The sequence below is a fragment of the Trematomus bernacchii genome, unplaced genomic scaffold, assembly GCF_902827165.1.
Source record: "Trematomus bernacchii unplaced genomic scaffold, fTreBer1.1, whole genome shotgun sequence".
Taxonomy (NCBI): domain Eukaryota; kingdom Metazoa; phylum Chordata; class Actinopteri; order Perciformes; family Nototheniidae; genus Trematomus; species Trematomus bernacchii.
Window position 1 is genome coordinate 3,525,094 of NW_022987710.1, and position 72,089 is coordinate 3,597,182.

General features: G+C 41.5%; 4 protein-coding genes and 1 long non-coding RNA gene across 7 annotated transcripts in view; 1 reads left to right on the forward strand and 4 right to left on the reverse strand.

Moving 5' to 3' along the window:
- Positions 1-6,549: 6,549 nt before the first annotated feature.
- On the reverse strand, positions 6,550-9,320 carry LOC117491126. Of its 2 annotated transcripts, XR_004556735.1 has the most exons (7): positions 9,138-9,320; positions 8,972-9,058; positions 8,518-8,771; positions 8,269-8,397; positions 8,044-8,175; positions 7,795-7,944; positions 6,550-7,411 (listed from the first exon to the last, which is right to left on the reverse strand). XR_004556735.1 is itself a non-coding variant. In XM_034140977.1 (5 exons), the coding sequence occupies exons 1-4, from the start codon at positions 8,806-8,808 to the stop codon at positions 7,879-7,881; spliced, it is 618 nt and encodes a 205-aa protein (XP_033996868.1). In that variant the 5' UTR covers positions 8,809-8,872; the 3' UTR covers positions 6,550-7,411; positions 7,795-7,878. The 2 variants fall into 2 exon arrangements, 1 of the variants encoding a protein (XP_033996868.1); XM_034140977.1 differs by lacking the exons at positions 8,972-9,058; positions 9,138-9,320 and having other exon boundaries at positions 8,518-8,872.
- Positions 9,321-9,443: 123 nt separating this feature from the next.
- On the reverse strand, positions 9,444-11,194 carry LOC117491127. The gene is made up of 5 exons (XR_004556736.1): positions 11,129-11,194; positions 10,703-10,974; positions 10,522-10,573; positions 10,105-10,198; positions 9,444-9,572 (listed from the first exon to the last, which is right to left on the reverse strand). It is a non-coding gene; the product is annotated as an uncharacterized LOC117491127 (long non-coding RNA).
- A 6,429-nt stretch (positions 11,195-17,623) lies between these two features.
- LOC117491090 (phospholipase A and acyltransferase 2-like) lies at positions 17,624-28,381 on the reverse strand. The gene is made up of 4 exons (XM_034140941.1): positions 28,310-28,381; positions 27,531-27,651; positions 18,834-19,132; positions 17,624-18,144 (listed from the first exon to the last, which is right to left on the reverse strand). Exons 1-4 carry the CDS (start codon positions 28,325-28,327, stop codon positions 18,046-18,048), a joined length of 537 nt encoding a protein of 178 aa, XP_033996832.1. The 5' UTR covers positions 28,328-28,381; the 3' UTR covers positions 17,624-18,045.
- Positions 28,382-64,856: 36,475 nt separating this feature from the next.
- On the reverse strand, positions 64,857-70,174 carry tmed4 (transmembrane p24 trafficking protein 4). Its single transcript, XM_034140945.1, has 5 exons — positions 69,978-70,174; positions 69,313-69,413; positions 69,099-69,224; positions 67,529-67,675; positions 64,857-66,803 (listed from the first exon to the last, which is right to left on the reverse strand). Exons 1-5 carry the CDS (start codon positions 70,114-70,116, stop codon positions 66,654-66,656), a joined length of 663 nt encoding a protein of 220 aa, XP_033996836.1. The 5' UTR covers positions 70,117-70,174; the 3' UTR covers positions 64,857-66,653.
- A 746-nt stretch (positions 70,175-70,920) lies between these two features.
- The window catches only part of ikbkg (inhibitor of nuclear factor kappa B kinase regulatory subunit gamma), a 29,858-nt gene continuing 28,689 nt past the window's right edge, over positions 70,921-72,089 (forward strand). Inside the window, exon 1 of one of the 2 annotated variants that reach the window (XM_034140944.1) lies at positions 70,921-71,289. The gene's annotated coding sequence lies outside the window, so the exon portion shown is untranslated. The remainder of the gene's footprint in view (positions 71,290-72,089) is intronic. The other variant, XM_034140943.1, reaches the window with a different exon arrangement.

Below are 72,089 nucleotides of genomic sequence, written 5' to 3' on the forward strand. Positions count from 1 at the left end.
TTACAAGTACACAACTTTTTTTTACAAGTACACAACTTTTTTTTACAACTACAAAACTTTTTTTTACAAGTACAAAACTTTTTCTTCTCACGGCGGAATATTACTGCCAAAAGTCACGTGAGTGAGTCACGTGACTTTTGGCAGTAATATTCCGCCGTGACTGGCTCATACCAAGCCCCCAGGAAGTGCGCCGGACTCAGATGAAAATATTCGTGCTGGCCAAACGGCGGTACTACACTTCCTTTTGGTTGCCAGGCCCGGAAACACTTTTTCCCATTGACTTACATAGGGAAAGAGTGGTCTGTAAATCGTTGGATAATTTTTTTTAAACTAAATAAACTACCCAGTATGAACACTTGTATAGCCCTTATTAAAAACATTCGTTCCTCAAGTTGTAAAAATGTGCTAATAACGTTATTCTGCGAGTTATTTCCCTCTGCATTATGAACGCGCATCTAACCCACGGGACCGCGCCGCCCGGCACGTTCATGTTACGTGTTCAGCACATGGATGTATAATAAGAACGTTCAGCACTACATGAGTTTATCTTTACCCATGGATGCACAATAACAACGGACCCATATCGCCTTACTGCCAGCCCACGGAGCTGTAATAATGGATATATTGCACATGTTTGCTGTAATTCATCATTTGTAAAATATTATACTACATGGGCTGTATGATTAAATCTTGTACCGTAAATGTTGTATTAAATAAAGTTAATATTACCGACGTAGATTAACGTCCCTGTAGCTTCTTATTGCACTAAGAAGCTTATTGCACTGTATATATATATATATATATATATATATATACATATATATACATATATATTAGGGCTGTCAGTCGATTAAAATATTTAATCGCGATTAATCGCATGATTGTCCATAGTTAATCGCGATTAATCGCAAATTAATCGCACATTTTTTATCTGTTCTAAATGTACCTTAGAGGGATATCTTTCAAGTTTTTAATACTCTTATCAACATATGAGTGGACAAATATGCTTTATATGTTTGTTTATTATCATTTGAACAATGACAAATATTCTCATGAATATTAAACACAACAACCTCTGAACATTACAAATATTCACCTCAATTCAACCTGGAACCTCTCTCATACAATAATACTGTGTGTGTGTGTGTGTGTGTGTGTGTGTGTGTGTGTGTGTGTGTGTGTGTGTGTGTGTGTGTGTGTGTGTGTGTGTGTGTGTGTGTGTGTGTGTGTGTGTGTGTGTGTGTGTGTGTGTGTGTGTGTGTGTGTGTGTGTGTGTGTGTGTGTGTGTGTGTGTGTGTGTGTGTGTGTGTGTGTGTGTGTGTGTGTGTGTGTGTGTGGAGACACTGTGATGGATCGATGGAGCTATGTGCAGCTCAAGGCATATATGCTCGAATGGGAGCTGCCTGGACGCTGCAATCATGTTGCGCGCACTATCCGTGCTGACTGTGCTGACTTTTCGTACAATGTCCCACTGTCTGGCTACCTGCATAAAGTCAAGTGCTCGGCGCAGTTGTCGGCGAAATGTCATTGAAACAGCTCCTTATATCCGTCAGCGCAGCTAGCTAGCACCAGATGCTAACAACAACAACACGTAAGGTGTGCCTCGCTCGCGCGAGTCGCGCCACACATACACACTCCTTCCCGGTCCTCCCGATGGCCAGTCCGGGCCTGCCAGTGAGCGTGGTAGTGTGGTCTGCCACAAGCGGGTGGCAGGAGCGGGGCTGTCAGCATCAGCTTGTCGATGGTATTTTACACTCGATGCGCTCTGAAACTACGGCGGCCGAGGACAAAAAATACACATGCGTTAATCGCGTTAAAATAATTAGTGGCGTTAATTTTTTTTTGCGTTAACGCGTTATTAACGCGTTATTAACGCGTTAACTTGACAGCCCTAATATATATATATATACAGTGCAATAATTCTTTCATGCTAAATGAAGCTCTGTTGCTTGGATATCACTAGATCCTGTTACAGCGTAATATAAAAGTACATAACGATTGATGTGTAAATTAGCATAATTACTAGCTAACCGCTAGCTGCTAACTGCTGCCTCGTTAATATCAAATCTATCATAACAAACCATTACCATGCTGTCATGAACGTGCGGTGCTGTTACGTGTACGCAAATTGACGTGCTTGATGTGAACGAGCATTTTGGGGGGCATGGTTAAAGTTGCGCATGCGCTATGAGCGCACATACGGGTACTTCTCAGGCATGCCGGGTAATCTGTGACGTTTCGCTCTCTCAAAAGTTGGGCCATTTTATCATCATGCGCGAATGAGCAACTCTCATAGGAATGAATGAGGCCCCGCCTCCCACGCTGTATCCAGTTCTTATTATACATCCATGGCTCATACACAGTCACACATGCTCACTCACACATGCTCCACGGCAGCAGGGGGCGCTACTGAGTCCATTGGGAAGGCGGGAGGTTGAGCAGAGCATGGAACAGCCCTTGCCAGTCTGATGGCAGGTGTTTCTAGCGATCCAGCGATCTGGGTCAGTGTTATAGTGATAATATTATAAACAAGGTGAATTTAGCGATCACAACGAAAACAGCCAAGACACATATTGAGCCCAGAAAATAAATGTTATCAGGGGCTGTAAATATAATAAGCCTTTGTCTAAAATGGACAACATTGTAACTTAGGAGATTTAAACTATATATACAGCGATTCTGCACTCGGTCAATCAGCTGCTTTTCATTTTTATTCCTGCTATATTCAATGAGTGATACAAATATTTTTTACCACAAGTTCTTAATAAAACTGACACTGTTGGACTTGGTACTAGTTGACTGCTACCAGAAATAAAATGAAGTACTTTACTGTGTACTTTGTGAGTAATCCTCTGTCAGAGTCCCCTCCATAGTACATAATGCATGTTTTCTGTGGACTCTCAACTTTTCATATGATATAGTTTGTGCAGATAGCATGAAGTATAAAAATATCGCTACCAGTGCTGATTTAAACGCTTGGTGTTAGACTTGTGTTTTGTTTAGGTACAAATCTCTCTATCTCTAAAAAGCAGTAATTAAGAAGAAAGGGATGGAGATCTGGCAGAAAAGGTGGGAGAAAGACCAGAAAGGCAAACAGTATCATAAAGTTCAAAAGACAATTACAATGAATATTTATAAAGAAAGAAACAGAAGGGAGGAAATCATGATAGCTAGACTCAGACTAAATCACACAGTATTGAATGGTACGCGGTATGTCATGGGGAAAAGTGACAGTGACAAGTGTAGGAACTGTGTAGTTAAAGAAAATGTAGAACATATCTTGTTACATTGTGACATCTATAAAGCTGAAAGAGAAAAACTAAAGGCTAAAGTTTTAAAGGCAGAGAGGGAATGGAGTGTGGTTGGTATTCTGGGAACAAAAGGAGAGGGAGTAAGAGCTACCAGAAAGGCACTGTTTACCTTTCTGAGTGAAACTGGGGTAGGAAAAAGAATGTAACATTAGGTCAAGAAAGAACATAGATTTTTATTTTGTTTTGTTTTATTTATTTTATGTTTTTTGTTGATTTATTTATTTTTTGATTAGATCATAGATATATACGTCCATGAGTTAAGAGATGGAATGATATGATGATTCACACTCATGTAAAGTTGTTTGCAATCCGCCAAAAACCAAGAGAAGAAGAAGAAGATCTGATACCCGACCTCATTTCACAATGAGTGGCCAACAGGTGAGTTTGTTGATTTCTCTGGTGAAAAAGCCAATGTTAACTCAACTAAGTTACTGTTTCATGAGTATGAGCAGACCGCAGGAGCTAGTTTACAACAAGCTTGGCTAATTTTCGTTTTTTTATTTTCTTTAGTAATCGGTTCTTGTAAACATATATGTAAATGAATAAATACATAAATATATATATATATATATATATATATATATATATATATATATATATATATAGTCATCAGTAGACTACATGAATGAGACAAGTCTTTGTGGTTAGTTGAAAAGTCTGTAATAACCATACCGCTAAAGACAGGGATTCTGTGATTTTATGAGAAAATCTGTGAAATGATCGTTTGTTGCCTCGTCTAACATGTATTTGCTTATTCTACTATACCACCCGATTAGCACCATAGTTATAGTCTTCTATTTGCTTGTGTTCCAATCATTTTTAAACAGTATTGTGTTGGTGCTGCCTGTGTTTTGCCCACAAGCTACTATGTGGCGCCAACCGTGACGTCAGATAGTTTGATCCTATTGGTTCAGTGTTAGTGTCAGTTCAAATAGGGTGTGCAAATTACCCAATTTATAACTTAAACTGTTTTCAAACTAAACAGAAGGCACTAACACTTTATGCAGATAGTCGACCACCAGGTACACATTTCACATTGGTTATCTGCCAATATCACATAGAATATAGAAACGTATCAGCAGGGGTTAAATTGGGTTCTCTTATGTGGGTATATTTACAATGAAAACTGAAAATAAACTTAATGTGTACCCAATTCAACCCCTGCTTACCCGCCATGGTTAAATATCTAAGTTACCAAAATGCTTCACCTCACACTTGCTCATCCTTTTCTTCTATCTCTAGGAATTGCTCGTACAAAGCATGTTGGAGAGGCTCCATACACGAGTTCTACATGTTGTCCGTCAGCAGCCACTTGACATCGATTACCTTGAGTTTGTCTGTTCTCAGGAGGTTGTTCTTTTTAGTGCTCTCTCTAATCAGCTTCTCATCCCAAAGGCTATTGTAGATGCACTCACAGAGCTACACAAGTTGGTTGTTGAGGAAAGACAAAATAGGGTCCCCAAAGTATTAGTTCAGGTTACCCATGGAGTCACTGGGCGTCCAAGATTTGATTTATCTCCAGATTCCCTGTTACATCTTCTTAACCTGGGTCTTCCAGTGCCCTGTATTGCTAACCTAATGGGAGTGTCCACTCGTACTATTTACAGACGAATGTCAGAGTCTGCCTTCTCTGTCAGAGCACTCTATAGCACCTGTTCAGATACAGAGTTAGACAATTTGGTAACTGACATTAAAAAAGACATGCCTCATGCTGGGTACCGCCTGGTTAAGGGAACCTTGCAGTCCGGAGGATTCAGAGTCCAGTGGGAGAGGGTTCGGGCCTCCATGCACCGTGTGGACACTAGGCATCCTTTTCCGAATGAACCAGCTAGGGTGTGTTGTGCGTCGCACCTACTCAGTTCCTGGTCCCAAATCCCTGATGCACATTGACATCAACCACAAGCTGATTCGGTGTGTATAATTCCATTTGTAACACAATATTGACCAAAATTGTAGGCCACATTTTTATTTTAATGTTTAATAATTGTTCAGCCCAAATATGTGTCTTATTATAGTTTCTTTCATTTAATCAGGTAAAACATTGTCATATTTGGTGGTATTGATGGCTTTTCAAGAAAGGTATGATTCAATAAAAAAAGAAAAACATTAAACGAGACATCTATAAAAGGATACGTTTACATCCTTTTTTATTTAACTTTTTAGATCATGTTCCTGGGTGCAGCAAACAACAATCTGGCCTCAACAGCCCTTGCCTTCTTTCAGAAATCAGTGGACAGATATGGATTTCCATTAAGGTAAGTGACAATACATGGGTCCTTTCATTTCAACTTGAGACAGAAGTCAAGACTACATTTTGACACCCCATATTTGTCAATTTGACAAATGTAAATTTAACTTAGAATAACAGAGATTAGGGACTCAGAGTGTTCATGGACAAGTATGGAACATCAATATTTAACTAAAGAGTAAAGAACTGAAAAGGTTTTCATGATTATCATGTTTTTGTTGGCTTTTATAATAGTGTGTCTATATGATATGTTTATAAAGATCATTTAAAGACAAAGAGAAGATAAAATGGTTTGGACCACATTTAATCACGCACTATAAATGCTATTAATTTGGTAGGGTAAGAGCAGATCACGGAGTTGAGAACGTTGACATTGCACGGCTGATGTTCTCTGTCAGGGGAACAGGAAGGTCCAGTTTCATCGCTGGAAAGAGTGTGCACAACCAAAGGCAGGTTCAGTCGCACTTCTATATATCAAAGCTAGTTTTTCTTTTTGTATCATGCAACATCATTATTACTTGAATTGATATCTCAGCACTGTGTTTTAACTTCCATCACTGGTTAAAAAACATGGAATAATAAAGCATAAATGTATGTAAACCATATCTTATCTTACAAACTATCCTTCCAGAATTGAACGCCTCTGGAGGGACGTGTGGTGTGCTGTGACCAACGTATTCTACAACGCGCTGCACTCGCTAGAGGATGATGGTTTGCTTGACCTGTCAAACTTTGCACACCTCTTCAGTTGTCATTACGTTTTTCTGCCCAGACTACAAGCTAGTCTTGATATATTTTGTGGTGGTTGGGATAACCACCCACTCAGAACTGAGGGAAACTTAACTCCTAATCAGTTGTGGCACATGGGAAGCATCCAGCATCCTGTGGCAGAACCAGAAAATGTGGAGGTAAAGGGGGCATCATCGTGCCATCTATTATGATAAAAAAATGTATGGGAATATTTCAACATGGTTTGAACTATTCAAGTATATCACATACAATGTAATACTAAACATACAGTATCTTATAATATCTGGGTCCCTAGGGCAAAAATCTTTTTATTTGTCGTCCACAATGAAAATCAACTTGTTCGGCCATAACCTGAAAATTGTTACAGTACACCCTTGCTCTAACAAACAAACAAAAAACTCCTGCACACAAGAATGTTTTGCATGCTCATGTCTTACTAGTGAGTATATATATTTCACATTTGGACATTTAAGTTATTTTTTAACTATCTGCAACTGGTTTTCATATATCACATTCTGGTGTCTTTCTTTTAGGAATTATACCTCCCTCATCTTGACTGGGAGGACAGTGGCCTGCCTGATGATCCACACCATGGGGTCACTGTTCCTGAGACAGGCCATTTGTTGAGCCATCAACAAGAGGCAGCACTGGGGGCAGCCATAAATCCCCTGGCACAGTCCCAATCACATGGCTCAGACATTTATTTAGCTACTGTTCAGTATGTCCAACACCTTCTAGGCTTACAGTAAAAGCACAATACACTTGCAACAGACATGTTGAGTAAGGTAAAATTATCTGAACTGAGCAAACAAGAACATTGAACAGTTGACTATAGCTTTAGGTACAAGCTGTGGTATAACAGTCACACATTTTGCTGCCAACATTTACACCAGCCCAAATCCAGTGTCATTTGTGCTGAGACACGCCATCAACTCTTTCTTGAATGTTGGGTAGTCTTGGTAGTGGGCAGGAATACGGAGTGTTTCAAAGCATGTGGATGACTTTGGTAGGCCACCGTTAATCACCTCCACTGTGAGGGTACTGGAAGGAGCCTCCCATCCAACCCAGAACTTTACAAGTTCCTTCAACTCATCACTGGATGCTGCAGAAAAAAACAATATATAAATACATAAATGCTTGCAGTAAAGGAGAATGCTGCACTTGATACACATTTCGCACAAGAACAAAACCAACTACAATTCTTGTGTCAGGTACTGGGAAGAAGGGTGGCTGAAATCTAATACATTTGGATTTGGATTAAATACACTGCACAAATCAATATTAAGGTGCTCTGACTTTTTTAACTGTTTGATAAGGCTAGAAAGATAAGACTCAGATCTGGTGTTGTAGACTACATTGTAACTAATATGACACGTTTGTTCTTCGACTAGGATAGATAAGTGGATAATGAGAACACATGTGAATGCATTACACTTAAAACATACATACAGTACATGCATCAATCATTGCATGAAGGAAATATACCATCTTGAATGAAGCGACGAAGGTATCCTGTGACACGGCTCTTATCTTCCAAAGAGCATTCATCATCATCATCACCAACGTCAATCATGGTCGGCCAGTTGATGCGGTCAAGAATGCTCGACATACAAAAACATCACACAGACAAGCCATCTGGAATAAATAATTTTTCTGCAGTTTGGAAAATGTTTCTGATTGAACACTTCATTTCCACCTATGATCAATACTACCGGTCTTATTAGACGTATTTACCTCTGGGGTCAACACAGCACTTGACTCCTGTGGAAAAAGAATTGGAGCTACATCTGGACGTTGATTAATGAGGGGCCACAGCATAGTGTCTTTGAGTCCTTTTCTGATTTGCCTCATGGCTCGTCCAATTACCTGTTGAGATAAAATACAAAAACAAATCTTTATACCTTCAGTGGGATAAAAGTGTTATACAATATGTTTAATAGTTTCAACAGTATTCAATACCGCATGATAAAGATGTCTCTCAAAGAGCCATCGCCGCTTGTCGTTAGACATCACAGGAAGGTCCCATGCCAGACACAAGGTGTTCACACTCTCCTTCTCAGCAGCTGAGAGTTCGGAGTTCCCTTCGAGCTTAAAGACACAATATGGACACACTTAAACCGAATCTAAAATGTGTTCAAATATGACACACTTAAACCAAATCTAAAATGTGTTCAAATATGAATCATGTGCAATTTGCAGAATACACACTATCTGGATGTTCTCCCTTAGATCCATGTCTGGACAGTCACGGATGCTAATGGTGGCAGTTTCAGCTGTGCCTCCACACAGGATATGAACAACAGCTGGGCTTAGGCCTGTCAGTGCAGGACCTCCATGCAGGAAGCAATGGCCAATGATTCTGCCCACCATCAGAAAAAGGTCACTCTCAACCAAGAATGCAGACGATGAAGGCACAAGGTGGTCTGGCTCTCCATCGAACAGCCTTGTGACACAGCAATTTCCTGTGCAAACAGAAAAAATCCGTGGAACAATGATCATGTATTATATTACTCAGCAATTCTGTGGTTGTACAGAATAAAATACATTAAAATATATATGTAGGTCTGATCGTATCTTAAATATGTTTTTATTGGATAAATTATAGATGGATTAGGAATATTGCAGCATGAACACACTTCAACATATATATAAGACACCCTACCAAAGTTCAAGTTAAAACCCTCTTTTAGCTTCTGCATCACTCTGGAAAACCAGTAGCGGTTCACTCCCTCTCCGATTGCAGGATCACCTAGCAATTATAAGAAATGTAAATATTCTGGGTATTTATTTGTGAAAAAAACAACTGCACTAAAACAAAAAGGGCAAACCTTCAAGTCTGGATTGCATAGGATTTGCCCACTCTACATTGCGTGCCTTGTAAAATGCAATGAAAGCCATTTCTTGGTCTGTCTCCCAGGTTAACATGCAAATGCAGCGGCTTCCCTGATGCATGAATGTCCAGCATTGTTTCTCTGTACAACCGAGCAGCCCTGGCTGGGTCTGGTATAGTTTTCCAATCTATAATTTAATAAAGATTTCAAAATGTCAAAAGCAATAAACCAAAGGTTTTAAACTAGGACCACTAGCAGGTTGTTACAATACACAACACACCTTCAGTTGTGTTTGCAGGTCTAGAGGGTCCGGCAGAACTTGTTGGCTGATTTTGCCATGGTGTCATCTGTGAAGATGTGGCAGATGGTTCTTCCAATGCCTCTACATCCACTCCGGCGCCACCATACGAAAGCCCTTCCAGAGTTGATGTCCTCAAAGACAAAATATTCTCCATATTGAAATATTACACATGTACAATTGAGTCCAAAGTTAAATTCAAAAGTGGTCTAAAGCTGTAGGGAAATAATGAAATAACTCCAAGTTCTGATGTTTTCCTCCACTTTATAAATTCTGGAACGACCTGCATGTCCTCTGTCTTTTAGTGGTCCCTTTAAGTTGTACATATGTGTGCTATCTCAGATTGCATGGTGAAATAGAGATTTTCTATTATACTCAAGTCTAGAGATCGGTGAGGCCACGGCAAAACTTTGACTTTATTGTTTCCCATAAAGTATTGTTTTCCACAACAGCCTGGAGTAATGTTAAATATTTATACTCATTAGTAACCATGTTAAATGCTCAGCGTATTTTGTGTAATTTTAAGGAAAGAAGAATTCAAACTTTGAAACAGTTCAAATTCAAACAGTTATCTATGATTACTGGATATGTGAACTTGTATGCATCTGATGAAAAAAGGCACATTTGTTAAGCCTCAAGGCTAAACTATACAGGACAACAATATACCTCTCAACGCAGGCACTGGCATGCATCTCGATGATGTCAGCAGGGTACACTACTTGGCATATGGGACACTCTTTCTCACTCGCGACTGGGGAAGCTGAAAAAATACAGTGAGCAGCATTAGTTTAATACAGGTGTAGCAATGAAAGAAAAATGAAGCCAAAATAACTCTGACAACGGCTCTGAAATTTCAAATATAAATGATCTGCGCAAGCAGAGGAAACATTTCAACAACAACTTTGTGGTCACTGGGAAACAAATAAGAAAGACATAGAAGGAAGCAGATCAGACTAATGACTAGAACAATTATTATATGAATAAGTACACCACAAGTGAAGTTATATATTATCATTGATGAGTGTAGCATAGAATTATGTTACGTTTTATTCTTTTGTGTCATGAAAGTGTATTCACACTTACTATTGTCTTGATCATCATGGTCTTGCTTTTCATCTGAATCTTCATCAATTTCCTGTTAAGTGGATCAGATTTACAAACGTTATATGACAATACTATAGTTTGGATATGCACTCACTGAAAAAAAAGATTCAAGAACAAGGTGCTTTAGCTCAGCAAGGTCTCATGTAAAGAAAAAACCTACTTGTTCAGTATCTTCTGCAGACTTGCTACAAGACTCAACATGTAGAGCAAGAAACTGTAGGGGTAACGTTTCTCCACAGGTCCTGCATTGAGATGTAGGCATTTTGCAGAACTCAGGGGCATCAGCGGGAAGAGGCGTGGTGTCTAGTTCCTCTTGAAGTGGAATAACGAAAAGCGTGTGTTTTCCATTATTTGAAATGCCCTTTAGCATTTTTGCTGTGTAGCCTTCGGACTCGGGTGGGATCACAGAAAGTTTTCTCTGGCCACTTCCTCCTTCAGTATTTTTGAAAGTGGGAAGTGAGCATACATCAATTTATTTGTATTTGTTTTCAACATTGATTAAAACATAAAAACAAAAATGTAGTTTAAAATCTCAACCCATTATAGTTGTGTGACACCATTTTTAAATAATGCTGAATCTGCTTACCCGATGCTTTATAAATTAGCCATCCACCAGTCAAAGTCTCCAGTTTCGGGTATTCAGCCGAAAGAACTGTTGAAATCTTAGTAGGAAGACAATATACAACAAGGACAAAAAACAAAACATTAGCACTACAAATCGTATTAAATTACCATGGCTAGCCTCTTAATGAAATATAATTATTTTAATGGTCACCTCTGCATGGTTGCTCTGTTCAGGCAATGCTATAAGGCGTTTACCTAGGCCTGCCATCAACAGCCTGAGCTCCTGAATCCCTTGTGGAGTTCTGCTAACGGGTTTTGGGAGCAAATAAAACTGTACATTAAGGGTCATTGTGGATGTGGCTGAAACTGTTCTCAGTGGCGCAGGAAATCTACGTTTGCCACTGGTTCGCTCTCTTCTGAAGAGACCTGGAAAAGACCTGGAAAGAAAATTGAAAGGCATGTCATACACAATCTTAACTACCAACCATACTTTATACATTGTAGCAACATTGTAATTTTTCTAACTTTGCCATCTCCTGCTGGACATTGGCCGGCCTCACTCTCAACTCCTGACTAGTTCCCTGGCTGGAAGACTGGCCCTGATTCTGAACCTGAACCTGGGGCTGGCCTTGATCCTGAACCTGCCCTTGGCTGACTGTTGCTGTTAAAAGAGACAGCAAGTTCCGTGCAGCAGTTTCTATGTGTGCATACTCTGGCTTCTGGAAACAAATACATACAAACAAGAATAAATAAAACAGTATAATGTGTTTTTTGAATTAGCTTAAAAGCAGTTTTGAGCAAAAAACACGTTTGTATCTGTAAAGTGAGAGAACTTAAACAGATGATATCAAAATCCCTAACTAAAACACACATTTTGCACATTATCTTACACACATTATAGATTATGTATTATCTTACTCTGTTACAAGTAAAAGTATAAAAGTATTATCATCAAAATGTAGTTAAAGTAGCGACAGTAAAAGTAGTAATTGTGCAGCTGGTCCATTTCAGAATAATATATATGATATGTTTTATAATGATTGATCATGAAAGTGTTCTCAAAGCTGGTAAAGGTGCAGCTAGTTTGAATGACTTTGTATACTGCAGGGTAGCTTGTGGATTTACTCCAGGTGGAACTAAAGTCTGATTTAACACTTGATTATATTTCACATCATTCATCCACATCTGTGAAGTAACTAAAGGTATTCAATACATGTAGTGGAGTAAAAGTACACCATTTACCTCTGAACTGTAGTGGAGTAGAAGTACAACATTTACCTCTGAATGGTAGTGGTATACAAAAAGTACCAATACAAATACAATTGAAGTACCGGATCGATAAGCAGTATCGGTAAGAGTAGTAGTAGGCCTACCAATAAAAGCTTTACTATACCCATCCCTAGTTCCAACAGCTGTGATAGTTATTGAGTTATCTTTGTAAAAAGCGGGCACTCTCCAATACAACAATAAACAATAGGAGTGTCTTGGTGGAGACCTCATGGATATGTGTAATTTACACAGCAGCTTTCAACCACAAAGTTTTTATAAACATTGAATCACTCAATATGTAAATTGGTCGGTGCAGGTAAGCATTCTCTGGCTGAGGGACAATCTAATTATTAAGACATGCTCAACTGGGGCGGTAGCTTAGTCCTCATCCTAAATCAGAACCAAAATGAAAATTAGCCTAGCTTGTTGTAAACTAGCTCCTGCAGTCTGCTCATACTCATGAAACAGTAACTTAGTTGAGTTAACATTGGCTTTTTCACCAGAGGAATCAACAAACTCACCTGTTGGCCGCTCATTGTGAAATGAGTTCGGGTAACAGATCGCTGGATCGCTAGAAACACCTGTCATCAGACTGGCAAGGGCTGTTCCATGCTCTGTTCAACCTCCCGCCTTCCCAATGGACTCACTAGCGCCCCCTGCTGTCGTGTAGCATGTGTGAGTGAGCATGTGTGACTGTGTATGAGCCAGCCACAGCGGAATATTACTGCCAAAAGTCACGTGACTTTTGGCAGTAATATTCCACCGTGAGAAGAAAAAGTTTTGTACTTGTAAAAAAAAGTTTTGTAGTTGTAAAACAAAGTGTTGTAGTTGTAAAAAAAAGTTGTGTACTTGTAAAAAAAAGTTGTGTACTTGTAAAACCTAAGCTGAATTTGTCTCTGAAACATGATTTATTAGAAAAATGTTATGTGTTTGTTTGATAGATACGTTTTTTCTTTGCAAAACTTAATTCATTAGTTTGTAGATGGTGTTTTGTATTTGCAAACCACATTGTGTTTGTTAGTGAATCATAAGGCATTTGTAAAACCTGTTTAGTTTGTTTGTGGAGTTATGGCAGGAAATTAGCTCCATAGAAGAAGTTCAGAAAACGGTACATACTCGCCAGCGTGGACCCAGGTCTCCGTCAGGAACATCAAATCCAGATCACGAGAGGTGAAGAAGTCATTTAGCAGGAACGTCTTGTTTGCTATTGACCTAGCGTTTAGCAAAGCCATGCAAAGTTTTCTCTCCGGGCTGGCCGAAGGTGTGCGTGTTGAACGCCGCGCGGACCGGGAGCAGTCAGTCGGGCAGGAGGAGCTGCCAGCGGGCCCAGCAGAGGCCGCAGCTCCGGAAAGACAGGGCGAATCCATCGATCCCTCACATGGCGTGCAGCGGGAGGGCCATGACATCTGATACGTGGATAAGTCCCAGAAGAAGCCGTCAGGTATGCTTTATGATGGACCAGTGCACCACCACGCTTTCCTCGTCGTCTAAAGCGCTTTCGGTGAGGCAGGATGCAGGGCAACCTGCGCAGGTAGGTGGGAATATCCGACAGTAGAGGGGGGGGGGGACGATTTACGGTTGCCAGATGTAGGTTTGGGCAGCAGTATAAACTCCAGTGAGGGTCTGAGGTGGAGGAGAGCTTGGCGATCGTAGACGAGCAGAGCAGAGACATTCTGACAAACATAAAACAAAAACAGGATGGCTAAAGGCAGAGAGCTGAGGGAGCGGCATGCCGACACAGGCGCCATCTTGAAATCCGTCATTCGTTCAGGTGTTATGGCGTAAATACAGCCTATCTACCAATTGGATCAAATATAAAAGTCAGCCGAATTAGTGTTGATACTGCAAGGAGACGTATTGTGTGAAAATAAATGTAAGATGTTGTTTAATTGCTTATATATTTAAAGGGGACCTATCATGCAAAATGCACTTTTGTACGTCTTTTATACATGAATATGTGTCCCCGGTGTTCCAGGGAACTCACCAAGTGTCAGAAAACACAACCCTCTCTATTTTCCTCCATACCCAAATCTCTAAAAAAGGGGCTGCAACGGATCTGATAAAAACTGATCCAGATTTGAACACTGTCCTGACGTCAGGACAGTGGCGCTACGGCTATTGGGCCAATCAGGAGGAGACAGCCACGGCCATTGCCGTTCGAAAGTGCTGGAGACGCTGTAGTACATATGCCAGGCCTGTAGGTGGTGCTGTTCTCACAGAATCAGCCCTTGCAAAAACAGGGGTAAAAAAGGGCAAATTGAGCGAAATGAGGCATGGCTAAAATGCATGATCTGTTTGGTATTTTGAAAAGAAAAAGGATAAATATGCCTTATATAGGTATGGTCCTACACTATATTATTATAATATAGCATGATAGGTCCACTTTAAGATCCACGTCAAGTTTTCAGTTTTGGCGGCAGTTCCTGTTTGTCTAGAAGTCTTGTCATCAGGGCTCTATAAATAGAGTTAACTACGGCAGATATGTAATATTTAATGCAGCCGAAACGTGTATTACAATGCCGTTATGTGATGACTTTCAAAGAGAAAAGCAAGCACACTCGGAATAATGTATTATTTAATTTTTGTATACAGTCTATGGTTGCTACAGAGGATTGTGGGTAATGTAATGTCTTCGGCCCTCCAAAACTCATAGAAAACGACTTGTTTCTCAGAATTGAAGGGGTAAACGTGACAAAAGCATTGTACACACACTAAAACCTATCAATGTTGTTTAATTAACAAGGATAATCTGGTGTTTTTGAGTTGATGAGTAGTGGAGATATCACTGTCAAATCAATCGACAGTAAGGGGAATACTTACTTCCGGGTGTACAATTCTCCGTTATCCAATGGGAATGGACGCTCACATTGCCTTTAACAGCCTCCGACACAAACAAATGTCGTGCTTCCATGAGCGTCAAATCCCGCCGCAGATGGGAATACATTGCAATCAGTTGAAAGCTATTTGCGTCTGTTTATGAAGCTGAAGGAGCCTAGGAGCGTCCCAACTGCACGCCTCGGGACCCTGACCAAGCGTCGCTCCTGGACGTTTATGGAGTGAGAGTGTGTTGCCTGATGGACTCTAGTAGGTTAGCTTCAGCAGACCTGAGGCAACGGGTGGGGGTGTGTGGTTAGATGAGGTCACTGAGGTAGGTTGTTTAAGGCTTTTTAGGTGAGAATAAGTATTTTGAAGTCAATCCGGTGTTATATCTGCTTTCGTTAGGCAATAATATAAGGAATCACCAGAGGTGGGGACTCGAGTCACATGACTTGACTCGAGTCAGACTCGAGTCCCGTATTTTTTTACTTGAGACTTGCTTGACTAACATTGATAAAAGACTTGACTTGACTTTGACTTGGTATTCATGACTTGAGACTTGACTTAAGCTTGAGACAGATGACTTGAAAGGACTTGACTGTTTAAAATTAAATATTTGCGTTTGTTTTTGTAGTGAGATATTACGTTTAGTTTTTTCGAAAAACGTGATTGGGTGATTATAGCGCCGTGCGCGCAAACCTGGCAACCCACTACGGCAGGAGTGTCAGTTAACATGGCAGCGGCTAGCGTTACTCCAAAAATAGTGAAGTTTGGATTCAAGGATTATGTTGTCGATGACGCTAATAAGAAGAGAACAGCGGTATGAAGGGTCTGCAGCATAAAGATCAGTGACACGACCACCACAACATCCAACTTCATTCGTCACTACAAAAAACCCACAGAGAAAGGTGCGTGAATGTGTTGTGTTAGCTAGAAAGCTAACGTTAAGTTTAAGCTACGTTAGACTTGGTTTCAAATCGATTAAGCATTGCAAAGAGAAGACAAAACGGTAAATGAACACTAGAACCTCCAAGGGATTCATTTTGACTAACCCCGATACTGACGGGCTGTCAGGAGAGGGAGAGAGGAAAAGAGATGCCTCGTTTATTTCCCCTGTGTTATCAGAAGTTACTGTAAACTGTTGAATAATGTAGTTCATCTACTTTTAGTAGTTTGTTTAAATGTTTTAATTATGTTGTTTTTGTTTGTAGAAGTGCATCATTCCTTGATTTATTGTAAAAATGAATCTGAACTTTTTGATCTGTTATGATGATAAACTGAAGCAATTTCTAAATTAACCCAATTAAGTGAGTTTTAAATCGTCCTACTTAGTTTATAAGGAAATTATGAAGAGGAACAAATTAAATGATTTGAAAATGATATCTATGTAGGTGCTGACGCTGTTGGCGGTTCTAGTGTTAACAGACATTTAAATTAAATATGTGTAATGGCAAATGCCATATATGATTTTCTTACCTGGAATTCTGCCTTTTTGAACAGACTTTTTGATTGAGTCCTAGCTATATTGTCTGCAGTTCTAGGGTTAATATGAATCTGATATGATTGTCATCGGTCTAAATTAGATTTCAAATGATTAACTGTGTATGTAATGAAGATCATAGTGTGGGTTGAATCCATTTTCATAACCACTGTCTTTTAACTGATTTAAATGCGGAAACTGGGCTTATTCATCAGAATTTCGTATGACTTGACTTGACTTGCTTTCCCTGAGCATTGACTTGACTTGACTTGCTTGACTCTCACCACAGTGACTTGGGACTTGCTTGATACTTGTAGGTCAAGACTTGAGACTTGCTCATGACTTGCACATGTAGGACTTACTCCCACCTCTGGGAATCACTCAGTACATTTTAATTGTTATGCGGATTATACTCAAATATATTTATCTATCAAGCCTGATGAAACAATCATCTAATAAAATTCACAACTGCCTTAAGGACTTAAAAACTTCGATCAATACGATGCAGAGAAACTAGTCCATGCATTTGTTGCTTCAAGGCTGGATTATTGTAACTCTTTATTATCAGGATGTATCAAAAAGTCAGTTAAGTTGCTTCCGCTGATTCAAAATGCTGCAGCGCTCGTATTGACAAGAACAAGGAAAAAGAAGAAAAGAAGAAAAGGGACAAAAGTCAAAATGGCCAACCCTAAAGGTAAAAGTTAATGCAAATCCTAAGGGTTTGAAAAATATGAGAACACTTGAGAAATTGAATAGGATCTTAAGGGCTTCCCCTTATGGAGAACAATTCGGAAAAAACTCAAGGCCTTTCTTTATGCAAACAATTTGGAAAGTGAAAAAAAGTCAGAGGGCTGTACCTTATAGAAATTCACAAGAGCTAGCCGTAATGGGAAAAAGTGACAAAAAATAAAAAGTCAGGCTGTCAACAAATATATCAGAAGAGTACATTGGTTGGCATTCATTCTTAACTTTATTTTCAAATTGCATCTTTGAATCTAATTGCTCCTGTAAGGCTGTCTTCCCAAAAACACAATGGGTCAACGTAGTGCAAAAGAAACAGGAAAAATACTTTTTTGGTTTTCTTTGATAAAAAATATGTTTTATACAATTTAATACATGTTCTTCGCTGATGTGAGTTGCAGGTAAAATAATTGGTTATGATCATGTCATTGTCAGACAAGATTCTTAAAATGATGGCGTTTTCCCTTTGACAATGACAAAATAATCCATCCCAGCCATACAGATGTCCAAAGGCAAATGTTTAAAGCAATATGATTTTCAAACAGGTCATAGAGCTTTTTGTTAAACCAATTTTTACATTTATTTAAAATGTTCATGAATCATCAATGAATTGGAAAAGAGAGTCAGATCGCTCATTCGAAATGATCTGGAGCATTTTCTTTGGAGCTGACGACGTCTTTGAAGATTGCAGTTGCCTTCTCACACTCTTCATTCTTGGGTCTTGTAGGAATCTATGGGATACATAACAATACCATTCTTAGTGGCCATTAATGCTCAGTCAAGTCCTTCTAAATATATTTTAGCACTTAAACCAACACACTACCAATAGTTTTTGTTTGCTTGAAGCAACAATTTACAATTTCCCCAACTAAATCAGTAGTTATAGACAAAAAGATAGAGACATTTCACTGTTTAATTAGTCTGATATGGCCAAACACAGATTACTACCAAGGCTTGACAGAGAAATTATGAATAACATTAAATCACAAGCGAGTGGATTTGGGCACAACAAAAAAAACGTTTCCATTATATTAAAGGTAGGGTAGGTAATTCACTTCAGAAACACTTTTTGTTATATTCCATGGAATGCTCTTAACATCCCGATAGGAATGAATACATTAAATGCTTTGACAATAAATATATACAAATATTTCATCTGTGGGCAGATAATTGGATGGCCAACCTGCCTGTCAGCCTTCCATTTCGTGCACAAACTTATCTCGTGCCCTCATCGGTCATGTGCACGTTCGTGTGTGTTGGAGGAGGGGCTCTGTAAGGAAGTCTGAAGGAAGGGGCAGATTTCTTTCGGTTGTGTACTTTCAAATTCTAGCTTACTCAAGCTGGTTTCTCCATTCTTACCTACCCTACCTTTAAGACATCAGAAACATTTCTAGTTGGCAATTAACTTCCAAACACATACCTGGTTGCACACAGCTTTTCCGTAGCGTACAAAAGTAGCAAAGTGCTCACAGTTGAGAGAGAAAAGTTGATAAGGGAAATCCTGATCAAGAAGGGCATCGCACCGTAGCCGCATATCCTCAGAGGCTGACGGTGTAAAGACATGGCGATTGTTACTGATCAGGGCATGGACTCCTTTCGGGACGTTGACTTCAGCAAGTGGCACTCTGCGGATCCTGGTCTCCCCAAGAAGAAGGTCACCACAAACAGGGAAGAATCTTTGCAGGGAACTACGTATGCCGCTCATCAGTTGACTTTCATCTAAAGACAATGACAATGATAATCTTAATCTCAGTTTTTCAGTCCACATGAATACATATTTATCCTATAACTTTATATCATGGTCACACATAGTGTTCTGTAGTTGTTGCAACTGAATTATTTAAAATCCTACAATCTCCATTGAAATACGTTTTTCAATAAACAAGGCAAAACTATAATAAAATAAGTAAAGATATTATTTATTTTTTTATATTTTACAACGGGGCCATAGCAGGACCAAATAACAACAGCTATGTTACGATACGATAATATTTTAATGGTCTGATCAAGTCTGAAACTTAACTTAATCAGCTCCATTTGCAACATCAACATACACAGACACAATCTGTCACAGACAGATATCAAGACACAATACATGAAAAAACAAACATTTAACATAACATCACAATCAGAGAGAAAACAGGCTCAAGACCCTTTATCGTGCATTTGACCTTGTTCTGTATGTACTGTTAGAATTGACTGGTGCACAAAGGAATGCTTCAGTCTGACATTAAATCGTGGGACCCTGTATCTCCGATTAGATGGTAGCAGTTTGTATTCGCTGTTCAGATAATGGTATGGGTCAGAGATTATGTTGTTGGACAGCCTCGTTATGTTACATTACATTGCATTTAGCTGATCCTTTTATCCAAAGCGACGTACCATAAGTGCATTAAACCATAAAGATTAAAGATTCAAACTAAGGACAACAAGAACAGTGCTGACATATTTACTCCAAACAACCCAAGATTGTAAGTGCTGGTGTGTAAGTTAAACTCTTAAGTTTGTTTTTATGTATGTTACAAAATGGAGCAATGTGTAATAGAAGAGGGGATTTCTTGTTCCTAAATTGTCAAATAGAAATAGTCTGTCTCTTCAACCAGGCTAACAATTAATAAGCGAGAAACTGAAAACATTTATCCCAACCCCAATGTAAAAAAAGCACAAAGATCACATGGCATTGCAAGCCAATAGCAGGCAGAGAGCAGTGAATGAAACTGTGTGAGAAATGTGGCAAGTTGTGGCAGGATGCTTGCACATGTAACTCTAGGTTACATTGTAACCATTGTTCTCTGAGTGAAGAGACTATCTCTCCACCCAGCTACATATTCCATATGTATGGGGAATGTCGCCACCTGACAGATGACGTGGATAATTATGTAAGACACACCAGTAATACTGGCACACACGGGTATATAAGGCAGAGGTGTGCGTGATCGGTCAGTGTATGTTTTGGTCATTGGATTTTCTTTTCACAAATGGATATTCAAAAACAAAAAACAACTGGATATTTAATTTTCGTTTTAAAATTGAAAAACCAAACCAAAAGGCGTTTTTCTTTATCATGGTCAAAAAGGGATTTACTAAACTTAAAAAACGGGATGATTTTCATTTTCTACTTCTCAAAACAAAAAATCACTAGAAAGCAGAAACAAAAAAACTAGAGTTTTTTCATATTCTGCTACCGGAAGTTACCTCACAAAATAAGAGCGCAGACGAAACTCACGGAAGTGATTTCAAAACAAGAGCACTCGTAGGCTATGCTAAAATAACACTTTGAATCACTACAGTATCCTGTTGAAGGAACTGTGATTATTATAAACAAGGGGAATTTAGCGATCACAATGAAAACGGCCAAGACACACTTTGAGCCCAGAAAACGAATGTTAATATAAATATAATAGGCCTATGTCTAAAATGGACAACATTGTTAGGAGACTTCAACTATACAGCGATTCTGCACTGCGGTCAACTCAGCCGTCTGGGTGACCAGATGTCCCGCTTTGTGCGGTATTGCACAGCATTTTCAAGACTTTTGGTGCGTCCCGCAAATTGAAACGATGTTCCGCATATTTCATTTTGATTGGCTAAAACGCTTTTCTAAAATCTGATTTATGACATGTGAAAGGCCGGCTCGGTTCGCTGACGGCCGGCACCGCCCTCTATTATTATATGTTTTAAACGGCATCATGTAAGTTGCACTGACAGGCGACAGAGGTCCACAGTGTACAAGTACACAGTAAAAGTACTTAATTTCATTTCTGGTAGCAGTCAAACTAGTACCGACTCCAACAGTGTTAGTTTTATTAAGAACTTGTGGTAAAAAAACTCTAGAGTATGTTTGTGCCACAAGTGGGACAGAGCTCTGTCCCACTTGTGGCTTTTCAAATCAGCTGCTCTTCATTTTTTTCCCCTGCTATATTCAATGAGTGATACAAATATTTTTGTCCACAAGTTCTTAATAAAACTGACACTGTTGGACTCGGTACTAATTTGACTGCTACCAGAAATGGAATGAAGTAGGCTACTTTTACTGTGTAATTTTTGAGTAATCCTCTGTCAGAGTCCCCTAGTAGCCTACATAATACATGTTTTTCTGCTATCTTTGATGAGTGATAAAAAGACAATTTTACCATTAGTTCTTAATGAAATTGATACTGTTTGACTTTGTATTAGTTAGCCTACTACTAACAATACATTGAAGTAATTTTACTGTGTACTTTTTGAGAAATCCTCTGTCAAAGTCCCCTGCTGAGAACACAATCAAGCCACTTCTGCTAAGTTTGATGAGGGAATTCTTTTTTGTTACCATTAGTTCTTCGTGAGATTGATCCTGTTGGAGTCAGTACTACTGAAACTACCCCCACAAGTACTATGAAGTACTTACTGTGTACTTTTCCAGTAATCCTCTGTCAATGTCCCCTCCCGAGTACAAGAATGCATGTTTTTCTTTTAATAAGCGTTAAAAAAACCTTTCTTCCTGAGACTGATATTATTGGACAGAGTATTTTAAAAGGATGGTAGACATGATATCAGCAATACTTCCAGTCAGTACTCCGGCAGCAGCCTTTTACACCTTGGAACGTCTTTAGAGTCTGGCCTGGATAGCTGGTCACAAATATCCTTCAGCAAAGTGACACTCTGTCACTCTGGTTGCCCTCTTATGATGCTGCTTTCTTTTAGATAAAGGGCATTTTATGGTTGCTTGTATTATCCTCAGATAGTGGTTTGTTTAAATAACTAGTGACATTTGAATAAATATTGCAAAAAAAGGGCTCCAAAAAAGGCATATATATAACCTGGCCGGCTTAACCAGTCTGTATTTCTTCAAGCACCACAAGATTCATAGTTTATAAAGTACAATTCTGGGCCATTGATTGTGTCATTTCTCCAAACACATACAGTAAAAATGCCTGTTTTGAAGCCTTAAAATGGTGCAGGAAAAGGACTTTACAGTTAAGAGAAGAGAAAAAAGGAAAGAAAACTGTTATAATGGGTGATGTAACATTAATGACTGATATAATATGAGGTCCTTGGCACTCAGACTCTAGAGGGATCATTTTGTGATCATGGGGCATCACCCGTACAGCATCAGGACAATATCATATGGAGTCAGATACTGGAAGTGCTGGAGGCGTTGACTGGGACTGATGGAAGGATGAGGCTGATGAGACTGAAGAATCTGCGAGGAATGAACTAGCGGCTGAGAAATAATCATGAGAGCCATTGAAGCCCATGAAGAATTTATCCTTCCACAAATCTTTTCATCTGCTGTATTAATAAAGTTGCCACGTGTTTTCAAATTCAAGTTAAGGCACTATCTGTGCAGAACATTACAAATATTCTTCATTTGCAGTATTTTATTTTAAAAGTGTTCAGAAAGACTGCATTAATTATATGCTATATATATATATATATATATCTATATAATATCAATATTGTTATTAACTTCAACCAAAGTCAATATTTTATTTTAAAAGTGTTCAGAAAGACTGCATTAATTATATGCTATATATATATATATATATATATATATATCTATCTATATAATATCAATATTGTTATTAACTTCAACCAAAGTCAATTTAAATAGCGGGCAAAAATTGGTTAATTGCCATGGATGTGGTGTTTGATATAGTTTACGTTCAATTTCAACTATTTTAGGCAGAAAAACGTATATTGACTAAAACTTTTTAAATAATTGACTATAATTTAGAAAGGTTTTTGTGAGAAATCATTTCAAAAGTAAACTTTTTTTCATTTTATATTTTAATTTGAAATGTTTGCACACAACATTATTAATTTAAACATTTGTATCCATTTAAAAAAATTATGAATCCATTTATTTTATTGTGTTTCCTTGAGGCTGGGGAAGATATCCAGCATGTAGTTCAACATGCAAATGTTGTAATACAAGTAAGTATAACATGGAAAAGTAAATAAAATATGTTTAGTAGGAGGATGTGGATTTATTTTCTCTCACCTTGTAATTACACAATCAAACCATCTATAATTTAGCTCTGGCCTTCACTCACAAAAAAACATTTTGTTGAATTGCACACATTTTTCGAAGCTGTATTGACTGACATGCAATGACTGGGACTGATGGAAGAATCTGCGAGGAATGAACTAGGAGCAGAGCAATAATCCTATTTAAAAGACAGCAGCTTCATAAGAGGCCAACAAGAGTGACAGGGTGTGTCAGTGTGCTGAAGGAGTTGGGACCAGCTATCCAGGCCAGACTCTAAAGACTTTCCAAGGGGTAAAAATGCTGCTGCTGGAGTACTGACTGGAAGTATTGCTGATATCATGTCTACCATATCCTCTTAAAATACTCTGTCCAACAATATCAGTCTCAGGAAGAAAGGTGTTTTAACGCTGATTCAAAATAGCAGAGAAACATGCATTCTTGTTCAAGAGGGGACATTGACAGAGCATTACTCAAAAAGTACACAGTAAGTACTTCATAGTACTTGTGGGAGTAGTTTCACTACTAGCCTAGTCCAATAGTGTCAATCTCACGAATAACTAATGGCAGAACAAATAATAACAAACTCGAGAGACGGGTGAGTTGACCGCAGTGCAGAATCGCTGTATAGTTGAAATCTCCTAACAATGTTGTCCATTTTAGACATAGGCTTATTATATTTACAGCCCTAAATAACGTTCGTTTTCTGGGCTCAAAGTGAGTCTTGGCCGTTTTCATTGTGATCGCTAAATTCTCCTTGTTTATAATAATCACAGTTCCTTCAACAGGATACTGTAGTGATTCAAAGTGTGATTTTAGCATAGCCTACGAGTGCTTTTGTTTTGAAATCAGTACCGTGAGTTTCGTCTGCGCTCTTATTTGTAAGGTAACTTCGGTAGCAGAATATGAAAAAAATTTGGTTTTTTTGTTTCTGTTTTCTAGTGATTTTTGTTTTTGTTTTGAGAAGTAGAAAATGAAAATCATCCCGTTTTTTAAGTTTAGTAAATCCATTTTTGACCATGATAAAGAAAAACGCCTTGTATTTCAATTTTGGTTTTTCAATTTTAAAACGAAAATTAAATATCCAGTTGTTTTTTGTTTTTGAATATCCATTTGTGAAAAGAAAATCCAATGACCAAAACATACACTGACCGTCCGCGGGGTCTTAAAAAGTATTAAAAGTTGATAAATCAATTTAGCGAAGATTAAGGCTATTAAAAAGTATTAAAAAGTATTAAACAGCATTTTCCAAGGTATTAAGAAGGTCCACAGCAACGACAACATGAAACACACCCTTTAATTTACTGCAACGACATGTCGGGAAACCCCCTCAAGGCGGCCCCATGCATAGCGCGCTGTAAAATGCTGCTTCTTATTTTAAGTTCCGTTGCCTTGCTCCGCTCGCCACTGTCGATGGGGATCAAAGCTGTCCGGTCCCATATGCTAAGTGCTAGCCAGAAAGCCGCGGCGTTTAAGTCCCGACTCTCCCGATGGCCAATCCGTGCCTCCCCTGACTGCACGTCGCCGAAACACACCGCTGCAGTGCAGACTCTCTACACGGAGGAGCAGCGGAGTCCGGGCGATGCTGCTCCTCCAAGGAACACGGGACACGTTCACTAAGCAAAAAAAACTATATCCGGTCACAGAGATCTGCTATTTTAAAGTAAAGTCAACACATATCGACCCTAAATATAGTCTATATTAAGAACGAGAAAAGTCTTAACATATATCGTTTTTTGTAAACATATGACAAATGTAGCCCCGGACAGCCCGGCCCAATTTAACCCCTGGGTATTTGTGAGGGAGCTCCTATATGGCATTACCCCACTGAAGCTCACCAAAGTTTAATATATTTCATAGTTCAAAGTTTTGTCAAAACGTTTCTTGTAGTTTCAAAAGTCTATCATAAATCTAATCCATAGATTTATGATAAAAAAATTATAAAAGTAGGGTAGACATGTGGATGTTATCCGGCTGATCAAAACGTGCATTTATCTAACAGGTACGTTTCCCACAGATCTTATTTCCAGCTATTTTCTAAAATCCTCTGGAGAAATCTCATTGCTTTTTTGTCGAGGGAAGCCATGCGCAGCTTACTTCCTGGTTTTAGGACGCGCCACTGCAGCTCTCTCGTCTCCTCTTCACACACCACACTTTTCGCGGCACACGTACTTACAGCCAATCAGCTCTGAATGATTTGAGATGACGTATGGTGGGGATGGTAGCTCCATGCCCCTCTGGTCATTATTTTTTTGCCACACACATTTCATTACAAAATACTCTGAGCATGCGCAGTGTAGTTTTTACAGTCACCGTTGACTTCACAGCGAGAGGGAGGGGCATAATCAGGTTTTGTCCCACATGGCTCTAAACAGCTCAATAGGCACACACTGTGACTGTAGACACACTAATTAGAAGAACACAGACTAAAACAGCAATGTACAGACGAATCAGATGATTAAACATGATCTTAAAATATATTTTATATATTTTTTTATTTATTTTTTTGCATTTTTGTAATCATTATTTGTAATACTTTCTGCTGACACTAGGTGGGGCTGTGCCCCACCTGCCCCTAATGACCAGTCGCCACTGGCTGTATCAAAGTCAGAGTGGAATCAAATCTGATTTTGTCAGAAATCGGGAGAAATGCGGGAGAAATATGACCCCGGGAGGAAACCGGGAGAGGGCAATGAAATCGGGAGTCTCCCGCGAAAATCGGGAGGGTTGGCAAGTATGACACACACACACACACACACACACACACACACACACACACACACACACACACACACACACACACACACACACACACACACACACACACACACACACACACACACACACTGTTCGTATTTAGTCTCCTGATTTTAAATGGGAATTAAATAATTTGAGTGTTCCTAAAGCACCAGTGTTCTGCAGTTTGTGTGGGCCTACTGTACTGTTGCACAGTTTTGGAAGATTCATAGCTAACCACACTGACGATTATGGATTATCTCATATTTTTAAGCCTCAATTTGTCCCCCCCCCCCCCTCTAACATCACCAGAAGTCATAATTTAAGGGGTCATTTCTCAAAAATTATTCCGGGGGAGGATCCCCCCGGACCGCACTAGTATGGTTTGGTCACCATTTCCATAGCCCCACCAAAAATATTTTCCACCAGCCGCCACTGCGCGGGCATATGCACCCCACAGCCTGGACACCTGCTAATTCCATTTTAAGGAATGTTTATTTCTCTACAAATATACAGACTCTCTGAAGTGATAATAGACGCACACTCCGTGGTTTCACACCGAACAACGCCGGATTCCACCCCGGAGTTACACCCAGACGCGGAAGCGGGCACAGCCAAGCAATACGCTGATATGGTGCGATCTATCACCGCTGGCAGAGGATCAGCAAACCCCGCTGCTTCACACCGACAACGCCGGATTCTACAACGGAGCTATACCTGAGCGCGACAGCGGGCCTCGCCACGCAAAAGCGCCTTTGGTGTGCCTGATGACTGTCAGCTTCTTTTTACTTGTTTATCTTTTAATAATCTACAAACCGGAGGCAACAGCGATCCTGAGAGGAGACGAAGACCAGCTCTCATCTGCACCTGGGCAGCGGATTTAAATGTCTGTCAGTCTCGTAAGTAGATCTCTCTATATTTTTCTCCTTCTACTTAAACACACGTCTTATACTGTTCAGTGGAGATCAAAAAAGCTGAGTAATCACACACACCTGTGTCTTATATTCCCATGCATGCCAGTGTGACTGCGGTGTCTTACATAATTATCCACGTCATCTGTCAGGTGGGGACATTCCCCATACATATGGAATATGTAGCTGGGTGGAGAGATAGTCTCAATATGATAGAGAACAATCCAGATGAAGATGTGATATAATGTGTACAAATAATTTCACAATACATAATACCTAACCCTAAAACATTATTTACTAATAGTTTCCGGATCAGTTGTATCGAGTTGTAATTATTTTGGCTGGTGTTTTTCCTTCCCCAGCGTCATGCTTTTAAAAAAAAATTGAAATACTTAGATCATGGGAAAGGCCGCAGGACATCTCAGCCAAACTTTTCTAATATCGAATGCTAAATGACAAACAACAAAAACAAATGTATGTTATGAAGTCGTATTGTCCTCACCTGCAACAGCAAAATGGAAAACATATCCATCTTCATCATACACTCCCCAGTGGGAATATCCGATAGGGTAGGAAAATTCTATCAAGTCTCCAAATTTGGCAATGGATGTGATTTCTTCAACCTGTGTTCATTACAAAACAAAGGACAGTAAAAGTTATGTCTCCACGCTGCTCCACTCCCTGCTCCACTCCCTGTCCAGCCTGAAAGCAAGCTCAGCTACATTCCAATCAGTAAGAGGTGATGTCGCAAGTTCTTCATTAATGCTAAATACTGATGATTGTCATGTATTAACAAACTTGATGACATTTAGTTCTTGTACCTAGGTTGACTGCACGTATTCTAATTTGCTCTGGATACAAATATTTGCTGATTGAATGCAATCTTATATTATGTAATAATGCAAGATGTGTTTAACAGGGTTATTTTATGTTAATTTCCAAAGGCTAAAGTCACATTTCTATATAAGCACATTTGAGTATATCACACTTACTAACTAGCTCTACATTACTTTACTTACAGAATAAGAAAGTCGGATTCATTAAGGATAAATGTCCTTGTGTTATTACTTTGAAGATGGCTAAGAAAATGTAAAAGTGTTTATAATAAGTATTGCAACTAACTAGATCTAAACTACTTTACTTACAGAATAAGCACGTCTGATTTATTCAAGATAAATGTCCTTTTGTTATTACTTTGAAGTTGGCTAAAAAACATAAAACGGTTTTATTTCAGTTTTTGCAAGATCATTCAGAGCTGCTCTTTGAGCTGCTGCTTCTTACCTGCTCCAGAAAATCCATGTCTGACTCCTGAGTATTAGTATGAGGACTGTGTGCTCCCACAGGGCGTGTTGTGTGAAGATCTGGTTTGGGCTGTTTGTTGCTTGCAAGTTTTTAAAGGTGAAACAAAGTCAGATGATTGGCTACAGCAGTGAAATACTAGAACATCAGTTATAAAAACGTTTCCTCAAAAAAGAACAAGACAACATACAAGGTACAATTTCAGAACGTTTATGAAATCTGTCAACATATTAAAGTTTTAATTTGCACTTGAGTGTTTTGCACTTTCAAAAACACTGGTAAAATAACCAAAAAGTTATTTAAATTATTTCTCTTAAATACATTTTCGAGATTCACTCTTTCTATTAAAAGGATTGAGGGAGCTGTGACTTAGTATTTAAGTGTGAACCTTTTTGTGTTCTTTATATTGTTACGACCCTGGGTCGTTATGTATATTGTGTGCAGATATTTCTTCCTCCTTCTGTGTCTGTGTGGCTGCTTGTGATTGAACAGGTGGTGCCCGGTTGCTGATTGGCTGCCCTCGACAGGCTGATTGGTCCACCTGAGGAGACGGGAGCATATTAAGCTGCAGCCGTGCAGTTCCTCGGCCGCTCTCTCTGACTCGACTTCTCCTACTCCCAACACAATTGCGTTAAAGACACTGTCCTGTTGTGCTGTGTACGCATTTTTTACCGTATACCTGTCCTTCCCTTCTTGTGGTGAGACTTGAGGAAAAAGGCTACTTTACCTGTCTTTGCATATTTATTTTTATTGTTATGAGCAGACTTTCCACAGTCTCCATTGTGCCTATGACTTTTACTTACTTCATGTTTTTAATATGTTTTTCTTTAAGATTGATTTTGTAGACAATTAACAGTATAGTAAAGAAATGGCTTGTGAGGAAAAGGTCGATATGAGAAAACTTGGCCTGCCAGGGAAAGGAACCTTTGCAGTACAGATGGGCCTGCTGGAGTTTCTCCAAACAGCATGTAATATCTGACAGTATGTTCATTGGTGAATTCTAACACATTTAAAAATAATAACAACATTAATAACGATTATTATTAATATTATTATTGGTAACACTTTATATTAAAGTGGACCTATCATGCTATATTTAAATGATATATTGTAGGGCCATACCTATATAAGGTATATTTATACGTTTCTGTTTTCAAAATACCAAACAGATCATGCATTTTAGCCATGCCTCATTTCGCTCTATGTGCTGTTTGCTGTCTACGGGTCTGATTCTGCTGACCACGCCCCCCTGCAGGAGAGGTGAGCCGTGCTCTGATCAGCTGCTGGGCTGTCAGAAGAGGGGGAGAAAAAGAGATCTCCTTCCTCCGTGTTTTATTACATAGAGTCGTTATTCATTTGTTTTAAAGCTCAATAAATAACAAAGAAGACCTTTGACCGGCACTTTTCTAATTTTGTCCGGAAGATTTAAACTTTAACGGATATCTTGACCGGCGAAAGAAACTGAAACTGAAACTCTGCCGCACGGTCCCCTCGTTCCTTGGAAGAGGCGGAGAGGTGGGTGTTTGTCATCTGCTGGTGGACTAACCGGAGAGAATTACAGTGCTTGCCTCAACGGGGAGGGATTGCATTGAATTACAGCAGCAGGAGCAAACGCTTGCCTCGGGGAGGGAGAAAAAAAGCCACAGTGGAGAATAAACAGAAGTGGAACCATGGCAACCACGCGCGGGAAGTCTTCTTCGCTGCTTTTGTGGCAGACTACAGCGCCACTTACAGGCCTGGCATATGTACTACAGCGTCTCCAGCGCTTTCGAGCGGCAATGGCCGGCCGTGGCCCAACCCCACATTCCCCTGATAGGTGGAGAGTTGGCCCAATAGCCGTAGCGCCACCGTCCTGACGTCAGGACAGTGTTCAAATCTGGATCAGTTTTTATCAGATCCGTTGCAGCCCCTTTTTTTGAGATTTGGGTATGGAGGAAAATAGAGAGGGTTGTGCTTTCTGACACTTGGTGAATTCCCTGGAACACCGGGGACACATATTCATGTATAAAAGACGTACAAAAGTGCATTTTGCATGATAGGTCCCCTTTAATATAAAGTGTTACCCTATATATATATACAGCATCTGATCAGGGACAAGGTAGGAAAAGGCTGAACGAAACCCGTCTTCATCCTATTCTGACTCTTTCTGTCAAACAGTAGACAGTTTATTTTGTGTATTTTTGTAGTTTGCTGTATTGCAGTTTCGCATTGCTCAGAAATGTTTAACACTTCATCCCACAAGTTGAAGATCAAAGTAAGTTGGCCAGGCCTGAAGAAATCCACATGCCAATGCAGATCTCTCTGTAATTTGGTCAGACAAGCCGTAAGACGTCCATGGAGAGAGTTGTGTGTCTCTGTTGAACGTCTTTGGTGGTGTGGTGGTGCAGCAGATTTTGATCATTTGCAATGAACAAATTAACTATTTGGAGAAGCATGGGATTTTCATAGCCAAACTATGCTGTAGGTATTGTGTTATTGTGCCTGAAGACCTTTTTAAAAAATACATATATATAGTGCCACAATAACACAATACCTACAGCATAGTTTGGCTATGAAAATCCCATGCTTCTCCAACAGCAGAAGATTTCAAAGACTTGAGACATAAGACATAATAAACAAGTAAAAATAGTGCAAGTGAATGGTGACACAATGTGCAAGCAAACTCAAAAATAAGATCGAAGATGGAAGAACTGGTGGTACTACTGGCTGCTAACACCAATGTCCGTGACTGCTGTTTGATCATCACAGAATCCTAGCTCCTACACCAGCAGATCCGGGACGCAGCAGTGCAGCTACCAGGCCGCACTATCCACCGCTTCGACTGGAACAGCAGAGGAGGTGAAACTGTGTGTCTATGTTCACAATGACTGGTGCATGGACAGCAGGGTCACACACACACATTGCTCTCCGGACCTGGAACTTGTGTCCCCATCACCTGCAACATAGTCACAGACTGTCCTCAAATAGTGAAAATAGGCCCCTACTGTTCCTCCACCTGCACTTTCAGTGGCTCCCCACAGGGCTGCGTGCTGAGCTCTCTCCAATACACACAACTGCACTCCTATCCACCACTCCAACTCCATTATATTTGCCGATGACACCCGTGGTCGGTCTCATACATCGTGAAGTCAAGTCGGCGTACAACGACGAGATCCTGAAGCTGTCTGCATGGTTTTCTGATAACAACTTGTCCCTTAACACAACCATAACTAAAGAACTGATTGACTAATGACTTTAGAAAACATAGAGCAGAACCTGCACCTCTTCACATCAATGGAGACAGAGTGGAGAGGGTCTCCACCTTCAAGAGCTTGGGGGTACACATTTCCGAGAGCCTTAGCTTGATAGCACACCCAACTGTGGCAGTGAAGAGGGCCCAGCAGCGACTATCTTCCAGAGGGTGCTTCGGAAGAACAGACTGAAGGAGAAGCTGTTGGCTGTTCTACCGTGGACAGAAAATTCCTGAAGAGGGTAATACAAATGGCTGCCCTCTGCCTTCTCTGGGAAACATCTCCAGTTCCCGGTGACTCAGCAGAGCAAAGAAAACTGTTCTCTCTCCTGCCTACTGGTAGGATATACAGGAGCTGTAAAAGACGGACAAACAGACTCAGAAACATTTACTACCCCTGGGCCACCAAGGCTGCTATACCAACATACCTAAGTGCAATAATCTTAATTACTTTGCCCATATACACTTTCTAACTTTTGTAATGCACTGTATAGCTTTATTTTACGCATTGCTCTTAACTATTTATTCCCCCATGTATGATTGTTTATCCATTGTGTGTTAGTCTGATGTTGTTACTGTTACAGGGTTGCACTCAAAAATCTTGTTGTATATGTATGTGACAAAGACTTTCTATTCTATTCTATACTCTCAATGGTGCACCTGTAACATTTACAGAGTATCCTGGAGTCCATTTTGAACCTCTTCAGCCTGAGAAAGGAAGGAGAGATGCTTTCAAGCTGTCGAGCTGATAACACTCGTGTGTGATGAGTCAGGTCCTCAATGATGTGAAACCAGAGCCCAGACTTTTCGGATTGGCCAAGTTCATTCCTATGGAAGTTGTAAAGTGGCGAAGGAGGCCAAAATTGCTTGACTCTTAAGAGAAAGAGTACCTGAATCTGGGCCCACAATGAATGCGTTTTCTATAGGCCCTGCGAGAAGTTAAAGGACTCTTGATACATGTAAGCTTACATTTTAACATCTGTTTAACACTGTTGTAAATGCGCTCAGTCACTGTTCTAATTATAAATATAGAAATATGAAGATGGTCTTTGATGGTCTAATGATTTAAATAAGGGCTATACAAATGATCGTACCAGGTAGTTAACACATATAAGAGAATGCTGTGCATTGACTACAGTTCAGCTTTCAACACCATTGTGCCCTCCAAGCTGGTCAGCAAGCTCAGGGACCTCGGGCTCAACAGTACCCTCTGTGATTGGATCCTGAACTTCCTGACGGGCAGACCCCAGGCAGTGCGGGTGGGAAACATCACATCCTCCACCCTGATCCTCATCACTGGAGACCCTCAAGGCTGCGTGGCCACACACAGCTCCAACACCATCGTGAAGTTTGCTGACGACACGACCGCCATCGGCCTGATCACCGACGCCGACGAGACGGCATACAGAGAGGAGGTCGAAAAGCTGACATCTTAGTGTCAGGATAACAACCTCCATCTCAACGTCAGCAAAACCAAGGAGCTGATTGTGGATTACAGGAAGCAGCAGAGAGAGGGACACGCCCCCATCGCCATCAATGAGGACCTGACATGGACTCATCACACAAACACCATCACCAAAACAGCTCGACAGCGGCTCTTCTTCCTCCGCAGGCTGAGGAGGTTCAACATGGACTCCAGGATACTCTGCAACTTCTACAGGTGCACCATAGAGAGTATCCTGACCTTCTACAGGTGCACCATAGAGAGGATCCTGACCTTCTACAGGTGCACCATAGAGAGCATCCTGACCTTCTACAGGTGCACCATAGAGAGGATCCTGACCTTCTACAGGTGCACCATAGAGAGGATCCTGACCTTTTACAGGTGCACCATAGAGAGTATCCTGACCTTCTACAGGTGCACCATAGAGAGGATCCTGACCTTCTACAGGTGCACCATAGAGAGGATCCTGACCTTCTACAGGTGCACCATAGAGAGGATCCTGACCTTCTACAGGTGCACCATAGAGAGCATCCTGACCTTCTACAGGTGCACCATAGAGAGCATCCTGACTGGCTGCATCACAGCCTGGTATGGCAGTTGCACCACCCTCAGTCGTAAGACTCTACAGAGGGTGGTAAAAACTGCACAGCACATCACCAGGACGCAGCTGCCATCCATGGAGGACCTCTACTCCCAGCGGCTCAGGAAGAAAGCCCACAGGATTTTCAAAAACCCCCATCATGTTGCTCCTCACCTTCAAGGCCCTTCACACTCTTGCACCTCCATATCTTTCTGAACTCCTTCACACCTACACTCCCTCTCGTGCTCTCCGATCCTCCTCTGCCTTCCAACTCACTGTACCTTCAGCCACTTTGCCCCTCGTCTCTGGAACTCTCTCCCACAAGACATCCGCAATATGGACTCACTCTCAAACTTCAAATCCTGCCTGAAAACCCACCTTTTTAAACTGGCGTATTCAATATCTTAATTCTTCTGAAGCGAAACTGGGCCGAAATTAACATGTAGGTTTCCATAGTGTTTATGGCAGACGGATGCACTGGGTCTCAGGAAGATATATATATATATAATAAATAATAAAGGTGGGTTTGCTGATGAGCCTATTTACTGTGCATACAACACACCTGGCACAGTTTATTGTTATTATATTGCCACACTGTACACTATTGTAATGTTGCCTGTCTTGACTGGAAAATAAAAGAGAGAAACAAAAGTACTGTACAAAAGATCAGCTTTATTGTCAAAATGTTTACAATGTACAATTTACACGCTGTTCAGATGCCTCATAAGGGCTGTGCGCGTGTCTTGCCCCCCAGCCTCGGCAATGGCTGGCGCTGGCCCATCAAGCTGGGTCGCCGGTAAGGCAGTCCATTCGTCCCTGTACTCATCATCCTTACTTTCACAAAGGTTATGTAATATGCAACATGCTGCCACCTGGATTTTGATCTTGTCCATCTTGCAGTCGTTTCTTTTCATCAAGCACCGCCACCTGCCCTTCAGTCTGCCAAAAGCGTTCTCCACCACCACTCGTGCTCGGCTTGTTTTGTTATTGTACGCAAGTTGCTCAGGCTGCATTAACTCAGTTACAAAGCTGTATAACATGAGCACAAACAGCACAACTTCAGTCGACTCCATCTCCATCATGTCTGAGGTCGGAAGGTAAACAACAGACGCCTAATGTACAGCGAGTGGGTGGGCGTCGCAGTACACGCGGGAAGTTTTTCTTCTTCTTCTCTTGTTTTTGTAGCGGATTGCAAACAACTTTAAGGTGCGTAACGCCACCTACTGTACTCGCCGTGAAGTGGTTTGTGGCCTGCCAGTAAACCCAAAGCAGAAGAAGAAGAAGTGACGTCAGCGGCTCATTTGCGTAATCTTCCCTCAGGGAAAAGTACTCCGGTGTGAACGCGATCTGTACTAAGTGCCCTGGGGTAAAAAGTGCCGGGGCACTGAGTGCCGGAACTAAGTACTGCAAAGTACTTGGTGTGAACACGCCTATTGTTCAGACCTTGGTAAAGAGGCCTTCTTCAGATTTTAGAGTGCGTGATGTCACAGCTAGAGTGGAGGACAGATTTAATTTTGCCTTCATTTTCTTTTAAACCTGCCATAATTCCCAAACCATACATTCCTGAGACATAATTTTTCATGACAAACGTAGAAAAACATCTCGTAGCTTGAAAGATAAAAAAAAATTAAGCAAAATAATTAAACAAAATGCTTCTTGAGGGCATGAAGTGACAAAAACGTTCAACATGTCTCCATTAAACTCCATTGTAAATTCAGCCTCACCTTTCCCCACCACAGCAGCCGCACACCTTTTGTTAATCTGCCAAAAAGGCCACATTATTAACCCGAAAGTACACAAAAAGTACACTTCAGATGCTCAAGTTCCTTGACATGCTTCACGCTTTGAAATTTCACCGATATCTGTTACGGTTCTTCAACAAAACGTTCACATGTAACAGGTTTATCTCTCATTCAGAACAATGAAAATGCTCTCCTCTCACTGATCACCATGGAAACCTTTGATCTCTGGACACGTCGTTAGCTCAAATATAAACACCTGTTTTATGGAACACGATGATGTGATTAGAGCAGCAGACTAATGACGTGGTCACTGTAGTTTAACAGACTGTCTCAGCCTATTATTTTCCGTCTGATGGAGACTTCATACTGACTTCAACATGTTCCACATATTTTAGACATTATTGGTGACGTATGCTTTTAGTTCTAAAGTTTTCAGTTCAAATATTCTGCTGCTTTTTCATGCATTTAGACTTTTAATTTCTTGTTCCTATTTCACATTCAAGTCCCCTCTATTCATGAACCCTTTAAAGTACTCAGCCACACCACTTATATACCAGGTGCAACTGTTGCTATGTGAGTTAATCTTTCAAATACAAGGTTGCTTGTTTGATTCAAGCTCTTGTAGTCAATATGTCAAGGTATTTATCCCTAACATTTTATCAGCTAACTAATGACACACACTCAGAGGACCTTTATAAACGTTTTAAGTATTGCACATCTTTAAACATGACTCTTATAAATCACTTTTAAAACCAGCGATGCACTACAGTGTCAGCTTTTCTAAAATAGAAACTTCAATGTTCACATCTTTCTAAATGATTCTACTTTTCAATGACCTACAAATAATCCTATCTCCAATCTTCCAACTGTTCATATTTTTTGGTCAATTAACAAACCTGTTACAAATGTGTTGTTCAACAAATTTGAGCCTTTGCCACATTTATTTGATTACCATGGAAACCTGTGATCTCTGGACACGTCGTTAGCTCAAATATAAACACCTGTGTCATGGAACACGATGATGTCATAACTCCAACTGACATGCTCAGAGCAGCAGACTTCAGATAATGGTTAATGGTCCTGCCCTCAACAGCTCTACGTCAATTATGGGGCGTCATCATACCGTTTCCATGGAAACCCTCGCATCCCTCGCCATAAAACACGATGTCGCTGTAATTCCAATGGACACGGTCCGATCGCCCCCCAAACTTCGCTTGTATATCACCGGTCCATGCCTCAACAGCTTTACGCCAAATCTGAGATCTCACCATAGGCTGTTGCCATGGAAACGCATCCCTCGCCATAAAACACGATGTCGCTGTAGCTCCAATGGACACGGTCCGGTCGTCCCACAATCTTCACCTGTATATCACCTCTCCATGCCTCAACAGCTCTACGTCAAATCTGACATCTCACCCTATGCCGTTTCCATGGAAACGCATCCCTCGCCATAAAACACAATGTTGTCGTAACGCCTATGAAAAGGGTCAAAACAGCACCACACTTCAGATAATGGTTAACGGTCCAGCCCTCAACAGCTCTACGTCAATTATGGGGTTTCATCATATGCCGTTTCCATGGAAACACATCCCTCGCCATAAAAGACGATGTCGCTATAACTCCTAACTTATGTTTCGTTTTGCAAAAAATTGTTAATATTGTCTGATGGCTGAGTTTCTTCCCGTTAAGTGGGTATGACACATTCATAGGTTTTTAAATGTTAAAGCTCCCATGTCATGCTTTTCCGGTTATTACCCGTCCCCTTGTGTGTTATGAAGGTTTTTATGCATGTAAACGGTGTGCAGAGTCAAAACCCTCAAAGTACACCCTGTAGCGAGTAAAACTCTAACACAGAAAATACCTCCCCAAAACGCCTCGTTGGAGATACGTCACTGCCCATTTGATTCTTCCGGGTACCGCATGATGTCATGCGGTACCCGGAACGAAATGGACCAATCCCAAAGAGCTATGGCCACACCCAGCGGCGCTGGCCGCACCCTCTGCCAGCCTAACATTTACTGTTGGAAGCTCTGGTTCAGTTCACAATCGATCCAGTCATGCCAATGCCAAGGACCTGTTCCGCGAGTTCTTATCATGGAGTGATGATGTATGTACCGATCGATTGTGTGTCATCTCACGATCAGATCGATGGGTTGGACGTGCAGCTACGATAAGTAATAAGGGTGTTATGAGTGAGTTTCTGTGCAAAACGCCGTTAGAATTTTTCGCTTGTGGCTAAATCATAGGCCCAGAGCTAGCTTTGTGTTTTTAAAAAAATAAAAATAAAAAATCAGTTAGCTGAGTTTCTTCCCGTTACATGGATATAAAACATTCATAGTTTATTGAATATTAAGATGCCCTCAGACGCTGTTTCCTGCAGATGACGCGTTTTCCCCCCCGGTATCGGAAATGTGAGATTCATATTTTTAAGTGTTACGTTCCCTACTGGCAGTGGCGGCTCCAGAGTATTTTTGTTGGGTAATCTATGGTAGGGCTAACCCAGTGGCGGCTGGTGGCCTTTTTTTTTGGTGGGGCTACTGACATATAGAATCAAACGGACCCGGGGGGTCCGGGGGGATTACCCCCCCGCAATTCTTTGCGAGAAATGACCCCTTAAATTATGACTTCTGGTGATGTTAGAGGTGGGGGGAAAGGAGAAATCGAGGCTTAAAAATATGAGAAGACTGATCAATACCTCCATAATCTTCAGTGTGGAAAATATTATTTATTTCAGTATTCAGTATATATTTGTATTCTCAGAACTGGTCTTTGTTTTTTTCTTTCTTAAAACTATTCATGTTTTATGAACCAACACCTCCACCAAGTGGCTTTACAGTGAACTGCATGTGGGATATAAAAACTGTAGATAATGTGTTTCTGGTCATTAATAGCATCTTTTCAGTAGCATTAATTATAAATATTTAAGTGGTTCAATACAAGTCACTACAGCATTTCAAACTGAACTGTGAATAAATGCAATTAAAAAAAAAGAACCACAGCACAAAACGTCATACATTGTGTTGTTTCTTTGTTTCTCTGAGGATTATTTACAAACAGGCTTATTTACATATAGCAATAACTCAGAAATGAAAAAGCTACATCGTCTAACACGAAAAACCAGTTAGCATAATGATAATATATGTGTTATGTACAATGTAACTGGCAAGGCTAGAGCAAGAAAGAACAAAAAGTTTGTAAAAGGTTTAAATAACTTCAAGTATCTGTTTTCAGATTACATGGAGGTTTTAGTCCGATGGGAAGCAGATTTTAAGCGACACTCTTTGTTTGAAGAGCAAGCATGGGAAACAAAAGACAGCATTTACCTGTTTGCATCCAGCTAGCCAAGCCTTTTTGGTGTACCAGCTACGTGCGAAGCCTCGTGTATAAGTTTTGTCTTTTTCACGAGATTGCTGCGATATATTCAAATCGGGTTGGTCTGGTCCAAGGTCTTTAAGCAACAATTTATCTGCCAAACTTCTCCTTTCGAAAGGATTGGAGATTAGCTCTTGAACGGAATTAGGCGGGGACCGAGGTCCGGAGACTCCACCTGCACACGAAGCCATCCTCATCAACTACTGCGTCACCCGGATACGAGTCACTGTCCAAACTACTCACAGACTGCACCGGGCGCTGACATTGGCGCCCGGTGACCATCAGATTTGACGACGCTGATTGGCTGAAATTATGTTTCGGCGGCATAGTTTACACTTTACAGATAGCAACAGTCAGCTGCTAGTGGCTGCTGCTGCACTGGTTGAGGGCTCCTCTCTTAGCGCCCTGACGAGAGAAGGTAATGATACACGGGCAAGGCCAGGCAGGAAACATGTGACTTATCAGTAACTTTAGACATCGTAACACAATTTTAAACGAGATTTTATTGTAGATTATACATTTTACTGATACCAATTATATAATATTTACCTTGTTCATTAAAAAATAAAATAAAAATAAAAATAAAAAAAATATTTTTTATTTTAATTTTAATTTTGGGGCGGCGCCCCTAGCGCCCCTATGGACCGGCCGCCACTGGCTAACCCATACAGTGGTGGGGCTCAAGTCAGTATTTGCAATGTAATTACATACACGCTATATCGCCCCCCTTGACAGTGAAACGCCACGCGTGAGGTTTAGATTATTTCCCTGTCTCAATCCAAATTGAACTGTATGAAATAAAAAGGCATATTTGTCTTGTAGTAAATAAAAAGGGCGACCTGGAGCCATTCCTGCAATTTCCCCACAGGTGAAAGAGTTGACATGCTGAAAACCCAATCCCTGGGGTTTGGGGGGATTCTCCCCCAGGAGATTTTTTGAAATACTAACATAAAATACACATTCTGGTACTCTCTTGAGAAGAAAAATAAATAAATCTATTACTACACATTGAAAAAAATGAATGCCATTTTTGTTTTGTGTTACTTTGTTCTAAAAGCTGAACCTGCTGCTCCTCACAGAGAGAAGAGGGAAGAGGCTGTGTGAATTACTTTACATTGTGGATAAGGGTGGATCGCCCCCATTGTTCTGTGTGTCAAAATGAAAGACAGCCCACACACCTATCAATCATCAAACCGTGGGGTCTTATTTCATTACGTGTTGATTTCTATCAACACGTAATGTTGTATCGATGTATAGAGATGTACTACAGCAAAAGTATTCTCCGTCGGGACTTCCTGCAACAACACCACGCCGTTATCGTGATTCTGATTGGCCAGAAGACATTATCAAAGATGTTCTATTGAGAAGACGATCACTACGTGACAAAAGTTTTCAAAACCGTTTCTAGTGTTCGGTATTTCCAGACAAGTGGCTACTGAAATCAATCTTACTAACTGCTGTCTGTGCAATTTACTCCGCGTGAGTTGGCGGACTTTATTTTGCTTACTTTAACATCATTTTTCATGGTGGGGCTAAGGTGGGGCTAAGCCATTTCTTGGTATGGCTGTAGCCTACCCCAGCCATACCCTGGCGCCGCCACTGCCTACTGGTCTAGGGGAACCAAAGAGAAGTAACAAAACACAAAAACAACCGGGCAAGAGAAAAAGGAGAGGAAACCGGTTTGTGAAGCCACAAGGTGGACTTTTAATTAAACAAAGAAAAAGGGCTCACCAGCCAGCTTGCAAAATGAACTAGAACAACTTTCTTTAAACAGAAAGTGACTACATTAAACAAGGTACAAAGGTACACTAGAGCACATTTCCTATCAATGAGCTACACACACGTTAAACTGATTGGGGATTGGGAGCACCTGGGGAGAGGCTGCACCTGGAGACAATCAGGGAGAGAGAGAGACACACAAGCACACACACACAAGCACTATGGCACGTAACACCCCTCTCCATAAAACCAAACAAGTGTTTGGCCACAGTTACCAAAACACACACATTATTGGGTATGAATGAAGGGAGAAAAAAAAAATTGTGGGATCTCACCCACGGGACAGTACATCGGCCACCACATTATCCGCTCCCTTCTTGTACTTTATGACGATATTGTAGTCTTGTGCCAGCAGGGCCCAGCGCATCAACCGCTGGTTGTGGTTGAACATCTGGGACAAGAATACGAGTGGGTTGTGGTCGGTGTACACCACCACTGGCGTTGAACTGGACCCAACATACACTTCAAAATGCTGCAGGGCAAGGAGCATGGCCAGAGTCTCTTTCTCAATGGTGGAATAGTTCAGCTGATGTTGCTTGAACTTGGTCGATAAGTAGCACACAGGATGGTACACACCCCCATCACCTTCCTGCAGCAAAACAGCACCAGCCCCAGAACCACTAGCATCCACCTCTAGTTTGAAGGGAAGGGTGAAGTTAGGCGCACACAACACTGGAGCACTACAGAGGAGAGACTTGGCAGAGCTAAAGGAGTGGCAACACTCATCAGTCCATACAAATGGAACATTAGGACTACACAGTTTGCGTAGCGGTGCCACAACTCCCGAAAAGTTCTTGCAAAAGCACCGGTGGTTTACCCACCACCTGGCATGTGCTACAAATTCTACAGAAACACACTACGTCATCTTTCAATCCTGGCCAGAAGAAATGTTGAAGGATCCGGTCATAAGTCTTAGTCACACCTAAGTGGCCAGACCACAAGTGCTCATGTGCTAACGCCAAAACCTGCTGCCGACAACTCACAGGAACCACTAACTGATAAACGCTGTTCCAGTCAACACCTGAACCAACATCTGCATCACTTGACTAGATAGCCCACCGGCGCATCAGCACACCATCATCCACGAAAAACGACTGTTTCCTATTACACTCATTAGGGTTCTCAGCAGCGTCAAAACACTTGGTCAAAGTAGGATCACCTTTCTGGACAGTGATGAGCGCCTCACGGGTCAAAGGCAGAGCCACCTCTGGAGCAATAGCGACAGGCTCCATTGCACCATCACACACTATTGGAGGGCCCTCCACTAAGCCACCAACAGGGGTCAACCTGTAGTTAGATAGGGCAGAAGCAAGCAAAGAATCAGCCAGATCCACATCCTGAGCCTGTTTACGGGCCTGAGCTCTGGTCAAAACACTAACTGCAAACACCTCCGGATGAGTCAGAGCTAGGTTATCATCTACAGCACCAGGGATTGGAACGTCAACAACCTCGGGTAGGATACACTTTACATCCGGCTATATCATTTCCCATTATGAAATCTACACCGTCGATAGGAAACTTGGGAGAGTACGGCAACTGGAAAGAAACCAGTAGCCAGTTTAGACTGGACATGGATATTGTGAAGAGGTGCGGGCACAAAACCCATTTCGATACCTCTTACCACGGCACTTGCATCACAGGCGGACTCAGCACTCAAGGGCAGGGCACTGGCAAGAATGAACGACTGTGAACCACCACTGTCTCGTAACACCGTGACCTGCCGCTGGTCCTCCACCTTTCCTGACAGAGAGACAAAAGCAGTAGAGATAAACGGTTTAAAACACTCATCAGGCCCCGTGTTAACAGTGGCCCGACCACTAGGACACACTGTTTTAATCAAGCCCACCCTTTTTGGGTGCTTGCCACCTGCTGCCCGCTCTCGCTTCCAAACTGCACAGTCTGCTATCAAATGACCAGGGTCATGACAAAAAAACCTAGATTTTTTTAGCCTGGGATCTGACACTGGAAAACTGGCACAGAGGACATAAGTGTCAAGAGCTCTATGATAAGTGTCTTGCTGAGGGGGATCACGCTGAAAAAAAACGCTTTTGTGTATAAGTGCAAACTCATCTGCCAGAGTGGCAGCCTGCTGAAGGGTAGTTACTTTTTGCTCGTTCAGATAGACTACCGTACGCTCGGGTACACAGCTTTTAAACTCCTCCAACAACATTAGCTCACACATTGAGGTAATGTCATCAGCTTTACAATCTCTACACCACCTGTCAAAGAGGACTTTCTTCTCCCTCGCGAAATCCACATAAGTTTGGCCAGAAGTTTTCTTCAGGCCGTGAAATCGTTGCCTGTAGGCCTCAGGCACAAGCTCCTATGCCCTGAAAATAGCACCTTTCACATTGTCATACACCAAACTATCCTCGACAGAAAGAGAAGAGCAAGCCTCCTGAGCCTTGCCAACTAGCTTGCACTGTAAAAGTATGGCCCACGCAGCAGCAATGCGCTCAAATGCACCAAAGTAGATTTCCACTTCTGACTCACGAAATACAGGGACCAAAGAAATATGTCTACTCACGTCGAAGGAGGCAGCAGGACCAGACTGTGTAACAGCAGAATCACCCACCCCAGCTGCTTGGAGCTCTAGCTAACGCATACGGACAGCAGTGTCTGCCTCCAACTTCCTGATCTCCAGCTACCTCCTGAGCTGAAAATCTCTATCACGCTCCTCCTTCTCCCACTGGAGACGAGCCACACGTACTTTTATTCTGGCATCTAATTTAGAGCCTGTAGGAGAGGACTCTGCCGAAAGCGGGTTGAACTGAAGGTTTTGCCTGTACACTAGCACTCTGAACACCAGGAGTAACACCAACGTGGCCTTTACTAGGAGATACTGCTGCAACAGCCCCGGCCACCGTGCCAGGAGATTCCACTAAATTAGGCAGACTCAAGACCCCCTGTTCAACTAGTCCATTTAGCAAAGTAGCCTTGAGATCACTTTTAGCAAGAGCAGTGGAGACAAAAACGTGATAGTGGTCAGCAATTAACCGCAAGTCAACCTTCCTACACCGGTCTAGCTGACACACAGTAGGACTGGCCACAAACTGCTCCAAAACAAAAGCCATACTCAACAACGGCTACTTACAACATTATATACCTTTTCTTTTTTTTCTTTTGTGACACAACAACCTACCACTAACGCTTCACAACCACTGACGCCAGTCTTCCCAATAACAAACTTCCCCAGATCCTGCCTACCACAAACTTACCTAACTATCTTCTGGAGCGTGCCGGTCGCTACAGTGGAATTTTCTACTGCAACAATCCCCACGCAAATACACAGTACACCCGCGACTGTTACAATGAAGGCTTGATAATCAGCTCACGGCATATAGGTGTAAGCAGGGGTAAAGTGCTATTTTTATAGGTGGGGAGTGGACCTAACATAGGAGGGTCCGGGGGCATGCTCCCCCGGGAAGATTTATTTTTAAATATTGAAGTTAAAAGCATCAATCTGGTGCATTTTTAGAGCAAAATGAAGAGATCTATGGATACATCTCTCAACACCCATTTGAAACAGATTTACTATTTCTTTATGGATATTTTACAAATCACTCCCCTTTTAAACTTTATTCTTTTTTTACTGTCATATAGTATTTCATACCTGTTTTTCATGTATTCTCTTATTTTTTATAACTATAATGATCATATAAACGTGTGCCTCGGAAATAATTGTTTACATTAATCGTGACCAAAACGTTTGAGACCCGGTCACTAGCTCGCTAGCACCAGAAGCTAACAACAACGATCTCCAGTACCGGTGCGCTCTCTCTCTCTCTCGCTCTCGCACGCACACAAAATGGCTCGTTCCTCACACACACAGAGCCGAGCTTGAATGAAACACAGAGACCCAGACGTACTTGTACTGTACTGTATCATATTATTTTCTAATCAATCATTTTTCAAATTATTATTATTATTTTTTTTTCAAAACCATTTTCCCTCCTGGTCTCTTGCGCCCCCCCCTGTCATGCCTCTGGGCCCCCCAGGGGGGGCACGCCCCACATTTTGAGAAACACTGCATTACGGCCCGTCCACACGGCGGCGTGCGTTGAAGCTTCAACGCTACTGCCCATTCACTTTGAATGGGGTGACGTCACGCTTTGCCGAACTGCATTGTGGGAGCGTTGCTTTGCTTTGCTCGCTTCAAAAGTTGAGCAATGTTCAACTTTTGAAGCTTAGACGGAAGCGTCAGCCAATCAAATCATATGCCAGTACAAACTCTAGCCAATCAAACCGCATGCTTGTGTGTCCGGGGCGGGAGATTCATGTGATTGGTTGTTGGTCGAGTTTCAGACACGCCCGCCGGCAAGCTTCAACGCACGCCGCCGTGTGGACGCTGCGTTAGAGACTTATATACACTATAATAGGGGATATTTGCCCATAAATAAAAAACGGAGCTTGAATTTTTTACTTATTTCATTAAAAAGAAATGCTAACCATAACATTGAAAGAAACATTCAACACAGAAAATTGCACACATTTATTGTCATTGTATCAGAACTGATTAGAATATTCTATTCATTAATTATGCGGCAAGGCAAGGCAAGGCAAGGCAAGGCAAGGCAAATTAAAAGAAACATTACATGAATAAAAAGTTACAGTGCAGTTTAAGATATGAATTCCATTTTACTGATGCCTTTCTTTAAGGTTTCTCCGAACATGAGCTGTGTACGCTTGTATGGCACATACTTCCCGAGCAGCATACACAGAGAAAACCAGCCAGGACAAAGTCCCCAGACACTGATTCCCTGGGGTTACTTGCCCCAAATGCTCATTAACCAAACACAACCGCTCAGCAGCGGCAAAAATAAAAGTCTTCAGCCTGGATTTAAAAGTAGTAAGAGTTGCAGCGGACCTGCAGGTTTCTGGGAGTTTGTTCCAGATATTTGGAGCATAATAACTGAACGCTGCTTTACCATGTTTAGTTCTGACTCTGGGGACAGAAAGCTGACCAGTCCCTGAAGACCTGAGAGTTCTGGATGGTTCATAATTTAGCAGGAGATCAGAAATGTATTTTGGGCCTAAACCATTCAGTGCTTTATAAATCAGCAGCAGTATTTTGAAATCTATTCTTTGACACACAGGAAGCCAGTGTAAAGATTTCAGAACAGGAGTGATGTGATCCACTTTCTTAGTGTCAGTGGGGACTTGAGCAGCGGCGTTCTGAATCAGCTGCAGCTTTCTAATAGATTTTTTAGTGAGACCTGTAAAGACACCATTACAGTAGTCCAGTCTACTGAAGATAAAAGCATGGACAAGTTTTTCCAAATCCTGCTGTAACATTAGTCTTTTAATCCTAGATATGTTCTTTAGGTGATAGTAGGCTGATTTAGTAATTGTTTTAATATGACTGTTGAAACTCAGGTCAGAGTCCATGACTACACCTAGATTTCTGGCTTTATCTGTTGTTTTGAACATTGCAGACTGAAGGTCAGCGCTAACTTTTATACGTTCTGCCTTGGCTCCAAAAACCATTACCTCAGTTTTGTCTCTCATTGATTTGTTCAATGCACTTACTCAGTGTTTTTAACTGGAGAATAGTCTCCTGGTGAAATGGTTATGTAAATTTGTGTGTCATCCGCATAACTATGGTAACTTATTTTGTTGTTTTTCATTATCTGAGCCAGCGGTAGCATGTAGACGTTAAAGAGAAGAGGCCCCAAGATGGAGCCTTGAGGAACCCCACATGTCATATTTGTCAACTCAGATTTGTATTTACCTATAGAGTAGGATTCAAACCAATTTAGAACTGTTGATGAAAGTCCCACCCGGTTTTCCAGTCGGTCTAGTAATATGTTGTGGTCAACAGTGTCAAACGCAGCACTGAGATCTAATAATACTAACACTGAAGTTCTGCCACTGTCTGTGTTTAAGTGGATGTCATTGAAGACCTTTACAAGAGCAGTCTCAGTGCTGTGGTTTGGACGAAATCCTGACTGGAACACATCCAAACAGTTATTTAAATGCAATAAATTACTCAACTGTTGAAAAACAACTTTTTCTATGATTTTACCTAGAAATGGCAGGTTTTATATTGGCCTGTAATTGTTCATTACTGAAGCGTCTAGATTATGCTTTTTTAAGAGTGGTTTAATGACTGCAGTTTTCAGGGCCTGTGGAAAAACACCTGAGTGAAGAGACTTGTTTACCATACAGATGGAGCATCTTATTTCAGACTCCAGCTTACTGCTTCCTGCCTACTACCTGCCTAAGACCTGCCAAAGACCAGTATCTGGGAATGTTAAGCCCTCCCACTATTTTCCAAGAGGGCGTTGCCAGATTTTCAATTTCAGGATTTAACCAGGAGATGGCGCTTCCTTCACAGAAACAGGAAGACAGCTTTTCATGGACTTTCAGTTTTGTTTAGAAGAGCATTTGAACACATCAATATTTTAGATCAAATAAAGTATATCTAATCTTGTAATTCAATAATATATAGTCTTTATATATTAAATAACTATGGCCAAACTAAGACTTAGTTTTTCACAAGAGAAAATGCAGATATTATATAAAAAACTAAAGTTAAAATCTTGTTTTTAATGCCCCAAGAGCAATAAAAACACTTGGTAAAAAAATCCTGAGTGAGGCTTTCATAAATTGCATTTAGCTGACGCTTTTATCCAAAGCGACTTACTATTTAATAAATGATAAATGATTATTCATAACAAATATGAGTGATGTGTGATTATTATTCATGCTATATACTGATATAGGGCTAAGTAAGCAATCAATCCTGCAAATTAACCCTTAGTTGTTCAATATATTTATTCAGACAATGTGAGTAGAAATACAGAAATTCTGCTCCCACCTAAGGCCAACGTTGCAATATTACAACATTTCCCTAAAAACTTACCAAAACGTAAACATTTTTAAAACTCTTTCATTTCTGCTCCAGAGGCCAGGGGTTAAATTGGGATTTGATATGTGGGGGGGCTCTGTTAGAAGGTGCGACGGGGGAGGGGGGAGAGAGTTAGACGCTCATGAATTGTCAACGGGGGGGGGGGCCTCTCTGCACGGAGGAGCCGCGGAGGAAGAGACACACGTTCACTAAGCCGAAAAAACTATATCCGGTCACAGTGATCTGCTATTTTAAAGTAAATTCAACACATATCGACCCTAAATATAGCATATATTAAGAACGAGAAAGTGTTAACATCGTTTTTTGTAAACATATGACAAATGTGCGAGGGTGATGACATCAGAGCATCGTCCTTTGGGCTTAGCCCCGGACAGGTACAACAGGTATTCACTCAGAGGGGGGTAGGTACTAAATGCCACCCATTTACATGTCAAAAATCAACATACAGTAGGGGGGTGGGGGATGGTGAACGGTATGGTCAATGTTTGTAAACACAATCCCCAGGATGTGTCCTTATCAAACCAAAATAGAAAATGCAGATATTACACTCAGACATTGGAAAAGTCTATGTTAAAAAGCCTCAGTCACCTTAATTCATGTAATAAAAACATCTCAGGTCAGTAACACTGAAAGCTAAATGTGCGTACGTAGCGCTGTAACTTCCTCCACAAAAGCAGCCTTCTGTTTATTCAACGTGGTGGGGGCCGAGGGAACCGGGCAGAGTTTTTCGCCGGTCAACGTGTGTGAAAGTTTAAATCTTCCTTATTGAGCTTTAAAATAAATGAATAACGACTATATATAATAATAAAATAAACACCGGCATTAAATAAAAAGTCATGAAAGAGATAAGGAGGAGAAAAGGTTTAAGGAAGTAAGCAAGGAATACAGAATGTCGAAATCCTCTGTTTCACGCGATGTCGAACATTGAAAAGTCCTTAAAATGATAGAATTTAAAAGAGTCTTGAAAAAGCATGGTGATGGCAATACATGCATTAATGAATCCCCAAAATCTACAGAATACATTTAATTTAAGGGGAGCAGTTACTGAGAAGTATATAATGAGAACTGCTACCAATGGTGGCCTATTTAGTTTATTAAGAAATACATATTTTTAGCTTTTTTTGATCTGCAGTAAGTAGGAAATGGAGCGGACCTGCAGAGAGTAGCGACAGAGAAGGGCTGGTCCAACCTGATCTGTAAAGTGATCTAACTAAGTGCTATTCATATTCTTGACGGGAAGTGCAGTGTAAATGGGGGGCTTATATGCATTTGAAAAGCAATATAAATCACACAGTTAGTATACAATAGGCTTTAAAAGCACCATTGATAACCATTGCCCTTCTCCTATTCAAACCAAAAGAGAAAATGCAGATATTACACTCTGAAAAGAAAGGGTAGACATATCTGTACTCTTAGTGCCAAGTAGCTAAGCTATTCATTCGCAGAAATGTAAAGTGATCTATCTAAGTTCTATTCATATTCTTGACGGGAAGAGTTAGTATACAATAGGCTTTAAAAGCCTTCTCCAAATCAAACCAAGATATCTTGGGTCAGTCTTTTCTTCCAAAAAGTTTGTGACAAGATGTGAAGTTAACAGGTATTCATTCAGAGGGGGGTAGGTACTAAATGCCACCCATTCAACGTGGTGGGGGCCGAGGGAACCGGGCAGAGTTTTTCGCCGGTCAACGTGTGTGAAAGTTTAAAGCTTCCTTATTGAGCTTTAAAACAAATGAATAACGACTATATATAATAATAAAATAAACACCGGCTGTTGTTTTGCCTGCTGTAATGTTAAATTACTCCGTTCTCCGCTTAAGTAATTATGCCGTTACAAGCTTCATAGTTGTATTTATCATCTAAATTTGCCGAAACAAGTTTAATATTCAGAAAGCCAAGACTTTGTTTATTTGAAATCAGATGAAAACAAACTGTAACGGACCCATATTATTCATATTCTGAGTCATAAAGACTTTATTTAAAATAAAAATAAACATTTATAACTAGTTTAGGTTGTTTGAGAGGTAATTGAAATAGCTAAGGGTGATGATCTGACTTGAAGTGTGTGTTTTGCTCCTCCCGCTGCATCACAGCTGTGTATATCACCATTCTTTAATTAAATGTTTGATAAGTGCATGCAGATCACATAGTAAAACACGTACACAGATACATTATTTTGTATTTTTATTAAATTTGACAATGTCAATTTCCACTATGTCCACCGTTGTTTTTCACAACCAATGGCAGCACTTTATTGAGGCCTGTAATTAGTCGACTACAGGTCTCTTGGGTCAGTCTTTTCTTCCAAAAAGTTTGTGACAAGATGTGAAGTTAACAGGTATTCACTCAGAGGGGGGTAGGTACTAAATGCCACCCATTCAACGTGGTGGGGGCCGAGGGAACCGGGCAGAGTTTTTCGCCGGTCAACGTGTGTGAAAGTTTAAATCTTCCTTATTGAGCTTTAAAACAAATGAATAACAACTATATATAATAATAAAATAAACACCGGCTGTTGTTATGCCTGCTGTAACGTTAAATTACTCCGTTCTCCGCTTAAGTAATTATGCCGTTACAAGCTTCATAGTTGTATTTATCATCTAAATTTGCAGAAACAAGTTTAATATTCTGAAAGCCAAGACTTTGTTTATTTGAAATAAATACGGACACAAGCTATCGGGCCAAGAAACCACTCTGATCAGCTGTTCAGCTAGCAAATGAGAAGCGAAACGGAAGTGAGGGATGTAAACAAACGATTTAAAAAGGCACAGGACAGCAGCTAAACCCCAGCAGGTGATACTTAAAAGACATCAAACATAGCCCTAAATGTCCTCTCTTACCTCCCACACATAGCAGGGACATCTCTGATATTGGCAGGAGCGTCCCCGGCTGTCCTCTGCTGAGAGCTCCGTGATTTGTTTGGTCAAGTCCGGTTTTTCATCTCATCGGTTTATTTGTCAATATAAAGTTGCAGGATTAGTCTCAAGTACCTCAACATTGTCCTTAAGTACAGTGTCTAAGTAAATGAGATACTGTACTGCTGTTCATTTACCTATTGTGAGTCGCCTCGGATAAAAGCATCACATGGAAATGTAAATTTAGCAAGAAGTGGCCATTATTACATTACTACATTGCTGACTCAATAAACTACACACCCGCCAGAACACTGCGATCATCAGATGCAGGTCTATTAACTGTGATTTTATAGTATGTCTCCACTTTATGTGCTCATTTCATCATTCATGTATTTTTATATTCTAAAACATGTTTTCGATGGACGAGAGTGAAAATGGAACGCACACGCTATTTGTTTGTTTATATCAGTCTGTTCTTCTTCTCTGTCTTCCGGTTGTTGCCTATTTTGAATGACGAATACACACTACCGCCGCCTGCTGGTAAGGAGAGTTATTGCCACTCACGCATGCGCAGTTCGTACGTGCTCGGCTGAAGTCTTTGCGGTGTGTTCCAGTGCGACACATGGCCAAGACGCAGGAGAACTCGTCGATGGAACTGTCGGTGTCGGTGTCGGCGAGTTCTCTAGTGACTGCCTGGTGTGTCAGGGCCTTTAGACCAGCAGGGGTACCAAATCTATGCAGACTGCTGCAATAAGCACATGAATTAACTGTCTCATCGATATTTGTCTGAATGAATATGATAATATTAACAATCATATTATCAGCTGTCAATCACTGTTATGATTCACATATTCATTTATTATTGAATATATATATAATTTTTTTTGGAGGAGTTAATGATGAATGTTTCTCAAGATGCTTGCTCACCGTCCTTCAAATTTGAAAGACAAGTAATTACTATCATATATCAAAATTCAAAAGATTCAAAAGAACAGTTTAGCGCCCCACGACTTTATTGCAAACAGTTACAACCTTGACTTTACATCAGTTAGGGTTAAAAAACGTGTATTCAGCTAAAACATATACATCGCTGCAGTTATTATCCAGTGGAAAGTCCTTACCTACTGGCCTAGTTAAATAAAAGTGGTTACTTTTTTTTGGCTGGGCAGTGTAGTTTTACACACCGTCTTATTTTACTTTCTCAGGATTTAAAACAGTTTTTTGTGGGCAGACCCCCTCAAAGAAAAAAAATATATACACACATACAAGGTCATCATCTTAACAGTTGTTTATGATCATCCGTGAGCAGAGCATCAAGTTGGCATGCCTATAACAGCTGAATGCGGCGATTACCATGTTGTTCAGCAAAACGCCTCATAAATGTATTAAGATCCAAAGCTTTAGTGCGTTTTGATTCAATGCTGAGTACAGCCAAACTTGACAGTCTCTTCTCTTAGTCTGTTTGAAATGAATCAAAGCATCAGACTAAAAAAGCTTTTGAAAATAACCGAATATTTCGATTAAGGTCAAAATATAATATTTGTAAATCTGACTCTGAAAGAGTCAGTGCCTCACCAGCCATGAACCTCACCGCACGTCACTGGTAGACCGCAAATACCTCATTCCTTGTTTGAATGCTTCTCGTGTTGCGCCGTCCTGTTCAAATGAAATCGCCGCCAATCATATTTCCATGCTCGTGACAGGGCCGGGGGAGGGGTTACAAGGCTCGTGTCTTGTGCTGCATTCACTTGCACTCGGACATTAGAGATTTTCTCTCATAAATGTCCGATGAGCCACAACTTTTCTTTCAAAACAAAGCTGCCAACTGGGGTGGCAGCTGGGGTGGCAAGGCTATTTTTTTTTACCCCATGCCACCCCGGTAGATCCGCCCCTGAGTCCACGCCCACCTGCGAGGTGGGCCCCACACTCGGACTCACTTCCGGTATAAATAGGAAGGAGGCCCGACAATCTGCTCCCATACAAACAGCTTTTCTTCAGCTATTCATGGAGCCAGTGGGGCCCAGAACTTAGAGGGCTACGCCTATACTCATAGAAGCTGGAGTTACAGTAGGTAACTTCAGTTCTATTTCGTATAGGCTTCGCCCTCTAAGGCTATCGCTATTGGGTTAAGGGCGAAGCATGATGTAGTCTGCGCCCCACTGGGTCCGCCCGGTACCAGAAGCACAGACACACCTACTCAGATAATAACCCATGCCTACAGGGCCATATCCAGGATTTCATAAATACCAAGGTCCAAACATGATAAGGGGGTTCGGGGGTATACCCCCCCTGAGATTTTTGGGATTTTCATGATCTAGTTAGGTGCTTTTTAAGTCCTGTGGGGGGTCACAAGTTGGATAATATATTGATTTCAAACCATGTCAGTGGGCTGCAGCATAAATTATTTTTGAAAGTGTAATGCATAAGAATCAGTTGATTGTTACTATTAATGATCTGGACATGCAGAAGAGGCTAAAATGATCCCAAAACATTGTCAACATTCATTTTCCATGTCTCTCTCCTTTCCATAACCTGCACCCTCTCTTCCATCTTCTTTAGTCTCTCTGTCTTCTTCCTGTTCATTACTCTCTCTGTCCTCTACTCTTTCTCTTTGTTCAATCTCTCCCTCGTTGTTCACTTTTTGCTCCTTCTCACTTGTCGCTCCTGCCAGTGAATTCAAAGCAATTCAGCAATTTAGTTCATTTCACTTGTTTGTTTGCATAATTTTTTTTATTTAAATCTGTTTTGTTTGATTCTCAAAAGAGAACAAAGATGTAAGCAAATTGTGTGGTTTTATACAATTGTATGTTATTATAACTGCAATAGATATATGTTGTTTTAAAATTATGCCTATTGTCTATAGTGTAAATGAAGACTATTGTTATAGATAAATAGATAGATAGATAGATAGATGGGGTTATTAAGCCTACATTCTTTTGTGTGACTGTACCTGCAGTTCCTCCCTGACTTCCATCACTTTCTCTCTCTCTCTTTCTCTCTGCCTGTCCTGTCTCTTCCTTACCAAAGCTGAGCTTCGACTGGCGTAGTCTTTTCATTATATCTGAGTCAGCGTAAAAAGAAAACAATACAATGTTATATCTTCAATGTTTTACTCAAATTGAAATGAAAGAAAAGCATTACAACGTTTATTAAAAGGTAATCCTTCTGACATTGGATGAATGTAATTAACTTTAGCTCTCTAGCTAGTTTATTCACGCAATTTAAACCAAAGTATAGCCTATAGCTGCAATATAAGTTAGTGTGCATGTTGTCGGATGTCCACTGACTAATGTAGAAACGCAGGAATTTCCTTTGTTTCGGGATGATGGGTAGGCTACGTGGAAGTATGCATCCTTCAGGTCTATGGAAGTGAACCAGTCGTCCTGGTAAACACATTCCAGCACCTGTTTGATCGTCAGCATGTGGAATACTGACAGATCGAGGATGGGTCTCATTCCCCCGGTCTTTTTCGGGATTTAGAAAATAACGGGAGTAAAACACCCCTGATTTTCCTACCTTTGAGGAATCCTGGAAATGCCTTTTTCAACAGGAGTTCCTGCAGCGCTGAATGGAGCGCAAGACACTGTTCCTGGGATGACAGGATTGTTTCCTGTATCCCATGGAACTGGGGGGGGGAGAGGCTTCTCTGTGATGTGCTGTAATGGTTTTTGAGCCACGCCATCGCCCTCGCCGCCGCTGCCCATGAGGCGAAAGGGCTGCGAGGGAGCCTCCACACGCTGCATTTCACTCCGGCTCTCATCATGACGCGCGTACACGCTCAGGGGATGAGTGGTGGTGTGTGCAGTGCTGTCCACACGAGGCGTTATAACGGTGCTCGTGGGTTTATTATGACCGTGTGTAGGAGGCATATCTGGGACAGAGGAATGCCGCGAGCTCTGCAGTTTATTAACCAATAGGAACCTGTTAAGCACCTAGCCTGTTTTTCATGTTTCAGGCTCGAAAATGACATGCCCAAAACAAATGACTACAACTTAACTTCTAAAAGGGTTATATGAATAATTTCTTTTATCAAAGCAAGGTTACATCTGTGAGTTGGATGTAGAAGTGTCAGAATCAATATAAATGTTTTTTATTTTAAAGAAAATTCAGATTTTACATAGTAAAAAACTGTACATTATAGTGTCCGTCCAAAAATAATTTTTTACAGATAGTGAAAACTACCCTTGGATGATGGGTTAGTAGACTAAAAGCTTTAGGAATCCAAAGTACAACATATAATAAGTACCCTGTATCAAGATTGATGCAAAACAAGTGACATTTGACCTTTTTAGAGAGGTTTAGCCAAAACCACCCCACCTCTGAGGTGATTTGGGTGAAAATGTTTTTTTTTCTATATCTCTGGCCCCCCTTGCTCGATTTTGATCGTTGACACACCTTTCTGACCGTTAGAGCCAATAGAATCGAAGGGGGAGGCCCACATACACACTCATTGTAAAGAGAAAAGGTGGGGGCTGCGCGTCTGGAAATCGAAAGCAAAGTGGAAGAATGTCTCCTTCTGGAATTTGGAAACTAAAAAGCAGTTTTATTGCTTATGGATTATCAGAAATAATTTCAAAGAAGGCACAGATACATAGGATGAACCTATGGATTAACTGCAGCATCGTTGTTTTATCGTTTTAATGCCATTGAAGACCAGTTTTGACCAAGGTAAGCCATGTTAGCGTTTCTAGCTACTTAGCTCCACATGTTATGATGTACGCTTTCGTTTATAGCGTCGCAAATGTGTTGAGGAGGGCACCACTAGATTCAGTGTCTCCAGGACACCAAAAATGAGTGGTTGTTTGTGCATCTAGGATAAGTAATAAGGGAGTTATGAGTGAGTTTAAGTGCCGTTTTAGGTTAAATTTTTTCGCTCGTGGCTAATTCAGAGGCTGAGTGCTAGCATTGTGGGGTTTTTTTGGAGAAAAAAAATTAAAAAGATCAGTTAGCTGAGTTTCTTCCCGTTACATGGATATAAAACATTCATAGTTTTATTCAATATTAAGATTCCTTAGACGTTGTTTCCTGCAAATGACGCGTTTTTCCGCCCGGTACCGGGCGGGCCGTGCGTAACAGGTTAAAAACAGCAGGCTTCTGCAGCGAGCACTGCTGTCTAATGGCACGTTTCCACTACAGCCCGCAGCCCGGTTTAAGAGGGCTGTGACGTCAGCGGCCCGTCTTTGGTTGCGTTTCCACTTGGCCTAGTACCGGCCGGCGGGTCCTAATTCACAGTTTTTCTGGCCTCATAAAATCGTGGGGCCAGGGCCAGAGACAACGAGGCTGAGTCGGGCTGAGTATGCTAAACTAGAGAGAGCGTCGCTGGAAAGGGGGCAACAACTACAACAAGATGGACATATTTGACCGTGATTTAATTGTAATACACGTTTCAAAATGATGCCGAAGTAACAACATACTGATACCGGTTAGTAAAAACCATGAATTAATGCTTTGTCAAGTCTGCAGACAGACGGCAGGGGAAAAACCTTTTAAAATGCTTGTTTTCTAAATGGAGATTGGCTAAGCTAACGCAGTATATGCCCCGACCGTCCACACTCACAACAACGGCCTATACAGACATAAATAAAGCAGCGACTGTATTCACCATGACACAGGCAGTCTGTGGTTTGTACTTGTTTAACTTTTGTCTAGTTTCTGAACATATATGAGGAGCTGTGAGCTCTGAGTGCTAACAGCTAACGGCTGTGTTGTTTTTCTGGGGTCCTCTGAAGATCACGTCACGGCTCCGCCTACACTGCGTTACTATAGATACTGCCCCAGTTCCTAAACTGTAATGGAAATGCGCCATAAAGTGAGCCAGTCCTAACGAGGCCCAGCCATACCGAGCGGGGCCGAGCGAGGCCGTGTAGTGGAAACGCGGCATAAGCGACGGGTTAGTGGCAGCCGGCTTAGTTAGCGAGCTCTGCAGTTTATAAACCGATAGATTAAAAACATTTGACACAAAGGACTCACAAGAACTCAGATGCACGATTCGGTTTGACTTCAAGAATATCTTTTATTTTATAAAAGACTATTCAAAACAAAAGATGACTAGGTTCTACTAGGATTCTCACAATATCTCTAGGTTCCACTAGGTTGCTCGTCAGTTCACTAGAATATACAAACATGGACTTGGCGTGGAGACAAGACGAACTGACAAAAGACAACAGGAGAGAAGGGCTATATATACACACACACACATTAGGTAATGGGGCACAGGTGGAAACAATCAGGAGCAGGAAATAACAATCAGGCTGACAGGTGACACACAAGGACAGGAAGTGTAGACACCTGAAACGAGAGGGTAGAGTCAATACCAAAATAAAATGAAAGGTCACAAGATATAAACACAAAACAATAAACTAGAAGGACTCTAACGCTGAAACCTTACAACAGCAGGCTTCTGCAGCTAATGAACCACCTCTAGAGTCTCCCCCTGTTGGAAGAGACCCAGGGGGATCACCACGTGACCAGCTGACGCCAATGCCGAGCAGTTGCATCACGGAGAGGGCTGTCACCACGCTGCGGGGTGTGACACACCGGAGGAGAGCTGTCAGTTTCTCCACTCTCTGCCGCGAGAGCCGCGCTCTCATGCTGGCTGAGTTTAATTCCACTCCCAGATAAATGATTGTCTGAGAGGGAAGAGGACAGCTCTTCTTCCAATTTATTATGAAACCCAGGCTTTGACAGATGCGATACGAAATGTAGGCCTACCGTCTGTAAAGCGACTTCCTCCCTGGAGCGAGCCAGCAATAGCAGGTCGTCCAGATAAAATCACACTCTCATCCCTCCTCTGTGTAGTGGCTTCAGCCTTCTCTATACACTTTGAAAAAATGCGAAGAGCCAGGGAATATCCGAATGGCAGACGATTGTCTGGTCTGATATTCCCTGAAATGAGAAACGCAGGAATTTCCTGTGTTTCGGGATGATGGGTACGTGGAAGTATGCATCCTTCAGGTCTATGGAAATGAACCAGTCGTCCTGGTGAACACATTCCAGCACCTGTTTGATCGTCAGCATGTGGAATACTGACAGATCGAGGATGGGTCTCATTCCCCCGGTCTTTTTCGGGATTAGAAAAATAACGGGAGTAAAAACCCCTGATTTTCCTCCCTTTGAGGAACCCTGGAAATAGTATTTTTCAACAGGAGTTCCTGCAGCTCTGAATGGAGCGCAATACACTGTTCCTGTGATGACAGGAGTGTTTCCTGTATCCCATTGAACTGCAGGGGGGGGGGAGAGGTGAACTGCAGAGTGTACCCTCTATCGATCAGCCTGCTCATCCATCTGTCCATCAGACACATGCGCTGCCACTCTGAGAAATACTCTGAGAGCGGGCATACATTGTGATGTGCTGTGGTCGTCATGGTGACGAGCCACACCAGAGCCCTCGCCGCCGCTGCCCGTGAGGCAACCCAAGGTGGGCCTGGACCGAAAGGGCTGCGAGGGAGCCTCCACACGCTGCGTTTCACTCCGGCTCTCATCATGCGGCGCGTACACGCTCAGGGGATGAGTGGAGGTGTGTGCAGTGCTGTCCACACGAGGCGTTATAACAGCACTCGTGGGCTTATTATGACCGTGTGTAGGAGGTATATCTGGGACAGAGGAATGCTGCGAGCTCTGCAGTTTATTAACCAATAGGTTAAAAACAGCAGGCTTCTGCAGCGAGCCCTGACGCCGTGGCTGCGGGTGCTGCGGGTGCTGCGAGTGCTGCGGGGCGCTGGGAGCGCTCAGCAGGCTGGAGCCAGCTGACATGCTGCTCTGTTCTGCGGCAGTTTTCATGGACTCCACCATGGCGTGGAACTGGGGTCCGAACAGCCCGTCCGGGCTGATTGGAGCATCCAGCAGCACTTTCCTCTATCTCCTCCGAAGCCTCGGAGGGCATGGAGGGCTGCTCTGATAGTCTCACTATGGAGTGAGACAGCAGAGCGATGTTGTTCGCCGCTGCAGACGCCTGGAAGGCACACTGATGCATCTGGTCAGTGTGGCGGACGACAACCTGGTCCCCGGGGGAGGAAAGCAAGGGACGCCGTGCGGCGACCGTGCTGGCCTGCTTCACCCCGAACAATGCCGTCCGTCAGGTTCGGCTCCAGGGTAGGCGCGGTCGGAAAACCAACATCCGTCAACCCCTTAGTGAGGGGGACGTATGAGGACACCGGAGCCTTCAGGCTCCTAGGGGCCGCCGCCGCTCCCTCCTGGCACTTCCGGATGGCCGGGAAGCGCGGCTAGACCGGGTCACTCCTGACGGTCTGTACCCGGGAGAAACACTCCTGCCACCGGCAAGAGAGCTCTCCTGAGCCGGGGGAACGAGGAGACCTCTCCAGGCGGCTGCCTTTTCGATGATCTCCGGCAGTTCCTGCAGGATCCCGTCTATCGACGGCAGAGCCGTGATGGCGGAAAGAGGGACCACGGGTCCCGCAGCCGGGCCAGGCCGGCACCGGGCTCCATCTCTGTCTCCTCCGTCCGGGGGAGTAACGGGATGGGGAAACCACGGGTGATCCGTGGATGGAGACGGGGTAGGAGTCCTCCGACTCCTGCCCAGCACTCGGATCCAGGAACTCAAGGGCTTGGTCAACGGAGTAGGACTCCTGGACTGGCCAATCATCCTCCTCGGCCGCAGTAGCGAGAGCGTCCGCTCTTCGCTGTCTGTCGGCCAGAGTCACAATGACAATGAGCACATGACACCTGCTGGGCGAGAGCTGCGTGCGCGTGCTCCAACCCCAGGCAGGATTCGTCTGGCATGAGGAGCAAACTCTAACACAACCCTGTGTACTGTTGGAGTAGAATACCTCTGCTACGCGCCGTTCGTTGGATGAGGCTGGATCTCTATTAAATTAAGAAAGGAATTGAAAACACCAGAATCAAAGTTATAACAAATTATCTGAGTTTACTTCTAGTAGGAAACCAAACACATATACAAGTTATACAGAGTACTCCGGGTACCCCGGGCTTTTAGATTTGTGATGCGATGCGGACAAATGCGTCAGGACCCGCCAACTCATCAAACCAAAAAGAAATTGGACTTCAGGTTTGTGATGCGATACGGACACAGTTCTCAGGACCTGCCACTCACCAAACCCAAAAGCAATTTTACACACACAAACGTCAGTATTTCTATCTGTCTTTGGGGCGGAGATTTGTCGATTCTTCCTTCCCACTTTTCTCCCAAGCGAATCAGAGAAGCCCTGGGGAGGAGCTGTTTAAACTGACCACCTCCCCCAAGTGCCCTGACTGGCTGGATTCGCTTCTGGCCGGGTTCAATAGTTCTCTCCAGGACTTGAAATTCCAAAGTCCCCTAAGGTCAAAAGTCAATTCTTATCTCCGTCCCGATCTCCCCTCCCTACCTTTTCCAGGGGATCTTTTCCTATTTTACGATGTCTTTAACGACTTAGAAACAGCATCTGGCTCTTAGAGATGATAACAGCCAATGTTGGTGTGTGAAACACAGAATCTCTGGATCAGTGAGTTTAAAAGTGAGAATAACATTCTTTTTCTAAGTGATTATCAAAACCCGTTCAAACAATACATGTTTACTTCAATACAGTGTAGAATCATATCTTCTTACTTCAGTACTCATGTTTAAGGATCTTTTTTGAGGTGGCTCTTAACCTGTTTCACGCCTTCCCCCCGGTACCGGGCGGATAAACGCGTCATTTGCAGGAAACAACGTCTAAGGAATCTTAATATTGAATAAAACTATGAATGTGTTATATCCATGTAACGGGAAGAAACTCAGCTAACTGATCTTTTTAATTTTTTTTTTCAAAAAAAACCCACAATGCTAGCACTCAGCCTCTGAATTAGCCTCGATCGAAAAAACGGGACCGACAAAGGCACATAAACTCACTCAGAACTCCCTTATTACTTATCCTAGATGCACAACCAAACACTATTTTTTGGTGTCCTGGAGACACTGAATCTAACGGTGCCCACCTCAACACTCAGTGATAAACATTCGCGACGCTATCAACGAAAGCGTACATCATCACATGTGGAGCCAAGAAGCTAAACATGTAAATATGGCTCACCTTGGTCAAAAGTGGTCTTCAATGGCATTAAAACGATAAAAAAACGATGCTGCAGTTAATCCATAGGTTCATCCTATGTGTCTGTGCCTTCTTTGAAATTATTTCTGATAATCCATAAGCAATACAACTGCGTTTTAGTTTCCAAACTCCAGAAGGAGACATTCCTCCAGTTTAGTTTCGCTTTCCACACGCGAAGCGGCAACATTTTTTCTTTATAATGTGTGTCTATGTGAGTCTCCTCCTTCGATTCTATTGGCTCTAACGGTCACAAGGGTATGTCAACCAACCAGATCGAGCAAGGGGGGCCAGAGATAGGTCAAATCCACCCAAATGACCCCAGATGGCCCAGTTTTTGGCTAAATCTCTCTAAAAAGGTCAAATTTCACTTGTTTTGCATCAATCTTGATACAGGGTACTTATTATATGTTGTACTTTGGATTCCTAAAGCTTTTAGTCTACTAACCCATCATCCAAGGGTAGTTTTCACTATCTGTAAAAAATAATTTTTGGACGGACACTATAATTTACAGTTTTTTACTATGTAAAATCTGAATTTTCTTTAAAATAAAAAACATTTATATTGGTTCTGACACTTCTACATCCAACTCACAGGTTTATCATTACTTTGAGAAAAGATTATTAATTTAACCCTTTTAGAAGGGAAGATATGGTCATTTGTTCTGGGAATGTCATTTTCGAGCCTGAGACCTGAAAAACAGGCTCAGAGTGGAACAGGTTAAAAGAGCCTTTACTCTTTAGTGTCTCTACAGTGCTTCAGTACCGGGGTGCTGAAGAAAAGAGGGAGCAGATTGTCGGGCCTCCTTCCTATTTATACCGGAAGTGAGTCCGAGGGTGGGGCCCTCCTCGCAGGTGGGCGTGGACTACAAGTGTTTCAGTGCTGCGCGGGTGCGCAGGGGATTACCCAATAGCGATAGCCTTAGAGGGCGAAGCCTATACGAAATAGAACGTATTCCAACTTTTATTTTGTTTTCGCGCGTGGAATTATACCGGCTCTCGTTTCAGTACACATAACAACGGAACTGACAGGCAACCCTCTGAATCAGACTCCGATTGGCTGTGACTGCATCCACTCAGAGTGTCCGATTCAGAAACGTGACTATTACACTCTTTACGTCACAAACAAAGATGGTGGATGAGAATAGATCTATAAAACAGAAAACGATAAGCAATGCGTCATTATCAAGGTGAGACTATCCGCATCTTTTAAAACTGTACGCACATTCGTTTCACAGAAATAAGTAAACGCCTCTCAATGAAAAACTTAATGGAGTTGTTTATTGCCGTTTCTGTAGTTTAAGAGGAAAAACACGGCATGTCTCTGGCTGAAACAGCTGAGAAGTTATGACGCTTTGAACACAACGTGATATTTGGGATCGTATACGGCCCTGTGGGTCTCAGAGGGTCTTGAAGCAGCATTCTGAACCATTTGTAGACGGTTGAGAGATGACTTGCTGAGACACGTGAAAATTGAGTAACTGTACAGTAATCCAGCCGGGATGATATAAAAGCATGAATGACAATTTCAAGCTCCGATAATGACACAACAGACCTAAGCTTTGCAATATTTCTGAGATGGAATCTGTACAGGCTATAGATGATTTAACACGTACAATACGCTATGTTCAGATTTATTTGATTGGAAGGCAAATGTAATTTGTTAATGGCCTCTCTGTGGCCATATAGTGGTTATGTTCAAATTATGTTATGTTTAATCTCTAATTTGTGTGTTGTGATTTTAGTAGTCTTGTCTGTTGGTTCAGATGCCTTTGAGAGGTCCATAGTTATGGCTGTTATTGGATTCATTGTTAATGTGATTAATGCCGTTAAGTTATCTTATCTCACTAATTAGGGGTCTTTCCTGCTCTAACATGTACTCCTTTACATTAAAGATCGAGGTGTGCTCCACCAATGTGCGGGTGGGCAGTGTTATATTCGGCAACAGGGAGTATCCCAACAGTGCGACCAAACCTCCGGCCCCCAGCCCGGCCCCCAGCCTGGAGAAAACCGCCAAGAGCGTGACAGACGAGGCGGCAGGGCCGGACTGGCCATCTGTAGAATCTGGAGAACCACAGAACGGCCGGTCGTCAAGGGCCGTTGACGGCCGGCCCTTTAAAAAAAAATTGTTTAACGTCATCTTTTAAGTTGCGCTGACGGCCGACAGAGGGCGACAGCGGCCGCTAATGCAGTTGTGTGGTTCTTATCTGTCAAATAATCACACACGAAGAAGAAAAAAGACCGGCCACACTAATGGCGCATTTCCACTACACGGTCGGCCTCGGCCACACTCGGTACGGCTCGGTACGGCTTGGCCGCGTTGGGCCTTAACAGGGCCGACTCACTTCATGCTGCGCTTCCATTACAGTTTAGGAACTGGGTAGTAACGCAGTGTAGGCGGAGCCGTGACGTCATCTTCAATGAGAAATCCAGAAACACAACACAGCCGTTAGCTGTGAGCACTCAGAGCTCACAGCTCCTTATATATGTTCAGAAACTCGACAAAAGTTAAACAAGTACACACCACAGACTGCCTGTGTCATGGTGAATACAGTCGCTGCTTAATTTATGTCTGTATAGGCCGTTGTTGTGAGTGTGGACGGTCGGGGCATATACTGCGTTAGCTTAGCCAATCTCCATCTAGAAAAACACGAATTTTAAAAGGTTTTTCGCCTGCCGTCTGTCTGCAGACTTGACAAAGCATTAATTCATGGTTTTTACTAACCGGTATCAGTATGTTGTTACTTCGGCATCATTTTGAAACGTGTATTACAATTAAATCACGGTCAAATATGTCCATCTTGTTGTAGTTCTAGCCCTCTTGCCAGCGCTCCTCTCTCTAGTTTAGCATACTCAGCCCGACTCAGCCCTGTTTGTTGGCCCCGATAGAACCACAATTTTCTAGGGCCAGAAAAGAGGGGAAAAAGTGGCCCCGCGCCGTGCCGCGCCGGAACGAGGCCTAGTGGAAGCACAACCAAAAAAGGGGACGGCACGACACGGCACGCTTAAAGCGAGCTACGCGCTGCAATGGAAATGCGCCATAAGAGAAGGGATTAGACGCCGCGGCAGACAGGGAGAATGAAAAAACATAGATACAAATCAAAGAAAACGGTGGGGCAAGAGGCAAGAGGAAAAATGGTGAAGTCACTCGCAGGTGAAGTATATAAATGTTGCAAATTGACAGATATTTTTGGCAGCAGCGCTGCCACAAGCACTATCATCAGCAGTTTAGAACAAGTGCAAGATGATGAAGAGAATGATGAGGGCGTGAGTTCAGATATACAGATATATCCTGCATTCATGATGAGGGACAGAGAGTTGAGCTGGTGGAAGAACCAGCTCAACTGGCACATACAAGAGCAGGGCATGAGCAAGAGGTGGGTGAGAATTATCCCTTGAACTGCATAAATGCAGCCTAATAAACAGCTGATTTCTAATAACTAATAACAAATAGTACTGTATGTTTGTGTGTTTACTGTTTTACGATGTCCCATGTGTTTAAGACATCTGAGGAGTGTCCGCCCTCTTTAGGTGAGAATTATCCCTTGAACTGCATAAATAGTAGGCTATTGTAAAAAAAAATTCTGATGCTACCGCCCCCCACCCCACGAATGTGGCCGGTCTGGGTCAGATTTCAGGGCTGAATTTTAGTCCCAGTCCGCCCCTGGGAGGCGGCCAAGAAGATGCAGCACCTGACCGTGTCCAAACCGTGAGGAGCCGCTCTGAGGTCCTGGAGGAGAGAACCACACTGAAGAGAGCAGTGGAGCACATCATTTCAGCCATGTGGAGCTGAATTGCAAAAATTGTTGCATAATTTTAACCGTGTAATTGCCTAATCCTCTTTACTTTTTCGTGTGCCCGCCTTGTTGCTCTTTTAAGCATTAAAAAGCGGCATTCAGTACAGAATTAGTTGTACCTTTTTTTAAGTTGTGTGTTACTAACCTGTAGTGCTCTGACTTCCGTCCTTCAAGATAACTGGCAAAGACACAAATGTAGAAAACACGATGACATGTGGAAAAGATGAGTAAAGATTTGTTTGGATGTGTCGTGATATTTTACCTTTCCAGTCCAACATGTGACTTCTTAAAGTGTGTGTCCCACACAGGAATCCCACACAGTACAATGTACCGTTTTTGTTGTACAGATGAAACAAAGACTTGATTTAATAAATCATTTATCCCTTTATAATGACACATAGTATTGTGTTTCACATTGTTTCTTATGGTGTTCCAGCTGTGACAGATCTCTATTCTTGATATGAACGAGAGCGAACCTGGAGAAAGAGTTTTGTTTGTGTAGGTCTTGTGTTTTTGCGTTATTGCAGATGAACGAGTGAATCTATGCAAAGTGGTGTTTCTGTTTTCAGTGGATTTTACACTGCAGCTATATCAGTTTCGCAGTGGATTCTGTCACAAGGTCAGTGTGTTGTCCTGTCTCCATGAAAAGTGCTTTTACTGTCAGTGATCAAACTAAAAGATGATTAACGTGTGGTTGCTGTCTTAATGAGGCGTTGTTTGGGAGGTGAAAGACGAGCAATACATGTTTTTGCTGAACATTTCTGCCATTCGCCATGTATTTTCTTGTATTTGGCAAAGTGGCTCTAATAAAATCAAACACAGAAAGTTGTTTGGCCAAATTGTCTTTATTAAGTCATGGAGGTGACCACAGGGGAAATAAGAATATTTCAAGAGTGATAAATAAACTAAATAATTTAATGGCCGAAATTCATCTTGTGAATTTGACTCTTATCTAGTCTTTGCATGTAAAAAAGAAAAGAAAAAAAAGAACTGGAGAACATAGACTAACTTCCAAAAAGGTTCATGAAACAGTAAATTAAGTACATTTGGCTTAAGCTCAGCTCTGAAACACAGGCTACAACTGCTCAATAAATACTGAAGAAACACAAACTGGAAAGACATTCAATCAGTGTAAAAGGCTTTAGAAAATCAACAGGACGGTCAATAGCTGTTATTTACAACAAACAGTCAATCCTGTTAAGAGACAAGTATCACAAACTATCTACACACCTGCTCAATGTGCAGGAGACTGAACTCCAGGGACAACAAAACTATATACAGTCAGGGAGTGTTAATTTGACCCTCCATTTCACATTCATAAACAATATAGGCTATTTGGAGGTAAGCAGATATTAAGGAGTTGTCAGTTTATTAATGTCCAGATTAGAAACTCTCCACTGGTGTATAAACAAATATAATATGAATCCAGGGATTTATAAAAATTATTTATTTATAAATATTAACTGTATTATTTGTATATATCTTCTTTACAAGTGAGTTTTTTTTACTACAAATTAATGTTTTTTAATATTAATAATAATTTATATTTCATTAATGATGAACTCAGTTTATTCACCAGTCAGGATTGCTTTCTTAAACATTAATTAACACTTGTCCTAAACGCTGCTGTGTTACTGTGTGTTATAAGCCATGTAATAGGGGTTTATATACTGTGTATGCATGCTAAAAAAGAGGGTTATATAAATATCAAATTAACACGTGAGGAATTATGGCCAGTGAAATATTATTACCAGCGACCTAATGAACCCAGCTGAAAGCCTGTGGTTAGAACGTTATCAAACCTGGAAATAGAAATATAGGCAATATTGACAAAAAACGGGCTACATAAAATAAAATATCAATAAACTTGTTTGTAACAGCTTAAACATTTTCATTGTTACATATCCACTGTGGTCTCTCACCCCTGTAAGACCTCATAAACATAAAAAGAAAAATGACATGTCCAGTGTTGTCAACAAAAACACACAAAAAGCAGGTGGAATGTTGTGCTACTGTGTCAGAAAATAACAATAGCCAAAAAATGAATAATAACAACACAGTCACCAGGATATATAACTGCTTTGTGAGTTTGCTCGTAGCATTTATGGCTGATATTAAAGGCATAGTGAGGATGTTTTGAGGGGGGGTTGTATGAGGTGCATATCCAGTCAGTGTCTTAGCTTCAGTTTGGAGAAACAGACGTGAGCAGCATCAGGACGCTAATGTACTGCTGTGGATAGGGGCAGCCTACTTAACACACATCTCTTTTAAATGCTAAATGTTTTATATTTTCATCAATTTACCTTACAGTCCTAGCTAATGCTACCAGACTCAGTTGACAGAAACAGTCATTTAACTTTGCACAACACATGACTCCCCAGCTGGAATACATTATTCCCCAGCACTATATTGCATTATTTCTGTGCAGTTACAGACTGTTTCTCCTAACTGGGGGCATCATCCACCTGTAGACCGTGCACTGACTGTGGAGAAGTACCCCATATAACCCCCCCTCTAACAGCCACAGCTCTCCCTTAACAACACGTGTCCTCCTGGATGTTTCTGGGCGGGCGTCCCTCCATCCGCTCGAGTCTCTCCAGCTGCTGCGTGGTGCAGACACACCTCAGACCAGCTTCTTGGCCTCAAAGAAGCTCTTGAGGTGCTTCATCTGCCAGATGCCGGTGACGATGAGGATGAGGGTCTGAGCGATGGACCACCACAGGACGCGCTGGTTGGTGCTCTCACTGGTCATGCGGAAGCGCTCCTCTCGATACTGCAGGAGACACCACACACAGTATGAGAGGGGCAGTGATGAGGGATTATTGTGGGCGGACCCAGTAGAGGGTTCCCTGTACTAAAAGCAACGACAGCTTTCCATTGGATTTCAGAATTTTGTAGAAATTAAGATGTTACAAACACATGATGATGATGCTAACATGTTTTGTTCAACAGGATTATCTCCACATATTTTCACAACTTGTATGATTTTTTTAAGCTTAAATGCGCTCGCCAGAAGTAAAAAGCTAACGTTAAGCTATGAAGGAACTACATCATGGTCACATGACTCCACGTCAACAACGCTAAGCTAAAAGCTGCTAATGTTTGTGTGACGATGTTCAGTAGTCTCATTTAGTATCTCTAACACTTGTTAGCAACCGACGACACACAGAAGCTTCAGATACTCACCAGTGGGGTAATAACTGGGAGATTTTATGTTGTAGAATATAACAACCACAGATCTTATTTTGAGCGTCTAACCAAAAACATAAATATTATATATATATATATATATTGTGTACTTAATGAAGTGGTGTACTTAATAAAGTGGCCAGTGAGTGTATATTATAGAACAGCTGACTTTGAGATTAAGGAACCAGAAGTGGTAGAATGCCAAGTAATTTCCAAGTTTTAAGACTCATTTCTGTACCACTCTTGACCTCATCAACCTAGTAGTCCACCTGTCATCGATCACATTACTCTGAGTATTTTGTTACTGACCCTCTGGTAGTTTTGCTCCTTTTGGATCTGTTCCACCTGGTCCAGCAGCTGTCGGGCTCTCAGCTGCAGCTCCGTCAGTTTGTCCTTCGCTGCGATCTCAGGGTAGTTGTTGGTGTGTTCTCCCACCTGAATATCCAGATGCACCCTCTGCAACATAGGAAATACACCATTCAGATCTACATGCTTGTTTTCGTGAGAATTATAAGAAATATTAAAACTCAAGTTTCATCATCATTTTGCATCATGAGAACTCAAAATAACTCAAAATTCAGACAACTCATCCAAGATCACTGATGATTAAAGGCTTAAAATGGCAAAACCAAAACAAGAGGATGAGTAGGAAATTCTTGAAACTCAATAAATCAAAAGTTAACAAAAAAAAAAGGAAATATTGATGGTAAAGATTAAAGATTAAATGGAAATTCCTGAGCACATGTGGCTTAAAAGTCTAACTATTGTTCTTTTAGCTTCTCACGGACCTGGAGATATTGTGGGACAAATCAGTATGGATTTTAATAACTGCTATACAAAAATCACAATGAACTGGGACCCAGGAGTCTGCTGGATCTGCACAGGTGGACCATGCACACATGTTGGTATTGTCAAATTATTCACCTTTTCTGCAGAAAGTACGACTTTTAATGTCCAGAATGCTGAGTTTAAGTATTGGTGTTACCTGATAACCCCATTCTTGTTCTCATTGTGTGTATGTATTTAACTAACACTGATACGATTTTGATGACTAACCACCTAGTTGACAGATGAATAGCACTATAATTGTTGTGTATATCAGGGGTGTATTCATAGGTTTCTTGCAAATAAGTTATTTAGTATTAAAAAGCATTTTTTAAATTATAAATCGACTGAAGACATCTACGTTAACTAACCCGTAAACAACAATTTAGTCAACGTATCAAAACAGAAGCGGCAGCCCTTAAAAACTAAATTTCTCTATCAGGTAAATGTTGCTTTTTGGTTTGTATTTGCACTATGACTCTTGTGGGCGTACCCATCCTGTGCTTGATTGAGAGCTCCCTCACTCCTTTGTTGCACCTAGTTGGGCGGAACAAATAGTGCCCTGTCAGTCTTACTGCTAATGAGCCGGAATAACTGGAAACACATGTGGGGAGTGCAGGAATATTAAATAAATAGGAAAATGCTACTTTCTACTAGGGATCAGCACCATGTAAATGTTTTTATAGGCTTTCTTTTTTTGCAGTGCATTTAATGCAGACCAATCAAATATAAATGTGTTTCAAATGTCCACAGTGCAGCAGGAGGGAGTCTGTGAGGTAGATTGTAATCTGAGGTTAAATAAAGCCTAACAACTGGTCTGACCAGGACATGGTTAGTCTGGATGGTTTAACGAGCGCGATAACATCAGGGCCCAGACTTTTTGCAATCTCCTTTATGAAACAGAATTGCCTGAATATAAGCCTTTATGTATTAAGCCCAGTTTTTGAAAGTTTGTACAAGTTAACATGCAGAATCTTTTTCCCAATGAAAGTAATGTTGTACCATTTGTGAGAAGTATATTATTATAACGGTTATAAAGTGACAGCGCTCATACCAGTTTTCCTCCTGCAAACAGAGCCATCTTGGTGGAGTTGGAGTGCAAACAGATCTGATGTTCTCCGGGAGTGTGTGAGGTGAAGGTGAACCGTCCGTCTGAGCCGTATTGTCGAGAGAGGAGAATCTGGGAGAATTGTCAAATAAATTATTATATTATAATGACAGTATGTGTATGTGGGAGTGTCTCATTACACCACCTCCTCTTTGCTTACCTTAGTATCTGGATCCTTGATCTCCACATGCATCCCCAGGCCGGGCGTGGCTGCGAGGAAGGAATCTGTCAGCTTGTCCCACAGCTGAGTCCTGTACTTTCCTGTCAGACCGGTAGAGCAACACACACACTGCTCAACTCATCCAGTATGACCACTTTGCACCAGTACACAGCAGGATATAACTTTAACATAGTAAATGGGGGAATTCAACATAATGCAACAGTGCCAGAACATTTCCAAAGAAATATCAAAATTGTCACACTGTTTATAGCGAGTGTTACTTTTAGTAATGTAAAAGTCTACTTTCCTAGCTAGGGTTTGGATCACCATTAATACATCAGGGTTCTCTTCAAGCAGGTGCCCTTTTCTTATTTATCAGTAACCCTGTATCCGTCAGTGATAAGTAAACTGCTTAAATGAGTGCCTTCTGGTAAATATTAGTTTATATTTTAAATATAAACTCTGGTGTAACTAAAGCTAAGGCTGGTCCAGATATTTTATGCGAAGAAGAATTTATGAGGCCACAACATCTTACACAATCTTACAAAATCTACACTGTCATTTTTGTGCCAAAATACTTAGAAATACACGTTTTTGATGCAGCCAGCTGTTCGCGTTAGCTTTAGCTAGCATCACGTCAAGCTAACGAGCCCCCAGCAGCTTACCAATAACCATTGTTTCGTCTGGAATTTCTTCTATGAAACATTTCTTCTCCGTCTCTCCTATGTGGAAATAAAGAGCGTGACTTGGATAAATCCAAGCTAATATTAAAACCACTCCAGCAGCAGGGGTAGCGAGCATCATGTAGCTTATTCACTTCACGCACATCAGCACAAGAAGCTATGATGGTGCAGCAACTGACGTCATCTCCCACTGCGGAAGGAGGAAGGGGATTTCCTGAGCCGTGGGCTCATTTTGCCCTCCAGAGTGCTTCTCAGGCAGCACTCAATTCCAAGTTGTATAACCCCGAGACCAGACCAGCCAACGGAACGGAACAAGTACATTTTATTTTTGTAATGTACAGATCATTTTAATGAACAAGCAAGGAGCCGTGACAGCAATCATAGGCAAAAGGCTTTTAAACTACTAAAAATAAGAAAAATAACAAGAGAGATGAGTAGCCTTTGTCAGCTCCTTGGTGCAGTCTCGGATGTGTTCGGGGAGATGACTAGTTTCAGTGGGATGGGGCAGCAAGGTTTTAGTCAATGTAATTCATGATTTTGGATACAGAAATTGTTTTTTATGCAATACATTTTTTGGGGGACATTTCAAATTCCCAAGAAGACCACATTTTCCACATGTTTACTTGGAATTACAGCAATATGACACCATTATTATTTGGTTTGTTAAAGAAGATTGTTATATTCTTATCATTTTTACTTCCTTAATTTAGTTTGGTTGTTTTCACTTTGTGTGTGTACCCGTGATGTCAAAATGTGTTGTGCATATAATGTAAAATGTACAGATATTTGTACCTTTGAAGAATTGTTTATTTGACACATTGTACTGTTAAGTGATTACAAAATATATTATGTTATCAATAATAATACAGTTTACCATGTTATTAACCCAACGCATAGTCGAGAGGAAATGTGCCTGAGAGGCTGGACTCGGGGTAAAGAAACCATTAGTATTTCCTGAGCTAACAACACTCGTTCTGGCTTTGACAGATAACCTCAACAGACCTTAAACACCTACATTGTGTTAGGATAACATCACAAAACTTGGGAGAATGCCTTTCTGAAGACACACACTACGGTGAAGTAGGTTGTTGTTTATGCCAGTCATCAATTGCCTCAGACATTGAAGCTTCTGGCTGCTACAATATCCTAGCTAGCTCATTAGCAACATCGCTAGCTTTGTAGCATCAGCCAGCTTTCTAGCGGTGGCTAAACAGATCCGCTCACAAACAGGCTGAATGTGAGTAACAGCTTGCTGACCTGGTACCCGGACACACACCCTGAACAAGAAGAGAGGGTAAGAGCACAGCACAACAGTTACTGACACATTTATGACCTGTCTTAATGCGGGGGATAAAACAACATTGTTTATTATAGCTCTCATTGTAAGCTAATATAAATGTGATTCTGGTCGTGTCAGCAGTTGAGGTTGATGGTGGTTTTATTTAGGCTAATTATTCAAATATATAAAATAAGCTATCTGTTTCAGTCGACCTCTTTGCCTCATGGTATTAGTATGACGTAATGTTTTTGTCCTCCTCACTGATACCTGTATGTAGGTTATACTGCACAAAGCAGGAAGAGACAAACTACAGGAGCGAGCCTTTATACCTTAGCCTATGAGCGGCCTGATGCCCCCCTCACTCAGACATAAGGGATTTGGGAGAGGGCTGATATTGAAAGAGAAAGTAACCGCAGCATGCCGCCGGACGGTGAGGCGTGGTGTGTCATGTGTCACCATGTGTTCCCTCCCCCTCTGCGGGTGGGGGGTGATTCAGGGTAGCAGATATTATGTTTAATACAATAAGAGATCAATCGTGTACTTTTACTCCACTAAATTCATTGAATAGCTTTAGTTACTTTGCAGATATAGATTAATGATAAACAATAGCATCAACACTTAATAAATACTTTAGATACACCTGGATTAAATTCACATTAGTTGAAATTAGTTCCACCTTTACCATATTTGATAAGACTTTAATGATCAATAATTATAAAACATATATATATTATTCTGAAATGGACCAATCTGCACAATGACTACTTTTACTTTTCGTACTTTAAGTATATTTAGATGCCAATACTTTTGTACTT

Excerpts from the sequence above, each read along its gene's own strand:
- LOC117491126 (XM_034140977.1), bottom strand. The coding sequence starts at position 8,808 with ATGATCATTGTTCCACGGATTTTTTCTGTTTGCACAGGAAATTGCTGT. Across the intron at positions 8,398-8,517 it reads TAAGGGAGAACATCCAGATA|CTCGAAGGGAACTCCGAACT; the intron begins GTGTGTATTCTG and ends TGTGTCTTTAAG. Across the intron at positions 8,176-8,268 it reads AGAGACATCTTTATCATGCG|GTAATTGGACGAGCCATGAG; the intron begins GTATTGAATACT and ends TTATCTCAACAG.
- LOC117491090 (XM_034140941.1), bottom strand. Across the intron at positions 19,133-27,530 it reads TTTCCATTTTGCTGTTGCAG|ATGAAAGTCAACTGATGAGC; the intron begins GTGAGGACAATA and ends CATTGTCTTTAG. Across the intron at positions 18,145-18,833 it reads GAAAAGCTGTGTGCAACCAG|ATTCCTACAAGACCCAAGAA; the intron begins GTATGTGTTTGG and ends TGTATCCCATAG.
- tmed4 (XM_034140945.1), bottom strand. The coding sequence starts at position 70,116 with ATGATGCTCGCTACCCCTGCTGCTGGAGTGGTTTTAATATTAGCTTGG. Across the intron at positions 69,414-69,977 it reads AGACGAAACAATGGTTATTG|GAAAGTACAGGACTCAGCTG; the intron begins GTAAGCTGCTGG and ends CCGGTCTGACAG. Across the intron at positions 66,804-67,528 it reads AGGAGCAAAACTACCAGAGG|TATCGAGAGGAGCGCTTCCG; the intron begins GTCAGTAACAAA and ends TGTCTCCTGCAG.